Source organism: Peromyscus californicus, unplaced genomic scaffold, assembly GCF_007827085.1.
Source record: "Peromyscus californicus insignis strain IS unplaced genomic scaffold, ASM782708v3 Scaffold_4__1_contigs__length_199733344, whole genome shotgun sequence".
NCBI classification, from domain to species: Eukaryota; Metazoa; Chordata; class Mammalia; order Rodentia; family Cricetidae; genus Peromyscus; species Peromyscus californicus.
Genome location: NW_026294562.1, coordinates 196,133,303 through 196,205,391, shown reverse-complemented (window position 1 = coordinate 196,205,391; position 72,089 = coordinate 196,133,303). Strand labels below are relative to the sequence as shown.

At 38.7% G+C, this 72,089-nt stretch overlaps 2 protein-coding genes and 1 pseudogene across 2 annotated transcripts; 2 read left to right on the top strand and 1 right to left on the bottom strand.

Moving 5' to 3' along the window:
• Nucleotides 1-8,624: 8,624 nt before the first annotated feature.
• Nucleotides 8,625-14,416, bottom strand: LOC128124314 (PRAME family member 8-like). The gene is made up of 3 exons (XM_052760464.1): nucleotides 14,130-14,416; nucleotides 10,371-10,961; nucleotides 8,625-9,192 (listed from the first exon to the last, which is right to left on the bottom strand). Exons 1-3 carry the CDS (start codon nucleotides 14,414-14,416, stop codon nucleotides 8,625-8,627), a joined length of 1,446 nt encoding a protein of 481 aa, XP_052616424.1.
• An 18,104-nt stretch (nucleotides 14,417-32,520) lies between these two features.
• Nucleotides 32,521-33,487, top strand: LOC128124313 (vomeronasal type-1 receptor 4-like; annotated as a pseudogene).
• Nucleotides 33,488-43,695: 10,208 nt separating this feature from the next.
• On the top strand, nucleotides 43,696-65,845 carry LOC128124312 (vomeronasal type-2 receptor 116-like). Its single transcript, XM_052760462.1, has 8 exons — nucleotides 43,696-43,715; nucleotides 47,966-48,133; nucleotides 57,228-57,528; nucleotides 57,883-58,689; nucleotides 59,442-59,660; nucleotides 61,147-61,270; nucleotides 61,939-61,941; nucleotides 64,917-65,845. The coding sequence occupies exons 1-8, from the start codon at nucleotides 43,696-43,698 to the stop codon at nucleotides 65,843-65,845; spliced, it is 2,571 nt and encodes an 856-aa protein (XP_052616422.1).
• The last annotated feature ends 6,244 nt before the right edge of the window (nucleotides 65,846-72,089 follow it).

The following is a 72,089-nucleotide window of genomic DNA, read 5'->3' as shown; positions in this document are numbered from 1 at the left end:
AATTATCAATACTCTTTTATCCCTAGATTTGACTAAATATTGGTTTACAATTCCTGGCATGAATTTAATCCTGTGGAGCCATACTCCATTCCAGTGAAGGGAATAGTGAGTTATCACTTAAAGTACCTTTCCAGTGTTTCTCCAGTGAGAATATTTATCTCAATGTCAACAGTGGAGATTTCAGTGTTTATTTCTGGATAAGACACTGATATATTTTCTAAATAAACAACCTAGACAACACCTTGTAACACTGTGAAATCTGGTGAGTGAGGAAATCTTGTTTGTCAGGTCAAAATTTATTTTTCTGTGTCCTACAATCAAAATATGTGCTGTCTACCACAGTAAGGTGTTATCATCCAGTTATAGAAGGGAATCAAGACCAATGACAACGCCTTATATTGATTTATTTCTGCAGGGACCTATCTAGACTTTAATTAGTATGGAGATAAGCTCACTAGTTGAGTTTCTTCTGGAAAAAAAAACCATAAATTAGACTATTACTGTGCTTGCAAGTTTTTTGGGGGAACTTCAAAATGACAGACTCAGTTATGTGAAAATGTAGAGGATATGAATTGGTAGGAAAGCCCCCCACACCCAATCCATTTTGTCCAGTTACAAATTTTATGGGAACTAAAACCATAGGGCAAATTACAGAGATGAAGTATTGAAATAACTAGATTCTGGGCAAATTCCCGTTGAGGAAATCCAGGAACTCAATAAAAACACATAGCTGACTTTCAATCCTTCCCATTTCAGACTTCAGTGTTTTCATTTCCTCACTGTAAGATAATGTCTGCCTCCAGAGATCAAAGATAGGTAAGGAAGTGTTTCCAGTCTCTTCACATTTCACTTAGGTCACACTGAGAAGTTTCTTGCAATTGCCTTAGCTAATCTTTGGGGAAATTACTAAAAAAGTTCATGACCGACTGATCATGCCACATGGCTAATGTAGGTGAAATGATAATTGCATGTCTGAAGGGAGGTGAGGTCATAAAATCATAGAACCATATCTCAGGCAGAGACTGCACAATTCCTGCTGAACTCCTGACCTCTGGGATCATGGAACTGAGATCAGCATCCTATTAAAAAGAGGTAAATATTGTGAGTATAAACGATTGCCAGTGGTAGAGTCCTCATAGTAAAACTTACGAGAATGGTCATAGCAGAAAAAGAATGTAAGTTATTATATAGATGTGATCTGAAAGTGATAATATTCTGTTAATACAATACATGATTTTTAATGTACTACACTTTTTTTTCAACGAAACTGAATACATGATATGTGACTATCATAATTGTTTGGCTTACTATTTCTTATATCTGTTGTGTGAGTCATCAGTGGCTTTCCTGTAATTGTGAGCTTATGTCCTCTTTGAAACTGGGCTTCAGGCTCACGTTGCATTATAATGTCTGAAATGTACCAACATTTACTCAGATGACTCAGTACCTACTGATATTTTAATTAACCAACAAAATAAGCATTTATAACTATATGTAATTTTGCAGCAAAAAGGAGAAATTATCAACACAGTGACTAGCAATAGATTTACATAAAATCAGGCAATGTGTTAAACAGCATTACTGAATGAAAATCATAAATAAGAGAATTGCATGTATGTGTGATCTATGTACAATAAATGACATATGCTTTCAAAATTGGTGGAAATTTCCTAACAATTTGGCAAGGAAAAAAATCAGCTGAATATTTCTAGTAAAACTCATTGTGAATGACTCATTTCATGGTGCCCCCACATCCTCTTCTCATGCACTATCCTTAGGCTGATAGCAGGACCTGACGCCATGGGAGCCAGTGAGGTGGCTGTAGAAATGATCTTCTTGTCACAGACTATGATTGGAGTTCTGGACAATTCCTATCTCCTCCACCATTATCTGTTGTTTGATTTCATGGGGTGCAGGTTAATGTCCACAGACTGGATTCTGATGCATTTCCCTGTAGCCAACATCATACCTTTGTTGTGTAAAGGAGTGGCTCCGACAAGTTTATACAATATAGGGTTCAAAGATGCCTTTGAAAACCTCACCTTTTAATTTTCTGGAGTTGTTATGGATTTGTGCACGTTACCTGCAAACCCTCCTCAAATTCAGTTTCATAATCAAATTACACCACATGCTCCTCAAGAGCTATCAGGGGATATTTACTGGATAAGTTCATTTCTATAGGTCATTATTGGTGGTTTGCTATCCTTCCTTCAGAAACTTGAAGTGGACTCAAACAAATCCTTAATGAGATTCACAGATCACAGTGCTCTATCGTCCCTAATCCATATTAATGAAACACTAAATACACTATTATTCTGATGGGATTCCACAAAGGAATTGATTGCCTATTTAACAGGTACTCATTCCATTCCCAGTGGACTACTGTTTCAAAACCATAATCATCGTAATGAATGGCTTAATTTGTCCCCAAATTTCACTTGAAAAATTATGATAAATTGGATATGTTAGATATCTTGATAAGACAAATATATCACATAGTGTCTCACTTAAGTAGTATGTAGCTGGATATTATAATTTGTCTATTCAATAAACATATAAATTTTTACCGTACTCATTCTTTGTTTCAAGCTAATGGTTTTGATTTCCCTGGAAGTTTAAATGGTCTTTATTCTTTATGGAAGCTCATACATGTTTTAAAATAAGAAATCATAAAGAGTTTTTCTGCTGTCAGTTTTAAATCTTGTATTGGAGTGTAGAGAATATTCACTAATCTTAGTTTTTCTGAATTAGTGGTATATATAATACTTCACACTATTTTCAAGAGTGTAAAATTTGTGAGCCCACACTGGGAAGAGTTTCCCCACAGCATTTACAGTTAAAAAATTTCACTCATAGCCATAAAACACAATCCTGAACCTCTTAACCTCCATACTTGTTGCTGGGTCCTAACAGCTCCCTCAGGGGATCGGTTGAGAAGGCACAGCATCAAAGACAAAGACACTTGGAGTCAGGGGAAAGGAAAACAGCAAACTAATTTATTCAATAATGGGGAAAGCTTATATACCCTTCTCCCAGCATGCAGGCTGTGTTCCAATCTGCTGATATGGCATGGTCATCCCTCATTGGCTGGGTACCATCAGGAACTCTGATAGAGATTTGGTGAGATTGTGTGCTCACCCCTGATTGGCTCGGCATGATGGACCTCTAACAATGATCAGGACCTCTGACAGCGCCTATTGCTAGGCTCTCAGGCAGACTCTAGATAGGCTCATAAGGAAGCACATTATGTGTATGTCTTGTCAACTGGTTTGAGTCAATTTCCTTGACCCTACAGGCATGTCCTACTAGACATACTGAGAGTATTTATTGGACTCAATTTCTTCCTAGATTGCCTACTGCTTTCATAGAGACTAAAATTATGTCCTCCACTGACATCAATATTTTAGCTTGCAAGCTGTATTACAACAATGACAATATCTTATCTATGGTTCACATATCAGAGCCCCAAATTCTTTTCCATGGTTTCTAAACAAAGGAAATATTCTTACTGATGGACAACTGATGTTCTGCATACTGCTTAATTTGCTATGCACACTGCATCGGTCTAATACTCAGGATATAACATGAGTTAGCATGAAAAGGCTACCTGTTTTCTTGCATCTGACACTAATATGATGGCATTCACCCTCCAGACCACCTGTTTTACTAACAAAATACACTTGGCTAGGTCAGGAAATTTTCTTCTCTTTTCTTTTTGAGGTAATAATTTAATTATACCATTTCACTCTTCCATTTCCTCCCTCCAATGTCCCCGATACATCCCTCCCCCCTCTTTCAAGACCACTATCTCATTTTTCACTGTTATTTAATGCATATATGTATTAAATGTACATACATACATTTACATATACATAATAAATATACCTAAATATAACCTGTTGAAAACATATGTTACCTTGATGAATTTATTCAGGACTGACTATTTAGGAGAATCTACAGCAACAAAGCAAGTGCTAGACTAGCACAATACTTAACAACTAAGAACATTTTTCCTTCTACACATCTGTCCTTATATGATACCATGTACTTCTTCGCTCATCAAAGAAACTTCTTTTTGCAACAGAGAAAGGCCATTATTGAAAACAACTGACCAAAATTTAGACTACTGGATCCTGATACCAATAGATACATCTACCAAACTATCCCATAGTTAAGGCTCAGGGGGTATTGAAGAAGAAGAAATAGAAAGATTAGGAAAGCCAGAGAATCATGACTTTTGCTGTGAGACCGTGTCTCATAGTAGTATCAGAAGTTACCTCCATTAAGTCTCATCAACATAATTGTCAATAGGTGAGCTTAACAAGAATTACATCAATAAACATAGGGAATTGAAAAAAAATCCCATAAGGCTTCAAACCAACACAAAAAACTATAGGCAACTGAGGAAGGCTTAGGAAAAGGAGAGGTGGCTTTAACTGAGAAGAGCATACCAATTGATTGTCCATTACTATACAGTGTATTTTCTTAGGCATCCAAATGTTGATTTATATTTATATATATTACTTTATGTGCACATTTTGTCTGCATTCATTTATATACACTGGATTCAAAAATAGGTTGTCCAAGCAGTAAAGCATGGGTCATGGGATTCACTGCAAATGGAGTTAGAGATGTTTGAAGTCATCAAATGAGTGTTGGAATATGAAACTGGTTTCTCTGAAAGAGTTGCATGTGCCTTCAAATGCAGAGCCAACACTCCAGTTTCCAAGCTGTACTAATTTGGTATGTGGTAAATACCAGAGGACCAGATAATCTGTTCTCAGAAAGGAGGGTATGAGTTGATTCTATAGATTGTTTATGCAGACAGCAGATTCCCCAAAAGATGATGTGTGTGTGCTCAGGGAGCACAGCAGCACTGTGAGTAACTGAGACAGAGCTACAAGGTTCAGATTAATGGGCTTTGATCTGAAGCTGTATCCAGAGCTGAGGATCCAGAAGAAGGAGGATGAATCCCCACTATACACACACAAGGCACTTCTAACCAGGAGCCACTCCATTATTTTAAAGTATCCTGGAAGCACATGGACACTAGAAGTCCCGAACATGAAGCCCAGGTTACACTGTCTCCTCACTTCAATGAATAAGTTTCCATGGAAATACATCAGACTCCTATTGGATAGATTTACTATGGCTTATACTGGCTGCAAACAAGCTGTAGTTTGGAACTTGACATTCAGACACAATTTGGAATAACAAGAACACACCCTATATTATAGTATAGACCCTTAGTGTGTAGTGTGTGATAGCCCACCCCTGTGTGTTGATTGAATTGTTAAGTGCTATCACATGTCCCACAGTTTCTCTGTGTAGCCCTGTCTGTCTTGGAACTCACTCTGTAGACCAGGCTGGCTTTGAACTCACAGAGCTCCATCTGACTCTGTCTCCCAAATGGTAGGACTAAAGGCATGAGACAACAAAGCCCAGCCAATGTCCCTTTTTAGAAAGTTTTGGTTTTCAGGGGTTATGTAAGCATTATGCTATCTTTATAGTCACATCACTTTCCAGCGTCAGTTCTGCCCAGAGTGATTTTTTTCAGCAGCCCTCCCCAATTAGGTCATATGGAGTTATCAGGCAGTACAGTGACTGGTCAGAAAACGCCTATTAGTGTGTACTTTGTTCTGTTTTCTCTTAGTTATTTGCACACCCTATCCACAATTTCCCCTCCCTCTTCTCCTCCCAGTCACTCAGTCCCACCTCCCTTCTGACTCCCCACCCCAATCACTCCTCTTCCATTTCTATTCACAGAAGGGCAGGACTTCCATGGATATTGACAAAACATGGCATATCAAGTTGATCACCTTGCCTTGTAGTAAGACTGAGTAAAAGCAACCAGTATGAGAAATAAGGTGACAAAATTCAGGAAAGATGTCAGAAAGAGCCCCTGTTCCCACCTTTAGGATTTTCAGTAGAAGACCAAGCTAAATAACTGTCACATATATGCAGAGGGCCTTGGTCAGTCCCATGAACATGCTCTGGTTGTTGATTCAGACTCTAAGACCTCATATAGGCCCAGGTGTTTGGTCCTGTGGAATCTCTTATTATGTCTGTGACTCTTGGGCTCCTATAACCCTTCCTCCCTCACTTCAATAGAATTTCCCAAGCTTGACCTAATGATAGATTGTGGATCTCCACATTTGTTTTAACCATTTGGTGGATGAAGCCACTCTAACAACTTTTAGGCTAGACATCAATCTATGAATATAGCAGAATATCTTTGGGCATCATTACATTGACATCTTTTTTCCTCCAGTCATGTTTGGTTCTACTATATGTCTCTGGGCTGTCCAACATCTGAGTGCTAGCAATTCAGTGACAGTTGTAGGTCCACTCTGGTGACATGGGTCTCAGGCTGAACCAGTCATTTTTCAGCCACTCCCACTCCCAATCTCCAAAAAATCCTTACCTCAGCACATCCCATGAGCAGGACAGATTGTATTTTGAAGGTGGACTGGGTTGTTGTCCCAACCCCTCCAATGGAAGTCTTGCCTGGTCACAGGTGATGACCAGTTCAGGCTACATGTCTGCAGTTGTTAGGAGTCTGAGGTGGGCTCATCCTTGTAGATGAGAAAGAAATCATGAACATAAGACCCTTCAGAATAGCCACAAATAATATAAAATATCTTGCTAAGCAAGTGAAAGACCTGTATGTCAAGAACTTCAAATCTTGAAAGAAAGAAATCGGAAAACATCAAAAGGTGAAAAGATCTTCCATGCTCATGTGCCAGTAGAATTAACATAGGAAAAATTGCCATCTTACACAAAGCACTCTAAAGATTCAATTTGATTGGCATTAAAATCCTAACAAAATTTGTTATATGCCTTTAAAGAATACTCAAATTCATATGGAAAAACAAACATCCAAGATAGTTTAAAAAAATCCTGTGTGGTAATAGGACTTTTGGATGTATCACCATTCCAATTTCAAGTTCTGATGCAGAACTATAGTAATAAAAAACTGAATGGTATTAGTATAATAATAGACAGGTTGATTAATGGAACTGAATTGAAGACACAAGCATAATTGTTTTTTTTTTTGTCAGAGCTGAGGACCGAACCCAGGGCCTTGTGCTTGCTAAGCAAGCGCTCTACCACTGAGCTAAATCCCCAACCCCATAATTGTTTTTTTTAAAAGACTTATTTATTTTATTTATTATGTATAGTGTTCTGCCTATATATATATATATGCTTGTAGGTCAGAAGAGGGAACCAGATCTCATTACAGATGGTTGTGAGCCACCATGTGGTTGCTGGGAATTGGACTCAGGACCTCTGGAAGAGCAGCCAGTGCTTTTAACCGCTGAGCCATCTCTCCAGCCCCACAAACATAATTCTTAACACAATATGGACATCTAATTCTCCACCAAGATGTCAAAATTATACAATGTGAATAAGAATGCATCTTTCAACATGTTACTGGAATAACTGGATGTGAGTATATAGACGAATACAAATAGATGCATATTTATTGTATAATTTAATAAAAACAAGTTAGTATATTACATTGGGATAGCATGCAGTACAAGTGACCTTTAATAAAAGACTGCTATTGTATATTCTAATGAAAATCAAAGAAAAAGTGTAGGATTTAAAACTAATTTATTGCTATGTGTATTGTGAAAATGGGAGGGAAATAGTTAGAGTGGGTACTCCATTAAGAGAATAAAGAACAGCTTATATCTGAATACTAACATCCAGATCTCAGTGCAGTAGGCACAGATAAGGAATTTTGTCCCAGCAAACTTAGATGTATGTACAGTGCCTCCTATCTGATTATCCTGGGTTGTAATTCTCTCCATTCGCCAAATCCTTCTTCATAACAGGGTAGTGACTTCAGCCACATGGAGTCCTGGCTTGTGCTGGGGGCTGCAAAACCACAGGAAAGTGGCTTTTTTTGTTCTCATGTCCCAAAAGTTGGATGTAAAATGTAGTAAGAGTACTGAAAGATCAGAGAAAGATAAAGGAGCCAGATACTAGAGAGATGTCTCACCTATACCAAATCCTCAGGCCAGAAAGACTGAGCTCCTGTCTCCTCCAGCCTACCCAGTCATATCAAGTCCTGTCTCAACCTTCCTAGTGCTGGGATTAAAGGCATGTGTGCTTACAAGTACTGGAATTAAAGGCACGAGAGCCCATGACCTGGGATTAAAGGTGTATACCACCATTGCCTTGCCTCTATATCTAACTAGTGGCTGGCTTTGCCATCTGATCTTCTTACAAGTTTTATTTGTTAATGTATACACAAAATATCACCACAAAGGTAACATCCTGACTTTGAATGAAAAACTGACTTCAATGACTGAATAGGGAACCAGAAAAAAACATGCATAAGTTTACAACTACCATGCATGGGGAAGCCACTGGAGATCACATGCTGACAGAAGCACACTTGGAGATGCAGATCTGTCTTAATGATTCTACAAGATACCTGCCACCCTGGTCCCATTGTTCTTCATCAAGTCATTCCCTATAGCTTGATTCCAATGAACACTATTTTATTCCTGATATATCAAACACTGTCTGAAACCACAGGTTCTTGAATGCCTTACTGAAAGTCCTATCCCAAGACTTTCATTTCCCAGTTTCTTGGTTCAATCAATTCCTGTTTATGACCAACAATGACAAAGTCTGGTCTTCCCATCAAAGACACAGCGCTGGAGACATTTGCAGCAAATGTTTGTGGCAAAGTAGATAGCTTTGGGCTGTCTTTTGACTCTGAGTGTATTCAGGAGATAAGGACACACTTTTACAAATTTGTTGACTGAGACATAGCCCAGGTCATCATAGCACTCCAGTGGGGCAGGGTAGAACTCCTCAGTTATCTTGCTCATATTGGCCAAGCTTTGCAGAAGGTCCTTCAGGACAGACATGGAAATGATGTTGTCATAGAAATTTACCCTGGTTAGCTGGATGCACTGGCTCAGAGCAGGCATGAGGGCACTGAGTTGAGAGTCTCCAATACCACAGTCCTCTAACTCCAGAGTCTTCAGAGTGGTTGTTACATTCTCAAGGAGAAATTGGAAAGGTATGGGACCTGCGTTGAATAACTCTATGCCAAAGAGATTCAGGTGCTTCAGCTGAAAAAGCCTCTGACACTGACATAGGTGTTCCAGGTCGGACTGTGAGAACTCACAGAAATCGATGGACAGAGACTCCAAGGGGCTCTTCAGGCATCTAAGGAAAGAACAAGAGTTTAGTTCTGTCTTCTGGTCTGGGAGAGCATTTCAGTTTTGACATTACTACAGAGATAATGCCTTAGTTTAGGTTACTATTGCTATGATAAAACACCATGACCCAAAGCAATTGGGAGAGGAAAGGATTTATTGGCCTTGTGATTAGAAATCCATAATCCATCACTGAAGGAGGACAGGGCAGGAATTCAAACAGGGCAACAACCTGGAAGCGAGAGATATACAGAGAGGCCATGCAGAAATGCTGCTTATTGGCTTGTTCTCCATGGCTTGCTGAGCCTACATTATGGACAACAAAAGCCGACCAGCCCAGGAATGGCCCCACTTACAACAGGCTGGGTCCTCCCACATCAATCACTAATAAAAATAATTCTCTACAGGCTTACCTACAGGCCAATATTTTGAAGGTATTTCCTGATTTTGAGTATCTCTCTATCGGATGACTCTAGCCTGTGTCAATTTGATATGAAATTAGCCATCAAAGGGTACCAGAAGAGCAAAGTCAGTGTGTCTTTATGTGGGAGTTGAATATGAGGGTGTTCCCTCACTGGAGACACACCATTGCTTTCCAGGCCTATCACCATCATATTTGATAGTCTCAGTATCCAGTGTTGCAGCTTCTCATTCCCAATATGTCAGAGTACCAGAGGCGGCCATTACAACCTAGAAGAATTTGCCAAAAGTGGGCTAGTCCTGAATGGTTCTGAAAATGTCTTGGCTTCTGTCAAGCAGAAGTCATTACAGTCCCACCTTCCCAACATAGCCTGTGTCCTCTTCTCTACATCAAATCCTTGAAATTGACCCTCAGCCCATTTCTGCAAATTTCATATCTACTAAGTGCAAAATGTGCTTACAACATCTGTCCATCCACTGGGAGTTAAAAGCTGACAGAGGTTCCACATGGAAACAAAATATGAGGACAGAGATCCCAGGCAAAACTGCAGGCATTGCTTCTCCCTACTTTAGGGCTCTCTGCTTTGTCCTGTTATCTCTCATTAGGGTGGACAGGACTCCAAGGAAGAATACATAACACACAGTGAGACTCTGTGCGCCATACAGTGTGTCTACTACTAAGAAAACTCTCTCAGTTGATCACTAATCTCTAATGGCAAAGAGGAAGTTTTGCTGTGGTAGCAAAAACAACTCTCCATCCTTCCTTACCTGAACAACTGTTTCATGTGCTTACTCGAGAAGTTGGTACCATTCATGGAGAGATGTTGGAGACATTTGAATTTGGAGATTTGAGAGATGAACCTCGCAATATACTTGCCCTCTATGTCTTCTGAGGTATTTACAGCTTTGTTGGTATAAATGTAAATGCATGATAGATGGAGTTTGTGCAAATTTTTCATCTGGCCAAACCAACATGCAAAATGACTCAGTGCTTCAGGAGTCCAGCTTGTGCATAGTTCCAGTTCCTCAATGTAGTATGGCTGGAAAGAGTTCAAAACCATCTTGATAGTCTCCATAGGTGTCTCAAAAATTGTCATCTTCATACAGCACAGCTGCACAAAACGTTTTTGCTGCTGGAACCACTGCAATAAGTATGCTTGTTCTTCATCCAGTTGAGTTCTTAAGTCAAAATCAGTGACCACCTTCAAAAGCCGTCTCAGGGCATATCTAGGAAGACCATTTCCTGTTTGTTCTTTACTCAATGTCCCTTTTGAGCTCTCTCCATATTCTGTTCCAGGCCATACATCCCAGAAGACATGGTGCACATTCCTCAGGTCCAGGACTTGAAGCTTTGACCTTCTTTGGGAGAAAAAGATGAAGTGTCACAGTGAAAGAACAGGACAAAAATGGAGTCAGCTTTCATTCCACTTATCTAATGACAGCAACACCTGTTAGGCATGGAGCCTGAGATAGCTCCTGTCCACAGCTGGCCCTGACTATAGACTCAGCAGCGGACTTCAAAAGATGCACATGGGACGCCCAGCAACATCTCCCTGTTCCCAAGGAGGGTGCAGCTAAAAGGCTGCTGTCAAAAGCACAGGCCATTGTGGGTGAGCGGGAGGACAGAGATGCAGAAGGGCCAGTCATTACCAGCCATTAGCCAACAAAGTCCTGACGAGAGCATGGCTGCAGCAAAGAGTTCTCCTTCTGGCACATCCAGTTGTTCAGACTCACATCCACCAGTGTCAATCATGTTAAGTTTCAGTTGGGTTGTTCTGCCCCTTCCAGAGTTGTGCACAATCCCACAAATGCTTTAGGCCCTTCTGGCTTTTGCCAGCACCATCCCTGGCCTTTTCCTATGGATGAGATCCCTCTCAGAGCTCGATTTTCATTGGTGCCTCCTGGCCTCTTTGAAAAACCTGGTACCAGGTGCCGAGATTTCTCTGGCTTAGCCAGGGTAAGCTGGACCACCATTGAGTATGGGATGACCCTCTTTAAAGGCTTGATCCTCATTTGGTCCTTCCTTTAGTCCCGGGGATGCTCACAAATACAGGCTGTAGTGATTGCTTTCACCCTCTTATCCATGGAAAACATGCTATAATTTTTGGGACCTTTATGATTCCTCTGAGCGATCAAGGAAATGGAAAGATATTCCCCTTCCCCTACATTATGCCTCCTTTTCCTCTCTCACTTCTTTTCCCTCTCATCTGCCTGTCTCTCTCTCCCAAGTGCCTACTCCAATATGGTCTTTCACTCTTTCATTCTTTCATTTTCAGCTCTCCCCCTCCCTCAAACCTCTTGCACTAACTGATGCATATGGCATGTTTCTTTAGTGGCAATGCTTTACAGAGTCCATCAGAGTTCCTCACCTCAGGGCTAGACCCTACCCACCTGCTTCACCGGCAGCAGATCTGTTCTCTTTCACCTGCAAATAATCTGCTTTTTTTCTCATTCATTAACAACTTTGCCTTCCATTCAATACCAACAATTGGGTCTCTGGTGGTACTACTAGCCTTTGACCACTTCCCTAAATGTGAGGCTTCATTTCTTGAGCACAGTCCTCTCCTCACCTTCTGGCTTTTCTCCAAGTCCTGGTCCCAGGTGACTATGTCTCTCATGGGCTCTTTGTGGTGATATAAAATAGGATAGATAGTAGAATATTTTTACTGAATTTGTCAAATGCAAATGGACTAGATGTTGTTGATGTATTTGTTGAATATATATTGCCTGCATATATTGTATATAGTTATTGTACTTATTGTATATAGTTTTTATTATATTAGTTATAACTTTGTTACATTAGACAAAAAAAGGGAAAATGCCACACTGGGAACTGGGCCAGGCATGGTAGCACACACCTTTAATGCCAGCACTAACCATGGATGTCTGGAGGTCTATACAGACAGGAAGTGATGTAGCTGGGTGGAGAGAGGAAGTGAGATGCAGAATAGAAAGGCATATAGGCATGGGTATACAGAAAGTAGGTCTCTTATCTCTCTTAGCTTTCAGCCCCTGTTTTTGTGTGATGGCATACCGAACAGCTTGTGCCCACATAGTTTGATCCTCCCTGGATGCCTGAGATGCCAGAACATTCAGGCTTTTGGATCTTCTCTCTGCTTCATCCTTGGAAACTGGGTCATATACCTCGTTGCCCCCCTGGGATGTCTTTTGGAGGCCCACTGACCATTGTTTGGATCAGGCTGTTGGGGAACCAAGAAATAATTCTCCATTTTCTTTCTTTTTCCTTGCTCCAAGACCTGCTTGTGTATGTCTGCACTCCCTCTCTAAATGATCTGTCTTTTTGCTGCAACATGCAAGTAAGAGATGCAGAAGCCAGCTTCATTTTGCTCAGCACACACTGGTTCTCCCTTTCTATTTACTAAGCTTCTGTTGAATTCTGTGTGTATGTGCATGTAACTATTAACAGTCACCACGTGGCTCTCCTCCATCTTGGCTGGTAAACTCATCATGATTTCTTGTGAGCTCCAAGGAGTCATTTAGATCCACCTGAACAGCATCTTGCCAGGTCCAAGCAGAACCTGATGGTTCCACAGAGCCTGGACAGTGAAGTGAGACAGCCAGCTGTCCCAGGATGTGGCCAGCCACCTAGCTATCTCAGGTCCCCAAAAAATGCTCAGTGCCCCCCAGGTCAGCAGGAAGCAGTCTTAAGAACACAGCACCCCCTTTAATTCCAGCACTTGGGAGGCAGAGCCAGGCGGATCTCTGTGAGTTCGAGGCCAGCCTGGTCTACAAAGTGAGTTCCAGGAACGGCGCAAAGCTACACAGAGAAACCCTGTCTCGAAAAGAAAAAAAAAGAACACAGCACCCACATCCCCACCTCACCTGCTACCCCTTTCTAGTTCCTCACCTTTTTAAAATAAGCAAAATGGAGGAATGTTAGCATTTAGGCATCTGTCCTGGCCTGCCCTGAAAGGATATATTCTCAGCTGCAGCCACTAAGAGCACTTCCTATGTGCTTTCGCTGTGTTTCCTAATAGAAGGTGGGCCTTGCCCACTTTCTGTCTCTTTCTCTTTCTTTGCTCTCATCCCCAGGGACCCTTCTCTGCCCCCTTCGCTGCCCTTCCCCCTAATAAACCTGTTGTATGGTGTGACTCCTTTCCGGTGTTTTTAAAATACAACTGTCACAATGAAAGAATAGGACCATAACAGAGTCAGCTGTCATTCTACTTATCTAATGTCAGCAACACCTACCAGGCAAGGGCTCCTTGCATGAGCTACATCTGAATACTTGTCCTGCTTCCCTTCATTCAGTTACTGTTGAATTCTTTTCTAATTACTTAGTGTGTAGGATAGAGAAGACTAAACCTCCTATGACTACATCTACACAGAGGTGCCTTGCACTGCTGAAAGGTTACATTATTAGTTTAATTATAAACAGAGGCTGCTACAGACTTGCAAGCTGACAACATCAGATGCCTGCAATCCACCACTGACCTCATTATACTTGACAACACATTTCCCTACCAGTAACCTGGTGACTCCCTTTCTGTTCTCCAATGGCCTTACCTGAGGTGAACCTTCTGTGCCAACATCATGTCTACACCATCCAACACAGCTTGTAATATCACCAGATCCAGGACCTTCATCAGTGCCCCCACAGGGAGGCAGGAGAAGGGCCATTCTGCCACCACTGCTGTCAGTATCTTCATATGTCTGCTCTTGAAGGCCTCCTTGAATAGGGACGGGAAGAGCTCCGTGGGGAGCTGCTGCAGAACTGAGATGGCCAAGGCCTCATGCCTCAGCAGACTCTTCACTGCCAGTCCCAGGAGTGTGGATGGGGCCTGATAGATCATTCTGATGGATCTTCAGACAGAAGGACCTGGTAAAACATTCAAGAGACCTATTTCCATGCTATGTCTTAGGAATTTGTATGTCTCACCCATCATAGGAACCCCCTCTCCAGGGCCAGAGTTCCTGCTCTGGCAACGGTGAAGAACTCAGTGTGAGTTCTTATAACATCTGGTAATCTCAAATTCCCATCACCCTCAGCATGTGAATCATCACAGAAGAACTGGCATGGGCACAAATCAACCATTGTCCCACCAGATACCAAGTTCTGCTCCTCTGAATCTAAATCCCCTTTGGAAAGATTATTCAGAAGCAAGCAATCACACAAACCTCTTGTGGCAAATTGAGACTGGTTCAAGTTCCTTACAAAAGAGAGTACTAAAGTCATATGTGCAACCTACCCATATTCTCCATTCCACGTGTTCAGTCTACATGGGAAGCACTGAAAGATCTCACAAGTGCCTCACATTTTGACCTTCTATATCCTTTTATGTTCCTTTCTTCTCATACCTTCCCTCTTGAGCCCCACATCCCAAGGAAATACTTTTTTATGACTGGGAGGTAGATTGTTCATACACTTAACTGTCTTTTATTTTTACTTAGTTCATATTGACTGAGTCATAGCTCCCTGTGTGAAAACAAAAATACTGTAAGAAGAATTTGAATAGTTATTAATTCATTGATTTATTTTGTATGTGTTTTTGCATGTACATATATATGTATATTACATATATTGAATATATCAACTGATATGGTGATATTGAAAGCTGTGCTGCATGGTATAAACATGTTGACATAGAAGCTTTACCTCAAGTAAATTGAGAGTAGCTTCTAATCAACCCTATTCACAAAGGCTGGCTATGGCCCTGGCTAAGGAAGACAGTGTGGAAAATGTAGTTTATTTTACTTTTTGAAGTATGGTTTTGCACACAGTGGAGGCTTGAGTGGAATTGTCTATGCTTCCAAAGTTGAGTGGAAATCATTATGCAGCCCAGGCATGTGCCCCTGACCATAAGCCTGCCTGTCACTGGCAGTGTTCTGTTAAAGCTCCCAGGTCTGGCTTGTACATTCTCCCTTTAAAACACTGAGTAGATGACAGGCATGGTAGCAGTTGCCTGCAATGACAGCACTTTCAAGGAAGAATCAGGTGCATTCCAGAGAATTCTAATCTATAGAGTGTACTTCAGGCCAATCAGTTTAAGGGATCTCTGGATCTGGGATCTTCTCTACTCAGGACCTTTATTCTACTCACAAGGTATGGCTGGAGTTTGCTACCTGGAACTCTTTTGTTTTAACTTTATTTTGATTTTCCTTTCAGAAAATGTTATATCAAATAGTCAAGGCTAAAGCATCCACATTCCTGATGTCTCAGTTCCTGGATCAGCTGAGACTTGCATCTTGTGTTCATGAAACTATTAGTAGATCCCAGGACTATTTATAATCACAGTTAAGAGGATCTTTCAATTTAAACAACTGCAAAAACTTGATCTGTGAAACATAAATTAAGGAATCACAGAGGATTAAACTTCAAGACAGATCCTAACTTGAACTCTAGAATGAGCCTAGGAGGATATGCAAACCAAGAAGGAGCTGGAATTCAAGGCTAGCCTTGCCTACCTGAGACCCAGCCTCCAAAATCTATCAAATGAACAAAAAGACTAATGTGTAAATTTCAGTCCAATGGGCATTTTCCATTAACACCAAACCATACCAAAGCAGCACCTCAAAAAAAAAAAAAAAGAAAGAAAGAAAGAAAGAAACACCAAATCCAAAGGCAAAACAACCCTCAAATTATTTTTATTTATTTATTTTTTGTGGTTTTTCAAGAAAAGGTTTCTCTGTGTAACTTTGGGCCTTTCCTAGAATTCACTCTGTATCCCAGACTGGCTTCCAACTCACAGAGATCTGCCTGCCTCTGCCTCCCGAGTGCTGGGATTATAAAGGCGTGTGCCACCACCTTCTGGCTGATTTTCCTTTTTAATTATAAAACCTTGAAATGTAGCTGCATTGCTGGTAAGGCCTTCCAACCATGCCAGAGGCATTCTGATGGAGGTGAGTGATTTACCTGCTCTGGAAACTGCTGACAGAGCTCCTGTTCCCAGCAGGTCCTGGCAGGGAGTGACTCCACACTCCAGGGCTCAGACTCTTTTATACAATTTTCACCTCACACCCTTACTTTGCAGCTCACCTCCCAAGAACACGATTATTTTTCCTGGTGTAGTTTGCTTGAATCAAAGAACCTTGTGTGAAATCAAAATTACAAAACTAAGGAGAAAATGAAGAGATTATGTATTGATTGATTAAATATGTAGTACATGTGGCGATATGCTCATATTTGTGTGTGTGTTTTATTTTGTGTATATTGTTTTAGTGTATATATGTAGTGAATTTCAGACTGAGAGACACAGGCTGGAGGATCAGCAGCCAGCTTTGGATCAAACATTTTTTTTTTTTTTGGTTTTTCGAGACAGGGTTTCTCTGTGTAGCTTTGCGCCTTTCCTGGAACTCACTTGGTAGCCCAGACTGGCCTCGAACTCACAGAGATCCGCCTGGCTCTGCCTCCCGAGTGCTGGGATTAAAGGCGTGCGCCACCACCACCCGGCGGATCAAACATGTTTATATAGCTAGTGTCAAGCAACATAGAATACAACCATACCCACTTAGGAAAATGACATTTTCCTTTTTTAAAATTTCCTTGGGAATTGTTTTAATGAGTTCTGTACCTCTGCTGTATAAGGGATAGAAGCCTGAGCCTCAAATGTGCACTGCAAGTGGTCCACAATGGAGGAACAGACTTGGTGCAAATTCAGAAGACTTGGGCCTTTGTGATGCAAAAAGGCATTATTGGCTATTGCAGGATCTGGTAGGAATAAGAAAACCAGGCTGTGGGATTAGCTCACCCAGACTATGGCTATGTCGTATTAGCTGTTAACTGAGACAGTGATGGCAATGGCCTGACACTCCCCTTACAACTACAGAACTATTCAGAAGGCAGGGTAAAATTATATGCCAATTCTTCAATCATTCACTAGTGATTGCTTCTCATTGTTCCCTCTGCTGAAAGATCCCAAGGTATACTTGAAGTCAGTTATATTTCTCCTAAGTCCTGCTCCTTCACTAGAGATCTCTTTCTGATTAGCAAAGTCGGCCAGTTTTCCCTGTTGCCATGTATGAAGGACAACAAAATAAAAGCCAGCACCCTCATGCCCATTAGGTCCATTATTGGTAAAGCTGACTCAGGGGTTTTACAATGAGTTAAAAAAAAAACAAACAGACAGACTACATAGTGAGTTCCAGAAATGTTTGGATATTTCTGGGGAAGACAGGCAGATCAGGTGTTCAGGATCATCTTTAGTGACTTAAGTATCTTGCCAGCCTGGGCACATGAGACCATGTATAAATCAAAGAAAAGAAATGTCAACAAACAAAACCATTTTGAAAGATTGACTTGGGTGTCAGGCAGCTCTGCAGTCACTCCATGTTCTTTTCTTTCCTTGTATCCCTGGGTATTAAACCTGTGTTTTAAATAATATAGACTTTTCTAGGTTCCATAAAGAGATATAGCCTGAGAGGGATTTCCTAGGACCAGGTGCCTTAGTAATGCAGGATGCTTAAGCAGGTGGAGTTGGCATGGCAGTCGAAGTACAGCCAGTGGAGCAAATAAAAGTTATCCCATTTGTGTCGGGCGGTGGTGGCGCATGCCTTTAATCCCAGCACTTGGGAGGCAGAGCCAGGTGGATCTCTGTGAGTTCGAGGCCAGCCTGGGCTACCAAGTGAGTTCTAGGAAAGGCGCAAAGCTACACAGAGAAACCCTGTCTCAAAAAACCAAAAAAAAAAAAAAAAAAGTTATCCCATTTGTGGATGTCAGAGAATTCTGGGCTTAGGGAAGAGGGCTCTCAATGTTCAACAGATTAGTAAAGGTATTAGATGAATGATATATTAATTTAAGAAGTTAATTCTATTGACAGGCAATGGTGGTGCACATCTTTAATCCCAGCACTCAAAAGGCCACACTCAAAAGAAAAAATAAGTCAGTTTTATTTTTCCCACTGTACCTTGGGCATGCTACATAACTAGGAAATTCATGTTAATGCAAGTTACTAGATGGAACATACAGCTTGGCTATCGCCCTGCCTCCCCCCAGCATAGCCACATAGCAGCCACTGCCCTATAACATATTTAACATGCTCATCAAGACTTATTGCTGGTCTATAACCCAAATAGCCCCTCTCCATATGTATGTGTGTGTGTGTGTATATATATATATATATATATATATATATATATATATATATATATATATATCCTACATCCCATCCTTTACCTCTTTCTGAGACAGTGACATCTATATCACAGGCTATCCACATTTCAGGCCAGCATCATCATGCAGACAACACAGCTTACTGTACTTTTCCTTCCACTGGGTCACAAGCTTTCATATGAATTCCTCAGGCTGGCTTTGAACTCACTCTTAACCCAAGACAGGGATTCAAATTTTAATTTCATGTGCATCGTCCTGAATAATTGCCAATACAGGCTCCCATCACCAAACCCAGCCTGGCAACTTGAACTCAGACTATTCATGATTTTCAACTGACCAAGAATCTATTTATAATGACTTTTTTTTGAGATAAGGTTTCTCTGTGTAGCTTTGGAGCCTCTCCTGGAACTCCTCTGTAGGCCAGGCTGGCTTCACAGATCCACAAATCTGCCTGCCTCTGACTCCTGAGTGCTGGGATTAAAGGCATGCACTACCATGCACCACTACCACCCAGCCGTATGATGCTTTCTAATATCAGTAACAGGTAAAACATGTCACTCAGAACCCTGAACATGTCACTCAGAACCCTGAAGGCAACTGTTAATCAAAATTGGGTTTGAGTGAATCAGTAAATGAATCCTGGTTGTCTACAACTTTCCCTGGCCTCCGGACAGACAAGATGTGCTGTAATTTTGAGATACGCAGAGGCAGGAAGATCAGATATTTAAAGCCAGCCTGGGCTACCTAGTGGCTTTTAGGTAAGTTTACCTATATGAGACTCTGTTTTGATATATATATTTTTTTCAATGAAAAAATATATATGAATTTATTAGAATGACTTACAGGCTGCAGTCCAACAGTGGCTAATTATGGATGGAAATCCAAGAATCTAGGAGCTGCTCAGTCCCACGAGGCTGGGTGTCTTAGCTGGTCTGCTGGGATCATGAAGGAATGGATGCAATGACAAAGGTGAGAGCAAGCAGGCAAAAACCTTTTTCCATTGTCCTTAAATGTATTCCAACACACGGTGTGGCCCAGATTAAAGGTGTGCCTCCTAGCCTCAAGGTTTGAAATAAAGGTTCAAGGTCTGAATTAAAGACAATTAAAGGCGTGGGCCATCTAGCCTCAAGGTCCTGGTCAAAGAAAGGCATGTTGTTTCCCTGCCTCAAGATCCAGATAACAAGTGTGCTCTCCATATCTTGGGTTATAGTTCATTCCAGACACAGTCAAGTTCACAGTCAGGAATAGACATCATACCATATCACCAACCCAGGCAGTCTCTTACTCCATCTTAATATTTCTGTTTTGTTGTTATTGCTGTTTTCTTTGTTTGGTGTCGTTATAGTAAAGCAACAAACCTCATGTAGCCCAGGTTAGCTTAAAACTCCATAAGGGTCATAAAAAACCTGACACTTCTACCTCCACCTCCAGAATTTTGAGACTTTAAGCTGAGTTGCCCTCTTTAGAGAGTGCTGAGGATGCATCATTAAAGGACTCAGGAAAACTGGGAATACACACTATTTACAGACCAGCATCTCTAGACATAGCTTAAATTTTCTCAATTCAAAATGATTATAGATTCATTAAGTAAAAATGAAGAAAACATTATGACATAAGACACAAGTTTGTGAATTCCAGCACATCATCTAATTCAGAATTCCCAGCCCTCAATCGCCTGAAGAACAGGCTGGATCTCAGCAAGCTCCTGAATCTAAAGCTTTTGGGAGTAAAACTAACTGCATCAATGTCACAGATTATCCTCACACATCTCTAGCTTGTTTTGAATTCAAAGTATAGCTTGAGCATGGGACCATTCACTTTCTCACTGAGGGCCATCAGAGACATTTAGATTTAATTGTCCCTTATAAGTTTGAGTCTCCTCTTACCTACTTCTCAGTAGAGTAGAATCCAGGGGTCGAAGTGGTTGAGATTAGGCAGAATCAACAGGGAAGATCTCTTCAAAGGGCAGCTTATGGATCTTACAGGATGCCTGTGAAAGAACTGTGGATTTGATAATGACAGACATTGAGTAATTGGAAACACAACTTTACCACCACTGCCAGAGAGGTAACTGAGTTTTTTCATGACTGAGTGCTTGCTTTTTTGTTGTTGTTGTTTTTCATGAGATGACAAAAGCAGCTTCTTAAAAGCATTTTGCCTGAAAGTGTTTCTTCCACTGGATGCTTCCATAGTTTCTGCCTTCCTGAAGGTCAGAAGGAGCTTCCAAATACTAACGACTTTCTGGAAACTGGCAAGAAGTAGCCTGCTGAAAGATGAATCCTTGGCCATCTTTGTTCTGCAGGACCTGCCCATGGAGGCTTTCACAACACTATCCATGGTTAAATTAATGGCAAAAAAAGAAACCTAACAATCTTATAATGATGATTGCAATGTGGGACTTCAAAGCCTTCCTTTGAGGTCCCTAATGAAGGCTCCCCATCTAGAGACATTGAAGGCTATACTGGGTGGACTGGATTTGGTGATTGCACAAAAGGTTCAACCTGGGTAATTGAGACAAAGGTAGCATGCAGGGTAAGTAAATGGAGGGATGGAAGTGAATACAGAGTTTAGAATGTGGTCCAAGATGAATTAGAGTCTTCTAATGCCACTAGCTTGGAGAATTGAGACAAGAGAAAAGGCTAATGTGTGGAGCACAGCACAGAACAGATTTAGTCAACATGGAAGGATTCTGTGCCTGCCTCTTCACCCAAATACAAGAAGTGGAAACAGACTGATTCAAGAAATGGAATAAAGGGAAATTGAGATGTGTGGTTAATATTGATTAAAAAATTGGGTCTCCTGTCATCTGAATCTTCTTCATTTTTGACCCACAGAAAGTGGAAACTGGAAGTGCTCAATTTGTAGTTTGCCCTTCACAATTTCTGGAATGTGTGGTTTGGAGCAGAGGATGGTATCTTCTCATTAGATGTCATAGGAAGACTCAACCTGTGGTGTGTCATCCCAGATAAAGGGAGGAAGAGGTTCTGACTATATAGACAAATATTTCTGTTTAGTCCAGCCAATCCTGTACATAAATGGAATAGTTTTTAGAGTTCCTAGCAGAGAAAAGATGCACTACATATGATCTGTCAAAAGATGGAATTTTGTTTCATCTTTTCCATAATACTATAGAGCGGCCATAGACAAGACAGGCTCTATACAGGAATCGCATATGAATACGTGAAGAATTATGGTCACCATTGCATTGATAGCCCTGGTCTGGGCCATGAGACAAAATTTCAGGAATCACTTCTAAATGAAATACACGTACCTTTAGAGCTGCTTGGGTAACAAGGGATGGAACATTGGTTTTCTAAAGAGATCCTTCCCCCATTCTCCAAACTCAACAAGCTCCAGCATCTCTATTTGAATGTATTTCCTGAATGCATACCTGGAACTAGTGCTCAAGTGAGGAAGGATAAGGAGCTCCCTCTACTAGCCAGAACAAAATCTTTCTGGGGTGCATTAACTGTTTCTACATACCTGTGGCTTCCAAGGCACTGTGGAGTTCATATTGATGTGAAATTAGAATAATTGATCTAGTAATCTTGCTACTACTCTAGCATCCTGAATTGTCACCTCGGTAAACTCAGACTATGATCTATGTGTCCACGCTATGGACGATGCCTCCTCTTGCAATCCATATAAACGGAAAACTGACACACAAAAGGTGTGTGTACTTATATCACAGATTGCCGTATGTCAGCTCTGTCCTCAGATCCTCAGATCCTCAGATCCTCAGATCAGTTTGAACAGGATCAGTGCCTCTGATTCCTGTGGGTTAAAGACAATTTGACCACAAATAGTGGCTGTGTAAAAGAGAAATAACTGACATTAGTTAGGGACACAGGGAAATCCTTTTTTTTTTTTCCGAGACAGGGTTTCTCTGTGTAGTTTTGGTGCCTGTCCTGTCCTGGATCTCGCTCTGTAGACCAGGCTGGCCTCTAACTCACAGAGATCCAAAGGGAAATATTGAGTTTAGGGAAGAAGCAATCACAGCATGGTCTTGTAAGGTGAAGGGAATGGGATCAGGAATTCAAGGCCAGGTGTGTGAGATTTGTGATGTCCAGGCAAGTGTCCAAATGATGAGCTCCCATTTTAGTGAGAGATGGGTGAATAGGCAGGATAGCAGCTTCAGCAAGACTACTAATGACTCATGGAGTACTGCTATTTCCTTCTGGGAATAGGCTTCAAATTTTTGCAGGATTGCTAAAAGTGATGCAGCAATGTCTGAAGGAGCCCTTACCTTTTCCCACAAGCATCGGGAGAAAGTTCAATTTGTATTTCAGGATGAAGGATGCTAAGAAGCAAGAGTGATTTCTGGTTGCCTCTCTGAGGATGTAGAGTTCTGTTTTTTTTTTACATTGTTATTTGAGAAATAGAGAAGATCTATAGGGCCATGGCTGTTCTGGAACTCATTGTGTAGAATAGGATAGTTTAAAAAAATGGAGATCTAGCTAGTGTGCCTCCTATGTGTGCACCACCTTACCCTACCACATTAGATGCACTACTTGCTGTCCTCAGCACCTGGGAACAATTGTCCAACGAAATTATGGAAGAATATCCCAAGGAAAATGTAACACTGATGTATGGGTCATGGAATAAGAATAGTCTGCATGTTTGGGGATCCTCTAAATTCTAAGATTGTATTATGTGTGGAAACTTCAGGAGCAGATTAGTGGAAATTGCATCAGAATATCTGGTTTTCATGGGATTAAGAGAATACTAATGGTATGGAGGCTGAGGTAGATGATTGAGAGGTCAAAAAGGACCTGGGCTAAGCAGAGAGACCAGGTATTAAAAATCAAAACAGAAGTAAAGAAAACCCAGTTTCTGTTAAACACTAAAATGCCCAAGGAAGGCAAATATTCTACACATGTTATTTCAAATTTATTTTATATAGCATAGGATCAGAAGAAGTGAACACAGTTATCGATGGGTGAGGGTGGGGAATGGAGCTGATTAGGGTGAGGGCTTACCTAGCATGTAGGAGGCCTTGGTTGGATCCAGAAAACTGTATGAACCAACCTGGGAGATATACACCTTAGATGTTGGAGATGTGATGTTGAAGGCCATACTCACCTTTGTGGATGGGCATCACATAGACATTCTGGATTATAGGAGAACTTATCTTAATAAAACACAAACAGACAAATTCTTATTTCACACTCAGGTATTCAGGATGCATTCTCAACACAAAGGTGTAAAAGACTTCTTTTTTTTTTTTTTTTTTTTTTTTTTTTAAAGATTTAGCTATTTATTATAAGCGCCAGAGATGGTTGAGAGCCACCATGTGGTTGCTGGGAATTGAACTCAGGTCCTCTGGAAGAACAGTCAGTGCTCTTAACCACTGAGCCATCTCTCCAGCCCAAGACTTCTTCATTACAGTTCTCTTTTTACATTTTTTGGTCAGTCCACTTTCTTACAAGAATATCTATTAATTCAGTGAATGTATGTAGTTTTGAAATACAACTCAGGTTCTTGTACATGGTATGTAAGTGTTCTATAAGAGAACTATACCCCGGACCTTTCAACAGGTCTTTTAAGAGATGGTGACCTCTAATCATGCTTTACTTGAAAGAAGTTATTCCTTCTTCAACCTCCAGAGTGCTGGGCTGGCAGACCTTTGTCTTCCTCCCTTCTTCCTTCCTCCCCTCTCATCTCCTGTCTTCTCTCTTTTATTTGTCTGTGTCCCAGGTTCTCCTGTGGCCTGAAATACAATACCACAGGACTCCATCTCATAGCATTTCTCTTCCCAGGGCTCACAATGGTGGGATACAGGCTTACAGGACAACCAGTTTTACGGCTTGCTGGAGATTAATCCAAGTACAGGTGGATGATGCACAAGAACTGTGACAAATAAGGCTCACCCCATTCCTTTCTTATTGTTTTGACAATTGTTCTCATGACACTGTCCAGATAGGTGTGTGGGCTCTGCTGACATCGTACACTTGCTGTTTTCATCCCTTTTTCGTTTCACTACAAATGCGTGCCCCACACCTGGATTTGAAGAGTGAATTAAACAAAACACTTAGTTTCTGGATGCATCTTTGTTATTACTTGACAAATCCTTCAGTCTGTGGAAGGAGAGCACTGTTATCCTACCTCTGTGTGTTTGCATGCACAAATTAATAATTGAAACATACTTTATCTTTAATAAAAAGAATCATGATTCAGCAACTGAAAAAATGGCTCAATGGTTAAGAACACTTGCTGTTCTTCCACAGAACCAAATTGAATTCTACCTCTCAAATATGTCAACCTTTAGTTCTAGGGAATCCATTGAATTTTTTCTGCTTCCATGAGCATCAAGCCCCATGGTATGAACAGACACGAAATACACACAAACACACAAACAAACATGTATACACATAAAATAAACATAAATGGATATTTAAAAACAATCTCACACAGGTTAACCACCCTTAACCTTTGAAGTTGACATACAAACTGCTGGGTTTCATTATGGCATTTACACACACACACACACACACAACCACACACACACACACACACACACACATATACACATATATAATATATGTATATACACATATATATGTCAAATACTGTTTTCGTATTCATTAGCCACCCTGACTTCCTTCCTCTCCTTGTTTCCTGCTCTCCTACAATGCTAGGTACTTCCTTTTGCACTCCAGTGGCTTTCCCACTTACATACATGCAAACCTCAAAACCATGATTGTGCCTCCTCCAACTCCCTGGATGTGAAGCTTTACCAAAATGATTCCTCTTACATTCTCAATGTGGTGTGCTGAGCATATTTCAACCACCTTTCATTGGTGGAGTATCCTAGGCTACATACCAAGACCCTCATATCCCCTCCTGTACATGCTCATAATTGCTTATCGATAATACCTTTTGGTACAAATATTCTAATTTTGTTTTTACAATTTTAAAGCTCATGTTCAGGAAAGAATGTTGGCTACACAGTTTAATTAGTGAGTCCCTATCCATCTTTCCATCTTTAACTAGAGGAGATCATGCCTAGGTAAAACAAAGACTGTTAAATGGAAGTAAACAAATGGTATCAAAGATGTCTCTGTGTCTCACACCAGTAGTTTCAGGCATTAGGAGAATTGATCTCCAGAGTGAGTTAGAGGTCCAGTCTGTGCTACATAACATGACAAATCTCATAAAAAGAGTGAGAAAAGATTGTGTGGTGCAAGGCTTTATTCCAACATCCCAATGTCTGAGGCAGGTTGATAAACAAATATTCAGCCAGGAGGGACCACATACTGACTTACAGGTCAGCTCCAGGAAACCAAATTACAAATGTAAATGAACCAATTAGCTGATTAATGACTTAAAATGATTTGGAGACAAAGATTCATGGTTTCTGCATTTAAAGGAGGGATATCAGTACAGAATTCCTACATACCAGTACCAGAACCACAGCCCCCTCAAAGACATGCTAGGACATGTCTCAGACAGAGTAGTGATTTTTTTTTTTTTTTTTTTTTTTTTTTTTTTTTTTTTTTTTTTTTTTTTGGTTTTTCGAGACAGGGTTTCTCTGTGTAGCTTTGCGCCTTTCCTGGGACTCACTTGGTAGCCCAGGCTGGCCTCGAACTCACAGAGATCCGCCTGGCTCTGCCTCCCGAGTGCTGGGATTAAAGGCGTGCGCCACCACCGCCCGGCCAGAGTAGTGATTTTTAACATGCTTGAAGTCTGGGTTCAAGCTCATTACTGAATAAATGGGGCACGAGGATGCAAAACTGCTCCCAACACTCCTGAGAGAAGAACCAGGAAAGAGACTCAAGGTCATCCATTGCAGCTTGGTGCCCAAGCTTATGAAACACAGAGTTCAAAGGCAAAACCCAGAAGGACCACTATTTATGTCAAAGTAATGTTAGTGTCAGAGTAACCTTGAAATGTTCATTCCTGGCATATTTGAAAGCCTGGATCCAAAATTCCAGAAAATGTAAAAAATTATTAGCAATGTATCTTTATAAAGTTTGAAGGCAAATGATCTCACAGGGAATGAAACTCTACAATGTTTTTAAAGTTGCAGGTTTTTTTTTTTTTACTCATAATTTTATTTTCAGGCTCAGTTAGCATGTCAAAGTGAGATACATGGAACTTCATGATTTTATAAAGTTTCTACAAATTAAATAAAACTATAAGCAGAGAGATAATATAGTATCCATAACAGCAGAAAATGTTCAGCTATTATACTTCAGACATTTGGTAACTATGTACAGTATTTAAATAGTCAGCATGTTATATCTAAAATAATTACTATGCTTTGCCAGGAATGAACATTTCAAGGTTACTCTGACATTAACATTACTATTGTTGGACCCCAAAGTTTAGGGTCTCAAGTGGGCGCCCCAAGAACCCAGACTCCAGTCCAGTTGATGCAACAGCACGAGGATTTATTGGCTTCTGTACAGAAGGGCAAACTCTGCTCCTAAGAGCAAGAGCCGCAACTTACTGCAGCCCCATAAGGGCTTTTAAAGGAAAAACCCACAAAACCCACAAGATTACAATTCCCATACAATGTCACTTCGATTGATTTATGTCTAGAAGCTAATTTCATAAAATCATTGTCTGGTTACAGAGTGATCACAGAGGGGGATACAGTTACGTCAGTGTGCACATTTTTCTTGAAACCTCAAGGGGGGTATCAGGGTGGGAGTGGAGCTCGTATACAGGTCACAGTGGTCCTCCCTGGAACATTTGCAACTTTCCCAGTCACAGTTGAGCACACCTCTTAATAGCAATCTCTTTACATTGTTATGTAGTTGCAGGGGAGTTTAATGGCTGAGTCAGGTTGCCCTTGGAACTAGATTTTTAGTTTCTCATTTCCTGGTGCTTAAAGTTTCTCTTTTCCTGAGGCTTGGGGGTGTAAGCCTGAAGGGTTAGGGTCTTTCACTTTGACATAAATAGTGGTCCTTCTGGGATTTGCCTTTGAACTCAGTGTTTCATAAGCTTGGGAACCAAGTGATTTTTTAAACTGGTATAAGCCAGTTCTTGTTCTGGCCACCAATAAAAAGAAATTTTAATTGGCTTAATCATGTGATAGTGAATAACTATCTTGTGTGGATCATTTCCCCATGTTATAAGAAACCCTATAAGGGCATATCCATTTAAAATAATTTCTAAGTAAATAGAATGTGCCGGGCGGTGGTGGAGCACGCCTTTAATCCCAGCACTTGGGAGGCAGCGGCAGGCGGATCTCTGTGAGTTCAAGGTCAGCCTGGTCTACAGAATGAGTTCAAGGACAGACCCCAAAGCTACACATAGAAACCCTGCCTCGAAAGACAAAACAAAACAAAACAAGTAAATAGAATGCTTTCTCTGACATTTGTCTCATTAATTTTTTTTTCTTTTGCAATACAATTCAGTTTTACATATCAGCCACAGATTCCCTTGTTCTCCCCCCTCCTGCCCCCTCCCCCTCCCCCCAGCCCAACCCCCATTCCCACCTCCTCCAGGGCAAAGCCTCCCCTGCGGACTGAGATCAACCTGGTAGACTCAGTCCAGGTAGGTCCAGTCCCCTCCTCCCAGGCTGAGCCAAGCGACCCTGCATAGGCCCCAGGTTTCAAACAGTCAACACATGCAATGAGCACAGGACCCAGTCCCACTGCCTGGATGCCTCCCAAACAGATCAAGCCAATCGACTGTCTCACCCATTCAGAGGGACTGATCCAGTTGGGGGCCCCTCAGCCACTGGTTGATAGTTCATGTGTTTCCATTCATTTTTTCTCTGTGACTAAAGTGATGGTGACCCTCACTGAGGAGGGGATAGGAAATTACTAAGTTATGGGACATATAACAAAACACAGAGTCAAGGAACAGTGAGACATACACTGCTACATGATAGTTATTGATTTGCTGAAACTAGGCATTTCCTTATAACTCCTGGAAGACAATACATGTTCCCGGTATTCTTGGACAGGCCAGATACTCATAGCCTCTACAGTATCCACTCAAAGGACTCTAGCAAGAACTATTATTTGTGTTTTGAATAACACACCCTAAAGACAGCCTATAAAAAGTCTTGTCTCCACACAGCTGTATACTACCTACCCTCACAGGTGAGATGATAATTAAAGGTCTGAGGGGAGGGGAGGTCACAGAATCATACAGCCGTATTTCAGGCACTGGCTGCCTCCCTTTAGCACATGTCTTGGGCAAAAAGACTATGGAGGTGGGATTAGCAATGCAGAGAAGATCTAGTGTTGTGTGCTTCACATTGCAATATGCATGTAGATTTCAAAAGGCAAATTCTATGTCAACATTGTAGGTAAGTGACTATATCAAAAGGGGAGTGGGGATTCAACTTGTGTGTATGTAGAAACTATCAAGGAAGGAAACATCCTCTTAAGGTATAGGATCTGCCAGCAAAGAGACATGGGGTTCCAGACACCCTTCATTGAAGAATTCCGCAACAATGTGTTCGACAGTGACAGGATATCATGAACCGTGAGAGATTAGCTCCCACAATCAGCACAGGGTAATAAAAGGGATGCCTCAAAGTAGCAAGGGATAGGAAACATTTTAGGAGTAAGTTTCTGTCTGTCTGACTAGTAAAATAAGGAAACACATATGTTTTCTGATATTATCTTTCTCTTTTACTTCATCTTAAGAATGGTCTCTGACTCTTTCTGTCGCCACACAGTTACATATCTCCACCCTGGGGCATACAGCTACATATCTTTACATACATACATCTTTTCACATGGCTACATGTCTTTCTTTTACATACATTTCTCTTCTACATATCTTTTCTATTCAGCTTCATCTTCCTTGCCTCCAGACATTTACAAATCTACACCCAGCCACAGCTAAACATCTCATTTACATAGCTCTCTCACCATGGAGTGCTTTCCATAGTTCTAGGCATTAGCTCTTCTTTGTAGCAGCAGCTCTTTCACACAGCTCCCTCTCACATTCACTTACACACGTACTTTTTTCTAGATTATTCACTTGCTCTTTACTCACTCCCTCTTTCACCCACTTACTCCCTCACTTCTCACATGCTCTTTCTTTATCACTCAACACACACACACACACACACACACACACACACACTTCACTCACATTCTGCAGCAACTCTCACATAGATCTTCACAGCCATCTCTCTCCATACTGCTGCTGCTGCTGTGCTTCTCAACAGCTGAACTCTGGACAATTATAAGTTACATTTTCAGGGTCTTACCCACTCTCAAAACACAGGTTAAGTCACGTAGTCTCTCTTAGGCTAGTAATGGCACTTTGATCCATGCACATAGCTCTAAGTTGGTGAGGGATTCCAGACAGTAAAAAAAAAAAAAAAAAAAAAAAAAAAATTGGCTGAACCTTCAGCAATTAGAGTACATGCAGAAAGAGAGACACTGCAAGGACTATGTCTTGATGTAGACAGCCTGGCCTTGACTTAGCAATAAACAACAACTGGGAATTAGTCTTTGTGTATTTTCTATAGGGGCAGCTTAGTCTGTTTTGGACTTGTTCTAAGGTCTTTGAAAAATGTGTAAAGGCTGTCTTTGAGACTGAGAATACTATTACTTTCCTGTGTCAGTAAAGAAGAATATTCTGGTAATAATTCTGTTCATCAGAACTATACAGCCTAAACATAAATATAACCTGACCATCCACAACTGTAGTATGCCCAATGATGTAAAACGCACTACCAATGGGCTGTGGAAGGAACCCCACAGCTCTTCTTATTAGGGAGGCATAGCAATGGCATCCAAGACAGTTACAGATGGAAGACAATTATTTTCCACAGCCAGTGACCCCATGGCTTTGCCAGGTGGGGCTCCCTATTAGGTAGTTACACATCTGGTGGGTTGACTGGTCTAACACTAGTTGTCATCTGCTGAACATTCCCATGGCTCTCAGCAACAGGACTCATGTAGTAAAGAAAACTGTGGTGTAAAGTGATCTCCTGATCTCCTTAAAGCATTTAATCTTTCAATTATAAAGAGCCTGAATTAGCAGAAGAGAGGAGGGTGAATGTGGTTAATAATCTGTATTGTTTACTGAACCATGATAAAGTACATATTTTGTTGTCCTGAGTCCTCATATGCAAAGTGTAACTGTGAGATGGTGATAGATGTATGACTGAACATGAATGTAGTGATTAGATTACAACATTTACATATCCCAAACCTTCCCACTGTACCCTTGTCATATGCAGTATTTTCTAATTAAGTATTTTAAATTGTAGAACAGATGAGTGAAATAAAGCAAAGAACACATGGAAACACAATGTTACATTAATAATCTGCTATTTAATTAGCATTGTAAGAATCATGAAATACATTCATATTGTTGGTGTTGAGTGTGCCTGATGTATTTTTTTTTATTTTAAAATTTATCTATTATGAATACAGTGTTCTGTCTGCAGGCCAGAAGAGGGCACCAGATGTCATTACAGATGTTTGTGAGCCACCATGTGGTTGCTGGGAATTGAACTCAGGACCTCAGGAAGAGCAGCCAGTGCTCGTAACCGCTGAGCCATCTCTCCAGCCCGCCTGAAGGTTTTGTACTTGGAAGAAGATAAAGCATTCATTTCTCAGATTACTGGAATTATTTATGAAAATATTCGTTTGTTAATGGAAGGTTGTTTTTTTTTTACATAAATTTGGGCAAAACAAAATAAATGGAGAAAATATTTGAATCTCTTGTACAAATATGCCTTGTTTTGGGTCCCTTGTGTTATTTTCTCTGTAAATGTTTATAAGGAGAGTTAAGGAAATGCTGTCCATCTGATGCCAGCTGTTAGAGGTGTGCCCTGCAGTCAGTTTTCAAAATATTGAAATCAAGTGGAATAAGTCACCCACCAAGTTGTAAGAATTTAAAAGTGATGAGTCTGGATATAGAATAGGGTGATGCTGAAGACTTTTCAACATCTTGAATCTCATCTGTGTTCTGAAAGTGATCATAAGCAAACAGTCTAAGAAAATCCACATTTTAACTATTCCCAGTTCAGACAATTAAGTTCCATTTTCCACACAACTATGTTGCATGTACATCTTGTATATTAGAATTTTCTCCATTCTTACATTAATAGCCAATGTTTTCATATTCTGAAGTTATGCATTAGAATTTAGGTGTGTGATCTAAGACTGAAGATAGATTACTTCTATTACACACAATATTTTTAAATGTACCCTTATTTATTGTCTGAACTATATGACATAGCTGTTAATAGTTCTGTAGCACATTACTCCTATGTTTCTCACATAGAGCCAGAGCCAGAAGAGTCTGTCTGAAATCATACAGATATAGGGGCATTGTATCAAACAAAGTTGGACATAATTCACTATCGGGCAAGTTATTGCCACATTATAGTGTCTGTTAGTTGCTGGAAACAATTACACATAATTTATATTGACCTGAAAATAGAACTTTACATTCATGTGAACACATGATGCAAAAAAGAGGTCAAAGCAGCAGCATTGTAGGGTGAGCAGCTACATGTAAGCACAAAGGAAACACTGCACTGCTGTATTTGAAGAAGCCACCTGAGCAGCAGTCAGTGAACTGCACTGTATCTTTCCATGTTTTCTCTATTGCCATTCAGCCAGGTTCAAGTCCTTGTTGTTCCTATAATCAGAGCATGAGTTTACAAATCTATAACCCCTCTCTGCCTAAGTCATTTTTTCTGTGCTTGGTAAAGTCACTTTTATGCTCTGGTCACAGACTGAAGAGTGCAAGAATTATCAAGTCTCCTGTCTCTTAGGCAGCTCTGTGTGAAAGGAGCATTCTTTAACACCGAAATAAACATGTCCAAACTTTCCCAATGTTGCAAATAATCATTGTTTCTAGTGGAGATTTTGTGGATAGAGAATGTGGAATTTTGTTGGGACAGAAATTCAGCCCATGCCTCATGTTCCCCTGCATGATCCTCAGGTTCAGAAATCAGGAAATGATAGGATGACTGGCAGGAATCTGGTTCTAGGAATGATCTTCTTGTCACGGACTACATTTGGACTTCTGGGCAACTCTTCTGTCTTCTATAATTACTTACTGCTTTACTTCCCAAGGTACAAGCTGAACTCCACAGATTGGATTCTGAACTGTTTGGTTGTAGCCAATTTCTTAACTCTGCTATGTAAAGGAGTACCCCAGACCATGGCAGCTTTTGGGCTGAAAGTTTTCATAACTGATTTTGGATGCAAGCTCCTTTTCTACCTTCACAACATAGGAAGGGGTACATGTATTTGCAGCAGCAGCTTCATGTGTGTCTTCCAGGCCATCACCATCAGCCACAGGGACTCCAGGTGGGCAGAGTTTAAAAACAAAACATTTAAGCACTTTGGCTTCTTCCCATGCTTTTGTTGCATTCTGAACATCCTAACAAATATTTATAATCTCCTCTACTTGACTTGAAAATTGGGAGATAGAAACATGAAAAGTATATAAGACTTTGGCTACTGCTCTGTTTGTCTTGACAAGACTAGCCAAATCCTGCATGTTGTGTTCCTGCCTCTTCCTGATGCTGTGTGTGTGGGCCTCATGGTCTGGGCCAGCATATCAACTGTTCTTACCTTGTACAGGCACAAGCAGAGGATGCAACACATGCCCAAGACCCAAACTTCCCCAAGATCTTCCACTGAGTCCAGGGCTATCAAAACTATCCTTCTTCAGGTGAGTACAATTATTTTCTTTTATATAATCACCTGCCTCTTTCAATTGCTCCTGGTCTTCTTGCATAATCCTAGCTGGTTCCCAGTATACACATGCAGTCATCTCTGGGTGTTTCCCAACTATGAGTCCCTTTCTTCTCATGACTCACTATTCTATGGCATCCAGCAACAGTGCTCCCTGGATGAGAAGTTTATAAGGCCCTGATATGATTAAAAGCATGAACTGAGGGCTAGAGAGATAGCTCAGAGGTTAAGAGCACTGTCTGCTCTTCCAGAGGTCCTGAGTTCAATTCCCAGCAACCACATGGTGGCTCACAACCATCTATAGTGAGATCTGATGCCCTCTTCTGGCATATGGCAAACTTGCAGAAAGAACACTCTTTACATAATAACTAAAATAAATCTTTAAAAAAAAACATTAACTGAGGGACTGAAGAGATGGCTCAGAGGTTAAGAGCACTGGCTGCTCTTCCAGAGATCCTGAGTTCAATTCCCAGCCACCACATGGTGGCTCACAACCATCTGCAATGAGATCTGGTGCCCTCTTCTGGCGTGCGGGCACACATGCATGCAGAACACTGTATACGCCATAAATAAATAAATCTTTAAAAAAGAAAGCATGAACTGAATGCCTCTGAATGGCTCTTGAATAATTTCTTATAACTCAGAATGTTATGCACATTGTGTACAGTCATCATACAAGAACACTGGTAAAAAAATAAAATGAACTAAAAGCCTAAGCATGGTTCTTGATCAGTCCCTCATGCCTCAGAATGTTATGCATGTTGTGGAAGGTAATCACACAAGAACATTGGTGTGCATGCATAAACTTTTATGTTTCAATGTGTGTATGTGCTTTAATGCACCTGTGTTTAGGCAAGTGTGTAAAAACTCTCTCTCTCATGTTGTGTTTACTCTATTTTGTGCAATGTATTTGCCAACTTGTTGGTGATATGCGTAATCCACAGAGGGTAAATAAAATATATAAATTTAGATTTTAAATTTCTAAAAAAAAAACTTGTGACCATGATAAACTAACAAAACCAACTATATTCATGTTTTCTTCATGTTTGATTATTACTTTTTTAAATCTAACTTACTTCTCCTTGCTCTATTTCTTATGTCAGTATCTGCATTTCTTGGAATTTCTTGCACAATTTTGGAAAAAATTTTCTAAATGATAATTTACTCATTTCCATTTGTACAACAAAGTTTAAGTCACACTAATATTGAAACTCTTTGCAAAGGACATATTATCTCTTCCAAAAATGTGAGTTCTAATAACTGAGAAACAATGTTCAATATAAGGTTTAAGGAGAGTGGTTGAGGTAAACATAAAAGTCTATGGGAGTCAGGTGTGGCCTGGCCCTACAGATAACACAAGGATCACCGAGGCTTTTGTAAAGTACATGTGATATCCCTACAAGGAAGGATTCTATTGACTGAGAAACAAGGCTTAAAATCTACGGAATAAATTGAGTTAGAGCATAATAGCTTGCAGGATGCAGGTGTCTCCTAGCCCTACAGACAACACAGGTTACCACGCTATTAATTATATCCATTCCAAGCATTCCAGGTGGAAAACAAGTTACATATCTTTGAAGATGAAGATTCAACCCTTAATGTTTAGCGCTTTTGGCTTTCCAAGTGCTTATCCATGAGTACAAGGAACTGTGTCCTCTACAATATAATCACTTGGAATTTTGGCTTCTGTAATAAGAGCACAGATTTCAGTAGAAGATATTTTTGGTGAAATTTTATATGAAACAAGGTGGCCTGGAAGGTGGTTCAGTGGGTCAAGTACATACTGCACAAACATAAGGATTTGTGGTTAGATCACTAACATCCATGTGAAGCCAAGAATGAAGGTGGAGGTCTTCTACCTTATTACTGAAGGTCAGAGGCAGGAGGATTCCCTGAAATCACTGGCCTCTGTGTAGTACAGCTACTTTTCATTAAGAATATGTTTAACGTGTGGAGCATGTGATCTATTGAAGGTCAAATAAATAATTAAACACACAGAAATCCTGTTTGAAAAGTCTAGTGACAGACTAAAGAAATAAAGAGTCTTCAGAAGCCGGTTGTGGTGGCACACTCCGGTAGAATTTCCTGAAGGAGGTGGAGGCAGGAGGGAAAAAAAAGGAAAAAAAATAGTCTTCAGAAAAGAAAGAAAAAATCTGCAAGGAAAATATTAAGAAAACATGAGAAGTTAGCACAAAACAAAATAAGAAAACAAGACAAAACAAAACCCCCCAACACATCACTCATGATATTTTCTTTCGTTTTATTAAGAAAAAATTTTATTCATTTTACAAACAAATCAAAAATCCCCCTCTTACTTCCTCCAGCCCCTCCAGCCTACCCCCCCAACCCAATCCCCATTCCCTTCTACAAGAAGGTAAGGCCTCCCATGGGGAGTCAGCAGAGCCTGGTACATTTAGTAGAGGCAGGTCCAAGCTCTTCCTCTGCCAGCGGGCTGTACAAGGTGTCCTATCATAGGTAGTGGGCTCCAAAAAGCCTGCTAATGTACCAGGGATAGATTCTGATCCTATTGTCAGGGGGCCCATTAAGCAGATAAAGCTATACAACTGTCTGGATTATGCAGAGGGCTTCATCAGTCCCATGCAGGCTCCACAGCTGTCAATCTAAATTTTGTGAGTTCCCACTAGTTTGGTTTGGTTGTCTCTGTAGGTTTCCCCATCATGATCTTCAAGCCCTTGGTCATAGAATCTGTCTTCTCTCTCTTTGACTGGACTCCTGGACCTTGGACTGGTATTTGTCTGTGCATCTCTGCATCTGCTTCCATGAGTTACTAGAGAAAGAGTCTATGATGACAGTTAGGGTATTCACTGATCTGATTAATGGTGTAAGCCATTTCAGGCATCCTCTCCACTATTGCTAAGTCTAAGCTGGGGTCATCCTTGTGAATTCCCAGGAACTTCCCTAGCACATGGTTTCTCCCTATCCCCATGATGTCTCCCTCTATCATGGTATCTTTCATTGCTTTCCCCCTCCATCCCTGTTCCAGATTGACAATCCCATTCCCCTTTTGTTCTCATCCCCCATCCCCTACCCTTCATTGCCCACCCCTCATTCCCAGTTCACTCATATTTTTCAAGAAGCCCAAAAAGGCAAAATAGCCTACCCAATGAGATGCAACACTTCTTATGGGAACTATGAACATTGAATACAAAAATTGAAGATGACACTAGTATAATCCAAGAATGACCTTTTCCATGGTTCACCAGTATCATACAATCCACATGAATACACGACAATGAGTTGAATCCTCTCTTTAGAGAAATCCTTGTAATAGTCTTCACAGAAGAGAAAAATAGTTCTAAAATTTGTAAGGCACTTCCCCAAACCTCCAAACATCAAATCAATCTTGAGCAGAAAAGGCAGTAGCAAGTTTACTATAATATCTAAAATCAAAGTACACTATGTTTACTGCCATAGGAAAATTAGTTACCAAAAATAATACTTGAAAGTGCAATAAGGACAGATAAAAAAGGAATGATGCAGGGTAGAAGTTTACAAAGCAAAGGTTGAATTATGCATAGCCTTATGATTCTTTTTTATATGAAGGAATTTTTTACTCATTTTACATACCAAACACAGATCTCCCTCTGCTCCCTCCTCTTGCTTCTCCAGTCTTCCCCTACCAACCCAGCCCCCATACCCTTTCCAAAAAGGTAAGGCCTCCCATGGGGAGTCAGCAGAGCCTGGTACATTCAGCAGAGGCAAGTCCAAGCCCCTCTCCATGTATCAAGGCTGTACAAGGTGTCCCACCATAGGCAGTGACTCCAAGAAGACAGCTCATGCACCAGGGATGGATCCTGATCCCACTGCCAGGGGACCCCTCAAGCAGATCAAGCTATACAACTGTCTTGCTTATGCAGAGGGCCTAGTCCAGTCCCATGGAGCTTCCACAGCTATTGGTTCAAAGTAATGTGTTCCCACTAGTTTGATCTGGTGTCTACATAGGTTTCCCCATCATGATCCTGAGGCCCTCTGCTGATGGAATCCCTCCTCTCTCTCCTTGTCTGGACTCACCAACCTCAGCCATATGATTCCTGATAAGGAAATTAAATACTGTTTCTCAGAAAAGAGAGCCTTTAAAATAAAAGAAGCTGTAAAACCAGTGTCCACCTGCACTGTGCTTAACCTGGTCTTCACCAATCACCTTGTAAGTAACTTAAGATGATGAAATACCTTAACAAAATTCAAGAACTTAAAACTACTGTAGGAACAGAAATTCATTTCAACATTGATGTAAAGGCCGTGACTTCCTGAGTAGTATGTAAATAAATCAAGAAATAGTGAAAGAAAGAGGAAACTCTTTTGCTTCACAAACAAAACAGTCAGCAGCATAAGGAGGAACCACAGCACAAAAGAAAAGTCTTCCCAGCTAACCATCCCCTAGTGCGTTAAACCCATGAATATACAGTGAAATAAGTAATGTTAATTTCATAAGATGAATAGTGGACTTGAAAGAGTCAATGAATCAAGTAAAAAAGCACAGTGCAAAGTAGGCAGACTTGACAGTATAGAAGTATGAAGGATGGAGGAAAAGGCCACGAAATACCACATTCAAAAGTGAAAAGAATAAAATACACAAGATCTCTGGGATATAATTAAGAACAAACCTAAATTAAAAGTTCGCAGAGAGACTGTATTTAGTGATGGGATAGGAATTTCTCAAATGTAGAGAAAGACATAGCCATCCCAAACAGGAAAGGTATTTAGAGACCTGATAGTTATAGCTAGAGAAAAACCCTATGCTTCATATTGTAGTTAGATGTTGAGGAATAGATAACTAATAAAACAAATCACAAGTTGTAAAGGAAAATGATATCACTCTGCAAGTGTAAACACAACAGAGTGATAACAGGCCTCTCATTGGCATCTGTTGATCAGCAAGGCATGGGAAGATGTAGTTCAACAACAGAAGGCACTGCTTTTATCTAAGCACTGGGAAAGCAGGGGCAGGTGGATCTCTATGAGTTCAACAACAGCCTGTTTTGCAAGTAAATGCCAAGGGCAGCTAGGGCTACATAGACAGAGACTCTGTCTCAAAATAAGTAAATAAGTAAAAAAAAAGGAGACAACTTTGAACCAAGATTGCTGCACTGAGAAAAGTCATTTGGAAAGGGGCAAGGGAACTAAGAGTAGGTATTACAAAATTTGCAATGAAAAGAAGTGACTTTGCAGATCCCAATATAATCCAGTGAATATTTAGGAAACACCTTGAAATTTCTATTCTAAAAAATGTGAAAAATCTAGAAGTAGACAAATTCCTAGACACATATGACCTGATACAATGACTCCAAAAGGTATAAACAATTACAAATTACCAGAAAGCATCATGAAAATGGTCCTTACAAAAGAAGCCAGTGACTGGATGGGTCCTCTGCTTACTTCTGCAAACCTTGAAAGAACTAACACTAATATTTTGAAGAGTGTCCTAAAAAACAGAAAGAAAAGAAATACAGCAAAAATGGCTCATTGAATTAATCATAATACTGATCATGTGTTATGGTGATATTTTATTTGTATTAAAATGTTATTTGTATGTTAATAAATAAAGTTGCCCGGGGGTCAGAGCTATTAGCAAGCCACAGGAAAGCAGGGCAGTAGTGCCGTATGCTTGTAATCCCAGCACTTGGTAGGCAGAGCTAGGTAAGTCTCTGTGTGTTCAGGGATACAGCCAGTATTGGATACACATGCCTTTAATCTCAATACCAATCATAGAAAACCTGGAGGTCTATACAGAGAGGCCGTGATGAGGCGGTCATGTGGTTGGGTTTACAACCAATGAGAAGGCAGAACAGGAACTCTATATAAAGACTTTAACACAGGGGTAGCTCTGGTTTGGAGAGGTAGGACCACCGCAGGAGGAAGGTAAGGTTTTAGCTCTTAGCTCTGACCTCTTGGCTTTCTTCTTAGTATTGGTTCTGTGTTTCTTACTTAATAAGAAGGTTGGTTACATCTACAAATCAATCTATTTTCTATAAAAGAAAAATAAAAAAACATGGGATTTTGTGCCTACTTCCCAGTGCCATGCTAGATTTTTCTTTCTCAATTAAGCAATCACAAGTCTTGTGAATACTGTCACAATCACTGTAACTTCATATATTCACTTGTCCTGTGGTATTTGGAAAGCAATGGTTCCCTCAGTCTGTTCACACACTCTGGATTTACAATCATTCTACAGACCTTCGCCAAAGATCTCTATGTTTAGGGGAGATGAATATATCTAACCAATCACAGTTGACTCTGCTCCCAGGACATCCTATATAAACCACCCTGCCTGGTCAGTTGTGAGCTGTTCTCTACAACCTGGTAGAAGTAGCTATTGCCTGTACTTCCTTCCCAAATAACTCTCTTTCTCAAAAGAGTTTTGGGTGTGAAGATCTTCATTCACTGGTGCACAGAAGAACCTTTCTGTGATGTCCCATAGTGGATTGATCAAGGGGGAGCTGAACAGAAGAAACTTGCTGAGACATCCCATAGTGGATTGACCAAGGGAGAGCTGAACAGAAGATCTGTACTGAGACATCCCTCAGTGGACAGAGCAAGAGAGAGCTGAAAAGTAATGGTTTTCTCCTGAGCTGGAGGAGATTGCTACATTTTTCAATTTCTTAGGCCTGAGAAGCAGAGCTCTGCTAGGAAGCCCCCTTAAGTGTGGGATGAGCAAACCTCAGCTGTAGCAGCTCTTCAGAAGAGGAGTAGGATTGCTATATCCTGCAGGGAGACCATCCCCCATCACACCAGGTATTAGCCTGACTTTCCCGAACAGTCCGGATACCTTGACTTTCCTGAACAGTCAGGATACCCTTCCTTGCTGAAGCAGTTCCAGGCCTGACTTTCCTGAAAAGTCAGAAAAACTTCATTCCAGAGCTAAACAGTCTCCTAGCAGTTCCAGCCATCAGAGCTGTGCTAAACAGCTCCAGGTGTCTGAGACTCCTTCAGGGAAGAGCTATTTTTCTGAGGAGCTCGAGATGTCTGGGATATCTTGCAGTTCAGCCATCAGAGCTATCCTAAGCAGCTCAAGGTGTTGCCTGACTCCCAGGTAGTCAGGACACCTTTCCCAAAGTTGCAAAACTCATGTTTTGGTGCCAAAATCTGGGACTAAACCCAGAATTGTTGTGACCAATTTACTTACAATAGGGAACAGCCAAGCATAGTGACATGTGCCTTTAATCCCAGTACCAACCATAGAGATGTGGAGGTTGTACAGACAGGCAGTGACAGGGAAGTGAGGTAGCTGGTCTAAGAGCCAATGAGAGGACAGAATAGCAAGGCAATAGAGGCATGGGTAAACAGGAAATAGCTCATTTTTGGAAGTTTTGGAGATGGTGGGGTAAGGTAGCTGGTGGCTATCACTATTTCCCTTATCTCTGAGGCTTTAACTCCTATATTTGGCTCTGTGTTTTACATTTTATAAGAGTGTTTAGAAATTTGTCTACAATTGGTGCCCAGGTGGCAAGAATTCATTAAATAACCATTGGTGGCCTTACAGGCCAGGGGTTACAGACCCCTGGCTTGTTTGGAGCTTACAAGCCCCCAGGCATGGACTTTGCTACAAGCAATCCAGGCTACATGCAGTCAGAGCTGCACTTGACTGTAGATACACACACGAAGCCTTAGCTACAAGCAGCCAAACCGCTTATGGGGATACAGAGCCCCTGTCTCAGTCCCTGCATGGCTCAGGCCAGTACACGTGACTAGACTTTCTTAAGTTTTTTTTCTCTTGGTGGATAGTAGGCTCTCTCTCTCTCTTTCTCTCTGTCTCTCTCTCTCTCTCTCCACATTTTAGACTGCTACCACACTAGGTAGTTGCTTTGAAATTCCCTTGGACTTCTACTTTTCTATGCAGACTTGGTAAGTCCATTAAGATAACTTAAAGGGAGAACCTAGATAAAGAAGAATTTTATCCATATTAAAAAATGGAAAATACTTTTTACAATGGAAGGCAATTGATCTTTGTTTGATAACCCATTAAGCAGTCTGAAAATGAATGGGAGGATAATTAATGTTGATTGAATGTATGTAACATCAATTATGAATATTATTTGTTTAATTGTCCTTATTTTAGTATTAAAAATGTTGGCCAATTTAAGTGCCAAGATAAAAGCTTTAGAAAAACCTGTTAAAATGAATTATAGAGAAATTCATTCAGACAAATGAATTTAAAGGTGAAATTATTACAGGGTTGAATTATATGGATACAGAGAGACAGCCTGTTTGTAAACAACCAAACTTAATTTATCTGATAACCTTCTAGGAACTACTTGCTTATGGGCATGTCTTGCTGATTAGATTCCAGTGGAAATGTTAGATTTAAGGAGATTTAAGGAAGCTATAGTATCATGTGGTATGTATTCTCTATTTGTAAAGCAAATATTAAACTCATGGTCAACTTGTAATAGAATTATTCCTCAGGACTGGAAAGGTTTGGTAACATCTGTCCTGGAGTCTGGACTACAATTACAATGGCAAACATGGCTTAAGTATGAGCCTAAGAAAATAGAACACCGCCAGGCGGTGGTGGCGCACGCCTTTAATCCCAGCACTCCTTTAATCCCAGCACTTGGGAGGCAGAGCCAGGCGGATCTCTGTGAGTTTGAGGCCAGCCTGGGCTACCAAGTGAGTTCCAGGAAAAGGTGCAAAGCTACACAGAGAAACCCTGTCTCGAAAAACCAAAAAAAAAAAAAAAAAAAAAAGAAAAAAAAAAAGAAAATAGAACATCAATGGAGAACTAGAGGTGTGGAAGTTTCCCAGCATCTGCTTCTTGGAGAAGGTGAATACTCTGATATACAAAGACAATGTTTATATGATAACCAAACCTTAATTCTATGCCCCATGGCAGCCATGAATGCATGGGACAGAATTGAGAAAGTAGGAAAAAAGATTGAATCATTCACAAAAGTTTTACAGGGACCCAGAGAAACCTTTATGGATTTCTTACAAAGGCTGTCTTAGCAGTAAATGGAATGATACCAAATTCAGAAGCTAGACAGGTAATAACTGAATCTTTGGTTTTTTAGAATGCGAATGCAGCATGTAAAAGAATAATCTTGCTGTTAAAGGCAAGGTCAGCACCCTTGGAGGATTGGATCAGGGACACAATTTTTATTGAGTCTCATGACCATGATGATATGTGGGTAGGAGAGTTATATTCAAAAACTTTGAGGAAAAAATGTCATATGTTGTGTTTGTGGTAAACAAGGCCATTTGAAAAGAGAGTGTAAACAGGGCATTCCTAGAAAGGATGCTTATTCAAGGAACAATGACAACACAATACTCCTCCCTTCTGGATTATGCAGAAGGTGTGGTAAAGGTAAACATTGGACCAACTAATGTAGATATAAATAACAAGCCATTAACACAATTCAGGCAGGGTTAGCACACACCCTTAATCTGAACACTTGGCAGGCAGTGTCTCTGTGTGTTCAAAGACACACTAGGGAACAGCCAAGCATAGTGGCACATGCCTTTAATCCATGTTGCAATCATAGAGACTTGGAGGTCCGAACAGACAGGCAGTGATAAGGAAGTGAAGTAGCTCTGCTAAGAATCAATGAGAGGGCAGAACAGCAAGGTAATGAAGGCATGGGTAGACAGGGAGTAGCTCAATTTTGGAAGTTGCAGAGCTGAATGGGTAAGGTAGCTAATGGCTATTCCTACTTTCCTGAAAGATAAGGCTTTCACCCCTGTATTTGGCTCTGTGTTGTTTATTTTAAAAGACTATTTGGAAATATGTCTACATCTTGGGTTTTGGGTATTTTCTTTTACTGAGCTTGTTTGTTTTTTGAGACTGAACATGAATTTGGAGGATAGGGAGAAGGAGAAATTCTGGAAGGACTTGTGAGAGGGGAAGAATATGAATGAAATATATTTGAATTTAAAATATTTTTACATTACAAAAATATACCAATGAATTAAAATAACATGCAAAAATTACACTATGCTCAATATTACTCTTCCTTCATCTCTCTGTCTCTGTCTGTCGGTCTCTCTCTCTGTTTCCTTTTGTGTGTGTCTCTCTCCTTTCATTTGCATTACAGTTACCAAATGATATTGGTAACAAGTACTTCTCTGATACTGCAATGATGTTTGAGATCTCAGACTATAAACATATTAAGTAAATTCACATCTGTAATGTTTATATCTGCAGGTCGAGCATTTCATTATATATATATATATTTGGTTTCTCGAGACAGAGTTTCTCTGTGTAGCTTTGCACCTTTCCTGGATCTATCTCTGTAGACCTGGCTAGCCTTGAACTCACAGAGATCCACCTTCCTCTGCCTCCCAAGTTCTGGTATTAAAAGTGTGCACCACCACCACCTGCCAAGCATTTCATTATTGTAGCAGAATTTTGCAAATACATCAGTGCATGGATCCAAAGAAAGAAAGGTATGTCCAGCAGAAAATAACTGTTAGGTATTTGCTTTATCTATTTCTGACTTTATTACAGTTTATGGGGTATGAATCTTATAAAAACACACAGTACTATTTATTTCTTAGTTTTTGAGAGATTTTAGACCATTGTATGAATGAACAAATAGTAGTAGGTCTGGTGAGTAGGCTAATAAGTACTTATAATATCCACTACTTACACAGTTGAGGATGAAGATACAGAAAGTGCACTGTATTAGTCTGGATTCTTTAAAGTAAGACAACATAGAGAATGAGTACATATATGTGTATATTTATGGGATTTATGAGATAGGTTTCCATGTTGTGTTCTAGGCTGGTCAGCAATGGAATTAGATAACTCACACTGGAGAGACGGAAAATTCAGTATTTCAATTTAAGAGTCTAGATGTCTCAGCACTCCAAATCTGGTGTTGTAGTCTGTGAAGAAACCTGGAGAGATGCTGATTGTCATTTTGTCTTGAAATTATAAAGATTCTGGAACTAATATCAATGAACTAATTCCAGGGCAGCAGTAGAGATTGATTTGGTAGGTGAGTGAGGACATGTCTCTGAAAATTCTATTTTTTTTTTGTCCTATACACTTTGTGTGGTCTGTTACCAGAAAATGATGACCATGTCTATGGTAGGTCTTTCTGCTTCCAGTAATCTCATTAAGATAATATGTTACAGGATTTCATAATAGCTTGTTAGATTATTTCTGACACAATACAGTTGTAAACAGAGATTAACCAATCAAAATCCATCCTACATCAACATGACACACAATCAAATCTCTTTCTGTCATGTTTTATTCCTTATAAAAACAATAACCAGGTCACATGTTTCAACTAATATGATACAACAATCTTAAATATAATGTCAAATTTATTATACATTTAAAAGTAGATGGTGATGTCCTTTGAGGAATTCTTAGTCTTTTTCCCCATTAACTTTAGTAACCATGAATATATCAGTCACTGTCTTCACCCATAAGAAATATTGAATTAAATCGTAAATACTGATATATATGCTTGTTTACACACAAAAAGTTGTTCTTAACCAAAAAAATCTTATTTCCACAGCTGTTCATGTAATCTTAGCTGATATTACTGAACTTACACTCTTACCTCTCATTATTTATTTCTCCACACAATAGCCAAGAACCTTTGAAGTTATTGATAATTTCCCTGAATGTGTGATCTCTAACTTCATTCTGAAAATCATGGGCTCTGTATCATCCTACATGGATTAGTTCTAGTTTCTGTTTCCCACTGGCATTAATCACAGGACATAGTAATACAGACCATAGTCCTAAAGATTCTGCTGCAATCCAGACATAATCTTCTACTCCTTCCTTGTAGAAAAAAAAAACAAGTTTTCCCTCAATAGTGAGGACTAATCATATCTCCTAGCACTTTTAATCCTTTAGTAACATGTTCATATCAGACCATTGAAAGCTCAAGTTGACCAGGGTGAAATATTAGGTTCTAATTTGAAGAAATATTTATTGTGTCTCCAGGTAGTAGTACTCCAGCTCCTGAAAGCACATTCTAGGAGAGCAAACCATAAAGTCACTACAGCAGTAAGTATTTTTGTCCTGGGTCATAAGAGGTGACATTGAGTGGAAACATTCCAATTTCCACAGTAGAATTCCTTGACCCATAAATGATGGCTAAGAAAGACAGCATACAATACACCGCAACCTGTTTCAAAGCATTTACCACCTTCTGGAAAGCACTGTCACAGCCCTTTTTGCAAACACCACATAAATGGTATCTTACCTGTGAAAAGCTATGTTACCATTGTACTATGCTTGTTGATAAAGGATGGTGGAGGCCACATTAAATTAGTGGTTTCCATGAATATGGGCCTAATGTTGTAAATCTCTTCCAGTGAAGAGAGTTCCTTTGTAAGAAATAATGCTCTATTAGTGTCCTAATCCCTCCACTGAAAGACATGCCTTGTTACAGAAGATGACTGGTTTAGTCTCCATATCCTGTATTGCTAAGAGAATTGGCTAGGGTCACCATCATCTATTCCTGGGAATTTCCAGTGCTCTAGGTTTCTAGCTCATTGAAGAAATGCCCCAAGATTCCAATTATCTCTCCAACATGGGACTTACCTTAACCCTGTGCATATATGTAACAGTGGTATAGCTTAGTCTTCTTGTGAGAATCCTAACAATGAGATGAGGGGCTGTGTTTGATTCTGTTACCTGGTTCTTCTAATTGTCTTTCTATTATTTACAGAAGAGGAAGTGCCCAGTCTTACTGAAACTTTACATACCATGACTGATTGATATCCATGGGAGGCCCCCATGTATCTGGAGAGAAACAGGGAAGGAGAAGTGGATGGGTATGCTGGGTGAATAGGGACAAGGGGAGGACTCGTGAAGAGGGGAGGGAGGGAAACCTGATTGGGATTTAAAAAGAAAAAAAAACAAATAAACACATACACACACACACACACATAAACACACACAAAGAAGCAATGCTGTCTGGAATGCTATGATGGTGTGTAAGATACTCAATAAGGCACTCAATGCTAGTTTTGACATGTGCATTATGCTCTGGATAAACAAATTCATAACAAGAATAAGTAAATAGTCCATTAAGGTGAAAGTATTTTGCTTTCTTCTTTTTAACTTTCTTCCTTTTATTAAAAACAGATTGTTTTCTAATACAATATATCCTGATCAATTTTTCTTCCCTCTACACATACCAGTCCTGCCCACTCTTCCATCATATCGAGATCCACTTGATTTCTGTCTCTCATTTAAAAAGAATGAGCTTCTAAGAGGTAACAACAAAATATAAAATAAGATATAATATGCTAAAACAAAAACCAATATATCATAGGATCTAAGTGACAAAGTCCAAATAATGTTGTGCATAAATAGCATTCCCTTAGAAGACATTCACACAGTATCTAGATATCCTGTTTGGCTAATTCAGTTCCTCCTGCTTTCTATGTTCCTGAAGCACAAGTGATGGAGGGATTCACTAATTTCACTGCCAACTGCACTATTTTGATGTTTCAGTTTGTCTTCTAATGCACATGACTGAAAAAGAAATGATAATGTTTATCAATCCTAAGACAATTGTCTGTGGGTTTTTATTCACTCCACTTTTCCATCCTTTCTTTAGGGAACTTATTAATGTGTTGGAGCATCCACTCATTTATACAACACAATACAAAAGACTTTCACTGTGTTAACTTATCCTGTGAACTAGGAAATAGAACACTGCTCATAACAGCTTCATTTGGTTTATTAGATGAAGGGTACATTTAGAGGCTATTAAATTATTATGCTTCATAGAGAAAAGAGAAGGATTTCCTATCATCCTCATGTTCTCAGAACAGGGTAAGTAGCTGGTAACCCCACTGCACTAGGTACAGGTATTTATCAGAACAACACATCTACACAATTATTTACTGAGGATTAACTAGGACAGCAAACGTGCAGTAGCTCAAAGTATAGAATCTAAACAGGAAACTTCATGTCTCAGTTAGTTGATCCATTTGGAAATGAATAATTTAGGAAGATCATTAATTTTCTGAAAGTGAGAAACAGATTTTACTGGATGTGAACATTATATTAATATTCATATACAGATGTATCATAGAAGCAAAGAATCTCTGAGACACAGACACTAAGCAAGTTAGAATCCACTGACTTCCTTTGGTTTGGAAAATCATGTCTCAATCATTTTGCCCATCATGGGATTTTGGTCCTTTCTCTACCCTCTACACTTGGAATACCATCCTCTGATGTAGACTGTTAACAACAATCTCAGTTGTTTTCATATGAAAAGTTTCTTGCTTCATTCTTGTGACCAAATTATCCAAAGAGGAGTTCATCCCTGAACTCTTACTGCCTGTTGTTTTAGATGAAATCATGTTGCCTACGGGTGCAGAAGAAAATCTATAAACATATTTTCCAGCTTGTTTTTCACCTGAATACAGGACCTCAGATGCATAGCCCAAGGGAAGAAAGAGTTCCAGAATTCTCATTGGCAGTGGAGGAGGTATAAGAAAGTGCTCAGAGTGTGACAGATCTCTGGGTTACTGTGACAGCCTCACCCATCAACAAAGTTAGAAGCGCATATGGTCACAAACACTTGAGCTAATTATAAACCTGAAGGAGACTGTTATATCTGGATCCATCAGATTTTTGTCTGAGCAGACATGTGTGTTGGTGGGATGTTTTCTTTTTTTATTATTATCAGGATTTTGTTTAATCACAGTCAAGCATATGCCTATAACTCCTCTGAGTGTTACATCAGAATCAAAGAAGATTTTCACCATGAAGGAGATGTAACCATTGGTGTATTTCTCCCAGTTCATACTATGTACACAGTCAACAAAGTTCTGCATCCTTATCTGCCAAACGTTTATATCGACTTTCACATACAGTAAGTGTTGTTGTTCATTTATGCTGTTTCAGATTTCATGTTAGAAATGACCCAGGTGATATGTGTATTCAAGCTCCTATGCAGATTTTTATCATGAAAAACCCTCTTCCAATCCAAAATTCCTTATTTAATCGTATGTTACTCTTCATTTATTTTCTATTCTTAAAGATGATACAATAAGTTGCTTGTTTGTATATTGATTTTTGTTTCCAAATATGACAATTGAAATATTGGATCTTCCTTGGCTATTCCTTTACAGCCACATGTTTCTCATATTAGGTCTCAGAGGGAGGATGGTTTTATCAAAGTTTACCTGGCTCTTCAGGACAGTCTAGAAGTCTATTTGTACTCGTGTAAAAAGAGGTGATGTCACCAAAAGTTGTTACTATGGAGTGATGTGATGGTTGAGTAACAAGTTTGCATCTGCTACATACCAATGATTTAGCAGTAAGGATGTCAGATTTACAAGTTGACATTAGTTTCTTGTTATCAAAACAGCTATGCATGTCTTCAAAGTTTTTTAGTTAAATTATTTACTAATATTTTACTACCAGAAGCATTTTTCTCTTTTACATGTCTTCCCATGCATTTCTAACAAGTTTTTAATCTCATTTTCTTGGATGTGGTCATAAGACACAATGACAAGATTGTGGCCACTAGGGGTTGTTTCTTACTAAGTCAGAAATGAAATTAAGTTTGTGGTAGGGAAATATTTTTGTTACTACAAAAGAGTAATATGTGTGTTTTTCTCCCTTTCCATTCCTCCCTCAAAATCTTCCATTGTAAAATACCTTTCCTAATATTTCATACAAGCTGGGGAACAAGAAGTGTATTTATATCAAAGCTAAAATTATTTTGTAAGGCTTCTGATTACATCCTTTATTACACTGTGAGAGTACATATATGTTTTCAAAGTGGGAATATCTGCTATCTAAGTGTCTTTGTCTCTTTTCATGCATAGAATTTTACATGCCTAGAAATGATCATCTTAATTATCAAGATTACAAAATGTATTAGCTTTTGGCAGGAATTTTGCTTCACTACAATGGTTTTTGTGTGGTCTAAATTTTTAAACAGATTTTACTTTAGGGTTATTATAACTATTCAGATGTTATGATATAAAAACATAAAATTATATATCATTTTTCAGATTAATGTAAGTTTTCTTTTGAGGCAACATGACTTAGTCTATTGGACTGCACATGATATAGTCTTTGCAAGGCATTTTTACCACAATTTTTGTGTGTGTCCATGCACACTCATGCCTCAGGTCTCACATGCAGGTGAGAGATCATCTGTGGAAGGACAACTTAACCTCCCACCATGTGTGTGTTTACATCAAACTCATCCCTACTCAGTGCTAGGTTTTTGCCCTACGTGAACTATATTTTTTTCCATATGACAAATCCTGTTATACGTGATGCCTGTTATCCTTCCAAATTAAAATTGGTACTGTCTCTAGAAATGTGTGAGATGAAGAACATGTCTATCCCATTGACTTTAAATTGTGGTTGACTAAATATGTCAAAGTAGATTACCCAAAATCTCCAAACATTTCTTATGTTAATAATGTGACAAAAATCCATGTGCCATATGAATATTATCCTTTACAATTTGGATGTTAGCAGTTTTTCTCCTCTACTATAAATATATGCCCTTTTGTATGCAGTTTCACACATCAAAATCAAAAAACATTTCCTTGCAGCTTATTCTAAAATATTTTTCAGCAGGATGCTTGTTTTAAAAATTTTTATTTCTTCATTTATTTTTGAAATTGTAATATAATTGGAGTATTTCTCTTTTCCTCTCTTACCTCCAAACTTTGTCACATAACTCTTCTTCCTCCCTTCCAAACTTATGCACTGTTTAAAAAATTATTAATACATGAACATAAGGGTACACACACACACACACACACACACACACACACACACACACACACATATATATGTATATACATATATATTCCTAACTACAAACAGGTCAGTCTACATAAATATACTCCTATGCATAGTTTTGAGGATGACCATTTGCTATTGGATATTCGATGGCTTTGCTTTTCCCTGTAGAAGACTATTTCTCTGACTTTTGATATTTCTTAGTTGCCTCTAGTTCTTTGTATAGAAATAAGACCCTGTGATCTTTCTCCCAGCTACTTCGGTATATCTATTATTGTCTTTTTACTTCATATCATGTTTAGATAGTCATGTTCATGAAACTTTCAGGATAAGACTTTAATTATAAAATGTAAAAATTTTCAAACAAATAACCTAACTTGGAATGACCAAGATTTATCAACACTGCTTTTTAATAATAGCAATAAATGCTTTTATTATCTTGTTCAAGACAAATAGTTAAGAGTAACACCACATACACATAAATATATGTACATTGTATTTTTGGGGAATTGAAAAAAACAATAAAGAGAAATAAATATCAGTTTTCTGGAGCATAACTCAGATAGTAAAGTCAGCTTTCATGTTTCTGCCTAATCTGTCTTCCTTTTGTGTATTAGCAGTGAAAATATCTTGATGCTTATCTATATCATGATTCTGAGCTCTCCCCTCCATTGCTGCCTGTGGCCTCATAATTGATCTCTTATTTCCATGAATTGAAGCTCTGTGGCCTTTTCTCTTCATATAGGCACAGTGAACTTTGAATGCTCTCTACATCCTTGTATGAAGGTCTATGTGGACTGCATTAATTTATTAGAAAGCCCTTCTTTGGTGTCCATTCTGTTGTAGCCACTGTGCTTTGTTTATCCTCACTTTGTACTTTTCATTAACATGGAGATCTTATTTGCTAGCTTCCCTTTTCTTAGGGTGTTTCACAAAGAATATGTAATCTGCCATGGTATTTTACAACACAGCAAGAAACACACATACAGCTAATAAGAGACACACAAGTCTACCTGGTGTAAGAATGTTTTTTGGGTTCTTGTAGAAGTGAGTACTGATGACTGTCATTGTTAGCACTATAGGAATTCTTTTAATATTTACCTCAATGTGTCGCTTGCAGAAATATATGTGACTATCTATCACTGTATTCATATTCAGTAATAATTCGGACCATTTAGACTGTCTAATAAGATTAATAAATATTAAATTATCCAATATCACTTATATCTAATGTAATTGAATAAATAAATAATGACATCTCTAATTTCCAGTGGAAATTATGAAATGCATGGACAATAATTCCTGCAACACATTCTCAGATTTCTAAACCTTTCAATATGTCTGTCCATCATCGACAGCTGTCATCCAGTGACAATATTGCACATCATAGGCTACTAAAATACATTGTTGAAGAGACAGAATCTTGTATTTTTTTGTTACCATTTTTGCCAATTTTTAAGTTTTTCACATTAGTCAAATTTTTTAAAAATTAATGTGCATGAAACATATTGAAATCCAAAATCATTTTTAACTACTATATAGTTGATAGGATTAAACTTTCTTGTGTATAACAATAGTGAATATCCAGATCATAACATTTATGTACTTGAGTATGTCATAACTTTCCTTTGTTCTGAACACAGCTGAGTGCTCATTCAGAAAATCCTAATTTCATTTTTTTTTCTTTCTATTTCATTTTTTGGGTTCTGGGCAGATCCTCACTATGCTTCTGTGATATCTTGGGCTCCCTTTCTCTTTCTCTGAAGCCATTTTCCCTGCAATGTGGTTTCTCCATCTCTGTCTGACCTCCATGTTTGCTGAACTCAAGTTCTTAAGCATGGCTGTCTTTCTTCTCTCTCCCATTGTCCTCTTCCAAGAAACTGGTATGATGTTCTCCAGACCTATCTTGGTGCTTTTTCATTTTAAAAATCTAATAATAAAGCATTCAAGTTAAAAAAATCCCACATTTTAGCATCATATATGAAGTTGACATAATTTTTGATGTTCTATATATAGAAAAAAAAGCAGAGATCTAACAAATACTGATCAGATTTTGTGATTAAAGTTTTCATCCCCTTATCATTGCATAGTGGTTGTAGGCTTTGAGCACCTCTGCTGTCTTTTCATGGAAAATATAACAGGGATTTTGATTATAATGTGCTCAGAAGACTATATACATGTAAGAAATTCTTAAAATGCATGCATTGTATGTACACACACATTCAAATCTTTCTGTTAGAAAAGAAAACTTGGTTTCCACTATTTTTCTTGGTTTCCACTATTTTTCTTGGTTTTCACTATTAAGGACTTTTGTGCTAATTTCCCTTCCAGTACATGCCTTTCTTTATTTATCATTTTGGTGTGTCTGGCTGCTTTCTTGATGGTTTTTAAATGGTTTCATGACTTAATTGAGAACTTAAGTACAGTTTGTTTTGATTACATTCACTCCCCCTCTAACTCCTTCCATATGTGCTCCTTTATACTAACCTCCTCTTCACCCAATTTGACATTTCTTCTTTTTACCCAAAGAGTCCTGTCTATGTTGTTTTATTACTCATAAAACTGGAGACTTCTCTGGACTGTGGTTAACCTACTAGAGTTCAAAGCTTTGATTATAACCGACAATCAAAAAAAGCTATCAAGTACAAAATCCCCACGGATGGTGGTGTGATTTCACACAAAACTCTCTTCTCTATGCTTGAGTTTTTTTTTCTAGCATGAACTTTTGCAGCTCTGGTGCCACTGATACTATGCATTTGTATCTACAATTACTCTGTTCTTTCTGGAAAATAATGTTCTTTTAATTATCTACAACCTCTGGAAGATCACTGAGATTTCTGTGCCTGAGAATAATGTGTGTTCCTCATCTGAAGCTCAGCATTATCCAGTGCCTCATTCTCTCCAAAATGATCATTTGAAGGTCTCTGTTAATTTACACCTACCAGGAGAGGTTTCTGTGACAAAAAAATGGATCAATGTTCTCATCTATGGTTTGACAAATAAATTATTAGTATTCATGCTAATTCTATGTCCATTTAGCAGAATAATATTATTATATTCTCTCCTTGGGCTCATGGTCTCTTTTGTGTTCCAAATAACCATGCTATGAATGAATTTCTTCTCATGGAACATGCCCTTGATCCAAACAGAAAATCATTTGAATATTCATGTAACATTTCTTTTGCTATTGCATCATAGGGCTTATCTTATTAGGTCAGTTACTTTTGCGTCTTATAGGACTCATAACCGGATGATGTCAACTAATTAATATTCCTGGTTTAATGTGTACAATTTAGTGTTTAGGGTACTCACCAGAGAAGAATTTTGGAACATGACTTAAGCCAATAGAAAACCTTTCTTAACCAGCCTGCAACTATACTGGGTGATCAGAATCCCACGGTTTCATGGAGACTTTCTCAGGATGAGCTTTTAAGTACAAAAAAATGTTCTGTATTAAAATGCATCAGTTAACAAGAACAGTTAGCAAGAATTGGAACTACAGAAGCAAAAAGCAAGTCCATTTGCTGAGCTTTTCAAGCTGAATGGCAATTCCACCATCCAGTCAGTTTTGCCTAGCTCTGGAGACCTACTAAGGACTGGGGCACTGCCACATTCACCACTGTTCTTAAGGAATGAGCCAAATCATGACTATTTTAGTTTATGATCCAATCAGAATGAGAGTTAGATGTCCACCCAGTGCTGATAGCAGAGTAGTTTGCCAGGAGAACAAACATTTTCATAACCATGCCAAGAATTTCTCTAATTGTTCCTGATCAGTTTTAATTCAGAAACATGAACTTTTAATGCCTCTAAGTTCTGATCAACATATCTTCCAAGTTTGAAAACAATTAGAAGAGCCATTGAGTCAAACCATTAGTATATATCCACCAAGTAGTCCCAGAGGCCAAGTTATATATATATATATATATATATATATATATATATATATATATATATATATATATATATATACATATATATATATATGTACATATATATATATATATATGTATAAAATACATCATCCCATTAGGCTGAATATCAGCTATCAAAATAAGAAGTGTGTAGGTTAAAAATTTGAGATTTTAGATTTCTTTGTCCTTTGTAAGTCTCCTAATGTTAATTAAGGCTACCCTCAGTCATGGTAAGTATGTCAGTCAATGGGCTGACAGTCTGTTTAATTCATATCCCTATGTAGTATGAGGGCATGGTCTAAGCATAACCAGTAGTTCTGGCTGATTTTGAATGGGAATGATATAACTCTATCCCTAACTTCCCACCTGCAGAATAGAGTCTGATTTCTTAGGTTATTCCTATTTCCCAAAGACCACAATCTTTTTAAATCAATCTTCTTAGGACTCTGCAGTTTTACAATGGAAACCTCCTTGATGCTGGCAACTAGGAGACAAAGTCACAGGGAATGCATGGAATCGTAAACTCTGTATTACTCTCTAAAACGATAAACTCTCACGTCCATTTCTCCAATACAGCCAAACACTTAAAGTAGGCATCAGCAAGTAAAGGTCAAGATGAGATAAAGGCTGCTGGTCTGTAGTCACATTAGATAATACCTTCCATGTATCTGTCATCCTCAATCTCCTGTCCAGTCCTGAGAGCAGTGAGGCTTGGACTGTGACCCTGTGTTCATAGCCATAGTGAACAACACAAGATTCAGTAAGAGGTATAAGAACAGGGAGTGCAAGAACGTGGGGACAAGTGACACCTTATTATTAATGGGCCCTTAGTTCAGAGACATTCCATTTGAGAACAGCATCTGTGGCTTCCACTTTCTTTATCTGGGTGTGGTGGGTGGGTCTGTGATGTAAGGGCACCTACATTCACCACCAGAGGAGTGGAGAGAATGACCTTGTAGGATCCTTAACAGATTAGCTCCAGTGTCCCTTTGGCTACTCATTTGACACAGAGGATATCACTCTACTTAAGCAAGGTGAAATTGGTGGTGGACTCAGAAGATGGCTGGGTATCTCAGATAATTCAGTGAATAGCCTGTGTGGAGAACTGGAAGGCCTTTAGTGACTTGATAAGGGAATGATTAAAGAATTTTGTCAACTGTTTGTCTCTGAGCCTGGGAAGCAGGTGTGCAATTCTTCCAAATATCATCTCATAGATATTTAATCCCTCCCTATATGGGGAACAGTAAACTGAGGCACAGTAAAGGAGGAAGCCTATCCATCTTTTTCTGGACTCTAATGAGAATTTTGTTGGAGTTTCACTTGATGCCCTCCCTGTTCATTCTTTCTGCCAGCTCAGAACTCTGAGGTCCAGATATACAATGAAGTTTCTGCTCTGTGTCTAAAGCCATAGCTAATAATTAAGAGGGTTTGGGTTATGAAAATCAGGATATTGTTGGACCGTATTGCTAGAAGGAAGCCAAATTGGAGCACCCATTTATGCCTGAGCTTTTTAGCTACTATTTGAACACTTTTAGTCTATGTGGGGAACACTTCTAACCACTCAAAAACAGTATCTTTAAGAAAGTTGCAAGTATTTTTCCCTTCCCCAGCAAGACAGATCTTGGTTGAAGTAAATTTTTCCAAAGTTTGACAGGGTGTTAGTCTTTCATTTGGATCCCTTCCTGGGTAAGGACTCTGTGTTTTCGATTTACTTTAACACAATCCTGGTATATCGCTGAGATATGCCATGCCAGTGTGCTGAGTATAGCTATAACATAACTGGGTCTGAACAACTCAGAAAGTTTTGTGGTACCCAGGGGAATAACCTGGTGAAGGTTTGTTACCAGAATCCAGCCAGTTCTTTCTGAGAGAATGAACTTTTCCTCTGGTACCTTCCATCAACACATAGGTGATGGAAGAATGTCTTTCTGTGCAATGCAAATATTTGTTGCTCTGATTGGTTGATAAATAAAGCCACTTGTCTTATGGCAAAGCAGCTTAGAGTCAGCAGGAAATTCAAAGAGAGAGACAGGAAGAAGGCAGGGAGAGACACCAGCGAGCCACTCAAGGAGCAATATTTAATGGGACGCGGATAAAACCACAGATTAATTATAAGCCTCAATGTGTTTACCTGGGGGAAGCAAGTGGGAGAGATTTGTCCCAACTGCCATCAGGCTGGGACATAGGAAATCACCTGACTACATATAGTTTTGTACTGACCATTTTTCTTTACCCTGCAGTCTCAGGTAGCACTGGTTAGTGGTATGTGTCATCAGAACATCAATAAGTTTTAGTGTCATCTGTCAGACAGTGAGTTAAACTGTGTGCCCTTGGAGGATAGCAATTTCTAGGGGAAGCCACATAGCCCGTAGGAGGGCCAAGAGTTTTTAATGCCCTTTTTTCCAGCAGTGAGAAGCCATCTTTCTCTATACATCACACAGTTGACATACCTACTTGTAAAATCATATCAACTGATGGTCCATGTATATAGTAGTGGAGTTTCCTTTTCCCCATATGAGATACTGGGCTAGATCAATCAGTTACTCTACCTGGGATGAGGTTCCTGGTTTAGGCACAAATAATTTTATTAAAAGTAAGTATTGCATCTCCCACATTCCTGGTTTCATCTTTCATCTGCTGACAGTCTTGTTTGAGAACCTGTAGGTCATCATCAGACAAGAGGGATAACTGGATTGATGACAAACTGAACTCAAGTTTACTCAGGAGTAATGTCTTGTACTGGGTCAAACAGTCATTAAACAGTTGAAGATTTTTTTCCTTAGTAGAAGATCACATTTTTCCTAGATACTATGTGTATCAGATCTTAAAACATTTAACTTGATTGCATTATTTTATTAAGCTAGCAGTACTCTCCACACATATTTGACAGATAGGCCATTCTATGGCTACAGGGTCCAATCATTTGGACTGATGTATCACAGGGAATTTCTATGTTCCCAACATTTGGGTAAAAATCCTTTGTCTTTTGTGTCATGGACTGGCAATGAAAAGGTTTTGAGGCATCTGGAAGTTTTAGGGCTGGAGCCAAATTCAGAAATATGTTTAAAGCCTTGAATGTCTTTCTGTTAGTCTCAGTCAAGATTAGAAGCTTAGTTCTCCTACTTTGTGCTTATGTATAGAGGCATTGCAGTTTCCATAAACACTGAAATACCCAGCTGCACCCAGAAATTCTGGAATCTGTCCCTTAGTCTTTGTAGTTGGAATCTGCAGTTCTGTGTGGTGTGCAATTTCCTCAGGTATGTTTTTATTCAATCTCTGCAGGTATAATTTTAAAATACACCAGTTGGTTCTGGCCCTGGTATTTGCCATTGAGGAAATCAACAGGAACCCTCATCTTTTACCAAACATATCTCTGGGATTTGACTTCTATAATGTCCCATACACTGAGAAAAACATTCTTATGAATGCTCTTTTTTGGCTCACAGGCCTGAGTAATCTTCACAGGCTTCACTGTAATTATAACTGTGTAAAGGAGAGAAAGTCAATTGCTGCAATAACAGGACCATCATGGGCAAAATCTGCCCATATTGGGACACTGCTTCAGCTCTACAAATTTCCACAGGTGAGGAGTTGTATGGGATAAAAATGAAGATGTCCTTTGCAAACATTTGAGGTGTGTCCATAGGAAAAAGGTGTATTTGGATTAGTTAGATATCAATGATAGTTGTCAAGACAATTGGAAATGGACCTCTAATTCTGTCACTGTGAAAAAAAAGGGGGAGGTTGGAGTAGACAAGGAAGATTAATAAAAATAGAAAATAGGCCAGTAATTTTCTAAAAATATCTCTCACAAAAATTTGCCTTTAAAATCAGGGTGAATCCATAATTGTGCTAACCATTTCCATCTGTTTCTGCAGAACAAGGATTGTGCATAATGCCATTGCTCTTTCTCTTGTTTCCATTTTTTTCTCTTCAGTTCACTGTTGGTCCTTTTGAGCCTATCTTCAGTGACCGAGGTCAGTTTACTTCTCTCTACCAGATGGCCCCCCAAGGCACAACTCTGTCTCTTGCCATGGTCTCTTTGATGCTTCATTTTGACTGGTCCTGGGTTGGTCTGCTTATCCAAGATGATCACAGAGGGACTCAATTTCTAGCAGATATCAGAGAAAATATGGAGAAAAATCAAGTCTGCATAGCTTTTGTTGAAATGATCCAAAGCACCTGGAATTCATTTTCATATAAATACTGGAAAAGTTTTGGCATCATCCAGGAAACATTGGCCAATATTATCATCATTTATGGTGACAATGATTCACTGCAAGGTTTAATGAGCAATCTAGGGCAACAGATTTTGACTAGTAAAGTCTGGGTCATGACCTCTGAGTGGGATGTTACTAATAATGCTGATTATTTCTTGCTGCATTCATTCCATGGAAGTCTCATTTTTTCTCAACACCATGAGCAGGTGGCTGAATTTAAAAAATTTATCCAAACAGTTAATCCTTATAAATACCCAGAAGACAATTACCTTCCTAAATTGTGGTTTTTGTTCTTCAAGTGCTCATTTTCAGAGCTTGATTGTCATCTTTTGGAGAACTGCCAACCCAATGCTTCCTTGGAATTACTGCCTAGACATATGTTTGACATGGTAATGAATGAAGACAGCTACAATACATACAAGGCTGTATATGCTGTGGCCCACAGTCTCCATGAGATGAGTCTTCAGCAAACACAGATGCAACAATTTGGAAATGGAGAAAAAATGGTGTTCTACCCCTGGCAGGTAATATCCCTTCCGTTGTATAAGAGCATCAACAATGTGAAATTTTGAGTCTTCAGAGCCACCAAATTAGGTATTACATATTTTAGTGTTTTACATATAGTATATGTATATATACATACATATATACATGTGTGTGTGTGTGTGTGTGTGTGTGTGTGTGTATCCATCCACAAGAGATTCTTCATGTGTTATCCTATCTTCCAGGTCAGAGCAGATCTTTGTTTTCTTGTTGCTGTGGAATAAGGAGGTAGTGGCAAAGAGGAAATGATTTTAATGAATATAAAAATTGTATCACAAATAGCTGCACATTTTTTTCACTGTAATGATTATACCAGAAAGCTAAGAATTTTCTCAGTGAAACAATGAAAGCTCATTATCCCAAGTTATTAGTACATAAATGATTTCTTTTAACTACTATTTAGTCATAAGTACCCACATTTTACTCAATGAACTTTGGGGTGAACCCTGTGTGTAAGTGGGTATAGCTTTCTTTTAAAGAAATTAAGATTTGCTTCAATCAATATTCACTGATTCTATTCCTAAGTTTGTATAGAAGATGTTTTTGAGGCTGACAGTTCCTCAGATGTAGAATTATATCCCATTAACTTAAGTCACCATTGCTGACCTTCAATAATACCTACATTATTATCGTGTCCTACACCACCGATAATGAACACTGAGAGTTATTCTATAATCCACTGGTTGTCAAACTCTCAGACCTATATTAAAACATATTCTTGCATCACTTACAGCTTCATCCTTTCTTGAGGAATATCCATGTGGGAGGCAACATGGCATTAGAATGGACACAGAAGTTAGATGTTGATAAGTATGATATTCTCAACTTTTGGAATTTTCCAAAGGGTCTTGGACTAAAAGTGAAAGTAGGAATTTTTTTGCCTAATGCTCCCCAGAGTCAACAGTTAACTTTATCTGAAAGGATGATACAATGGCCAGAAAGATATTCAGAGGTGGGTTATATAATATCTCAATGCATTAAACTTATCATAATAATACAAATATATCCTCCAGTATAACAACTTCTACTTTTGAAATTAAATCCCAGTACAATAAAATTCCCAGTAGACAAAAACAAATAATAACTACTAGAAGACAGTGCTTTATCATCACCTGATACTTAAAAAAGGATGTTTTTAAGCTTTAAATGTTTGCTAATATTCAGTGGTGCATGGGTTAAATTTTGTCACTTTGACACAAATCAAGTACACCTGAGAAGTGGTTTATGCAATCCTCAATGTTTCATGGGACACTCTGATGTTGAAAATCTCTACATTCACAACAGAAAACTGAATAAGATATATTTTCTTGCTATGATCACACACCGTCCCCAGAAGTGACTGTTGGGAAAAAGAGTTTATCTGAATTATGGTTCCGGAGTTTCCAGTGTCCTTTGTACTCAGGAGGCATGCCAGTGTGTGACATCCGTGGAGAGAAGGGCAGGAACCTGAAACAAAATATCTCAGTCCACACACTGGAAGCAGAGAGTGAATACTGGAATTAGGTGAGGTTCATAAATTTTCAAAATCCCCAAACACTGAAATAATTCTGCCAATAAGTCTGCAACTCTCAAAGATGCAATAACTCTCAAGATAACACCATCATTTAGGAAATAGTCACATATCTGTGTTTATATTTGCCACTTTTCTTTCAAACTAATACACAATGTCTCTATTAGAATTCCTTCAGTGTATCTAAAATTTGCATAGTTCTTCTTGATTACATGCTTAAAATTACAGAAGATAAACAGTTATTCTTTCTTTCATCCACCCCTTGAATTGAAATACTATAGCGTTCATGTGTGTGTTATCTCTTGTTCTGCTACTGAAGACACATACATACCTAATGTAACTTAAGCAAGTGTTTTTTTGGATGACAGTATGAGCCTTCAGTACTTATCTTTGGAAATTTTTTTGCTCTAGGAGCATGAGGTTCCTGATGACATCATATTGTCAGTCAATAGAAAAAACTAAAAACCAGGAATCACCTTTATCTCATTCTCAATTCTGAGACAACAGCCTCTAGAATGGTGATTCTCACTCTTAGAGTGAACCCTTTAAACTTCTGTTTAAAAACACTCACATGGATGCCCAGCAATTTGTTTACATGGTGATCATAAGTCCTGTCAAGTTGACATGCAAGGTTTACAATTATGGTGGAAATAAAAGTTTCTCAACACATTAGTAAGCAAGCACAGAGACAAGATCCATCTGGAAAGACCACTTGACCTTCTAGGTCATGTCTTCTATGACCTCCCTGCATCAAACTTGTCCCTATGTCATTATGATCCAAACTGTCTAATAATGGGATAATCCTCAGCCCAATTTTGTATAGATCACAGATGCTCAAATCCCTTTTCTACTTTTATAGGAATAAAACTTGCAAATTAATTATGTGATATTAAAAATATTATTGAGACTTTGCTCCCATTTTTCTCAGATTCCTAAGTCTGTGTGCAGTGAGAACTGTGGTCCTGGATTCAGGAAAGTTTCCCTAGAAGGCAAGGCTGTTTGCTGCTATGATTGCACTCCTTGTGCAGACAATGAGATTTCCAATGACACAGGTAAGAATAAATCTTCCAGGAATGGTTCCACATTTCTACAGGATTCTGCATTATCTTAAAACTGAAAAATATCTAGAGAGAATTCAAAAAAATTTATTTCTTCTCTTTTTTAGGATATGAAGTGTGCATCACCATGTCTTGAAATAGTGCAGAGTAGGCACTGAAATTTATAATTGATTTACATTTCTGATCAACTTCAGCTATTGTTTCCTGCAGGAAACCCCTTTTCTTTGTACTAATCAATATGCTTTATTTACCCACATAATTTAACACATAGTAATAAAGTGCACAAAATGGATGTTTTCCTAACTGTATTTCAATAATGATTAGAACTCAACTAAATGTAGGATAGGTTATTTTAATAATGATTCTTCCCAGCAAGAACAGAAAATTAGCAATTTGTGTTTGATATCCCCACTATACAATTATTGACTGTACAGCATAACTAAAATTTCAATTTTCCTTAATGAATAGGATTATGTCCACTTTTATGCTCCAATTCTGAGAAACAGTATGTAAAACAATATCCTCAAAGCAGTTCCAATGGTCTGTTACTGAGAGTTGTATCAAGACCTAAGAGCTGCAATGGAATATAGAATCTCCATTTAGAAGAGTAGTTCATGAACATATTCACAGCATGTTTCATTGGGAAGAAAATTCTTTAAAAGCTAGTATTTCCATACTACTAAATTTGTGAGCAGGTTTATTTCAATTTTGAAATTTTGAAATGTTTTCTATTCTTTGAGAATTTCATACCATGTATTTTGATCATATTCATACCCTCCCAAATCTTCCACTTTCCTACCTAACTTCTTTTCTCTCTTGTAAAAAAAAATTAAGAAAAACTCATTGAATTCAGTTTCTGCTACCCCAATACTCTTTGGAGTGTAGTCCCTGATAGAATATGGACTAATTCCTACTGCCACATTCTTAAAGTTTGAAGTGTTTTCCCCTTATTACCGCTATGAGGTCAAATAGCTTCTCAGTTAAGTGTAGTACTTTATGCCAACTCTCCATACATAATGATATTTGGTCTGCCCTGAGTTTTCACATGTTATATGCATGATATCAAACCTCACATTTATATATTCAACTGCCCAGCTGTGTCTGGAAGTTTCTATTCCCTTGAAGTATTTCATGACCTCTGACTTTGACATTCTTTCTGCAACTTCTTTCATGGATTACATTGAGATGTAAAAGACTGTGCCCTCAAGCTGTTATTCAAAAGAAACACACTTTTAGTAAATATGCATGCACATGTTCACACACACACACACACACACACACACACACACACACACACACACACACAGAGTAGTTTTTATTACATGTATCTTGTGCCTTTAGTAAGGACGGAGTTATTATACATGTGAGTCATCCATTAAAACTTAGAAAACTAGCCAGGCGGTGGTGGCACACGCCTTTAATCCCAGCACTGGGGAGGCAGAGGAAAGCGGATCTCTGTGAGTTCGAGGCCAGCCTAGTCTACAGAGTGAGTTCCAGGAAAGTCGCAAAGCTACACAGAGAAACCCTGTCTCGAAAAACCAAAAAAAAAAAAAAAAAAAAAAAAAAAACCTTAAAAAACTAAAACAAAATGAACACCTCCACATAAAAGATAAGGAAATAACAGAGCCTAAAGTTATACCTTGAAAGTAGGTCTGAAGAACAGATACAACAATGTGTCACAATAGCTGAAGGAAACATTATTTACAAGGTATATAGAAATAAATTTTATTCTACTAGAGTGAATTCAATAATATGCTAATAAAATTTGTCAAGAAAATAATATTGAAAATCTGGTGATGAGTTTCTTTTTAAAATCATACAAAAAATGACAGTGGAAATCTGGCATGCATAAATCACTGTTCTTATACTTCAAATACAAGATGAATTTTATGAATTTTCAAGAGCAGAATATTATAACACTGTTTTATTTCATACCCTAAAACTGTCTCAATAGTTCTGTCCTTTCCCCAGTTTGAATGACGACTCTTCACTAGTGCATTAGTCAAGCCTGTAACAATGTAGTAATGCCTATTCACTGAAGCTTCCACAGAGAAGAGTCAATATTAGAAAACAGGAAGCATTTTATAATGATAAGAAAATTGAGACCCTATGTTTAAGAAGTGCATTTTATGAAAATAATTTCAAGAGCATACACCTTTTTTTGCACTATTCAAATTAATAATGTGGTATGACTTAAGATATGGTTTCCGAAATAAAGTATGTTTATGTATTGTAATTCAGTATTCTAATATCTTCCAAAAGAGATACACCAATAGCACAAGAGGCGTGAAGGTATATAAGAGAGAAAACTGTAAGGTGTATTTAATTTATATCACTATAAAGAAGATGGGTTGCATGAGAAACTACTAGTAATTGATAACTACTACCAAAAGAGGGACATCACTTTTTCTTTAACGTTGTGGACTCTGAAATGTTGCCCATATTCCAGGTGTTGCCCCCAGAATATGTAAATACTAGCATCACTGAATAGACTCAGTGAGTATTAAAATGTAAAAAGAAGAGACAATAGAGCACAATAATTTGGGAAGTAAAAGTGGGAGATGTTGAGCAATGGAGCAAGAGGAAAGAGGGCTGAGTTGGATCAACACAGTTTATAAGTTCACATAAATAATAACTGAAATATGAGATAAGGAAGTTGGATGGTATAAATATGAAAGTGTTCACTACAGAGTTTGTGTTTCTTTGTCCCTGAGAAAAAGGAAAGTGATGTAGATAGCAATCCTGTCAAAAAGTACAGAGAAATGGCTTAGAATAAAAGGGATAACTTCAGCTTGTATTAAATCTCACCTTCTGTAGCATGAATCTTAAAGAGTCTTATTAATACTATCAAACCTTGAGGTGAAGCTGGAAGATCAGAGATACAGAACAAGCCACAGCTAACCTCACCTGGCCAACTTCTCAGCTGGTCTTGTTTCCTCAGACTGGATGCTTCTCTGTCCTCATCCCAATGGCTCTCAGCTGAATTGCTGCTAGAAAGTCTGAAAGCTTAACCAGCCTAATGCTTAACCAGCCAAATGCTTAACCAGCCAAATACTTAACCAGGCCAAATGTTTCTAGTTTCTGGTCCTCATGCCTTATATACCTTTCTGCTTTCTACCACCACTCCCTGGGATTAAAGGCTTGCTTTCTGGGATTAAAGGCATGATGAGTCACCATGCCTGTCTGTATCCTTGAACACATGGATTTCTGCCTCTGGAATGCTAGAATTAAAGGTGTGTGCTACCACTGTTTATCCTTTATGCTTAATATTGTGGCTGCTCTATCTCTGACCCCAGAATAGTTTATTAGCGTGCTCAATATTTGGGGGAATACAATACCACATTTCCTCTCGTTTTGTCTAAAATTTAAAAAAGCTTATAACTAATACAAGAAAAATTATATCTAGTAAGTATATACAATATACACAGTCAAGATTACATTAACAATGTCTAGTCCATTAACATTTGACAGATTTAAATAAAAACTCCATTATGTATATTAACAATGTCCAGTCCAGTAACATCTGATAAACTCAGACCAAAAATTTTCATTACTTATCTTATTTAAAACAATTAGTTCCTTTTTAAAAGTAGATTCCATAATATCTCTTTTTATCTTATCAACCTTCATTTCTAATCAGGTATGGATCAGTGCATGAAGTGTCCAGAGAGTCATTATACAAACACAGAGAAGAAACACTGCCTCCAGAAAGCTGTGAGTTTTCTTAACCATGAGGACCCCTTGGGGATGTCTCTCACAACCATAGCTCTGTGTTTCTCTGTACTCACAACTGTGGTTCTTGGACTCTTTGTGAAGCACAGAGACACTCCAATTGTCAAAGCTAATAATAGGACCCTTAGTTACACATTGCTTATCGCACTCACTGTCTGTTTCCTATGTTCCTTGCTCTTCATTGGCCATCCCAACACCGTAACCTGTATCCTGCAGCAGATCGTATTTGGAGGTGCTTTCACTGTGGCTCTTGCCACTGTGTTGACCAAAGCTATCACTGTGGTTATTGCCTTCAAGGTTACTTTTCCAAGGAGAGTGGTGAGGTGGTTAATAATATCAAAGGCTCCAAACTTCATCATCCTCATATGTACTCTGATCCACCTTGTCCTCTGTGGAATCTGGCTAGGAACCTCTCCTCCCTTCCTTGACCAAGATTATCATGCTGAACATGGGCATATCATCCTTGTGTGTAACAAGGGCTCAGATTTTGCATTCCATGGTATACTGGGATATCTCTGCTCTTTGGCACTTGGGAGTTTTACTATGGCTTTCATGTCACGGAATCTTACAGACACATTCAACGAAGCCAAGTTCCTGTCATTTAGCATGCTGGTGTTCTTCTGTGTCTGGCTCACATTCCTCCCTGTCTACCACAGCACCAAGGGGAAGGTCATGGTGGCTATGGAAGTCTTCTCTATCTTGGCTTCTAGTGCAGCCCTCCTTGGCTTCATTTTTGTCCCTAAGTGCTATACTATCTTAATAAAGCCAGATAAGAACTCAGTTCATCATATCAGGAAAAGGCCACATTCTAGAAGGAATAACACTCTCAAAACCTAGTTCGAAACTCAACAGTTCTCATATTAAGACATGAATTTCAAAGATGAAGTCCAGTTGATCTCTACTGCAAGTATGTGTTATTCAATTGGAGTATTGGTTTGATTCTTTATGCTTTTACATGGTCATGTGCTTACAGGAAAATTTCTGTCTACAGTCATCTAATTGTACTAGAGCCTCTTTATACTGGAGCTATTGGAGTTATCCACACTTGAAATCCAGGTTGTATTTTCATAAAAGCAGGACCTCAGTATATATCCGGGCTTGTCTGAAACCTTCTGTGACTATCACGATATTTTGAATACATAGAGATCTACCTACATCTGCCTCTGCTCTTCTGAGATGGACAGCTTCACACCACCTCTTCTGGGATTAAAGATGGCCAGTCCCACCACCCCACCATATTCTTCTATAATACAGACTACTAAGAATTATGTTATTGATTTAAATTGCTTGAAAGCATCAAGTATGTTCTTTTTTCCAATTGTACTAGTCATATGTTGTTTTAAATTTTGAAAGTGTTTCCTAGTAAAAATTTATCTTGTCTTTCAATAGCTGTGGTAAAATATATAGATTAAAATTTTATTTTATATTCAACTTTTAATATACCAGATTTGTACAAGAATATCCATCTGTTTCTTAAAGTCTCAAGGCCCTTCACTAAATTATCATGTTTTCATTCAAGTTTCTGTAATTATCCTGAAGAATATGGGATTTTCAAAATGCAAATGTAATCTTTCATGAACATAATATTTCATCAGTCATTGAATAATATGTTGCAAGCTAAATTAGAATGTAGACTTACTACGAATTATATTTTATTACCCAATGTCAAATGTCAGTCAATCAGAACAAGTAACTAGGTCTAACTACATGGTTCCCTTATTTGCCCTCATATAGTGTATGTCACATTTCCACCTGTTTTAAGTCTAGCTGACTACCCCCAGTTCCCTTTTAATTTGTGCATTTCACATCATTTATCTGAATGCTTCTTCCAATTAACTGCTTTTCCTTGAATTAGTATATACTCTTCATTTAAAATCATGAATAGGTTATAACTTGCCAATTTATTATTACATATTTCTCCAGAATTCACCACCACTTCATACAAATACATACAATATATGAAGTAAAATATTTTCTATTTCAAAATATTTTCTATTTCCACATCATTAAATAAACACAAAATTTTAAAAAATTGTTAGACTTTTACTACTGTGAGTTTTGTCCTAGCTGTGGTGACTCTTTTGCTCTTATTTCTATATACTAGGCTAGGAGGTTTCACAAATGCCATTGTTAGCTGTAATTGAACATAATTACTGCTTGTCAAGATGGAAACCAACCCTAGTTATGGAAACCTAACCAATAACCAAGAACTAGTGAAGTCTTGGATCTCAGAGGAGAAGGTACAGCTGCCACTATACTAAAATAGCTTAGTCCTTAAACATTCTAAATATTTGTTCTTGTATACACTTAAGTCTAGTCTTCAGATGTCTTTAAGGATATGTGATGTTGAAACAGATGAACACAATTATACAAGACCACAAGCAATCAAATTGAATAATTGTGGATCCCAGTTCTAATTGATAGATTTACAGTAAATACTCCCCTAAGGTTTAGGTTTCATTGATAAAGATGGGACAGAAATAATCTAAGTGCCTGAGGACCTGTGAGTTTGCTGTGAGATTATGGCTCTTAGGAATGTTATACATTACCCATAGAGACACATAATGTCTGATCAATATGACTTCATAAATATGAGCTGAACTAGGAACACAGCAATAGGCATGCAGATGTAAATGGCAAACCTCATTAGACCTCAATCATACAAGGATTACAGGGAACAAAGTAAAGCTGACAGAGGAAGAAAAAGTCTTCCATGAGGCAGAGCACACTAAATGATTTGTAAGACAAAATGTTATTCATATACAATTTAGGATTGTATATTTGTATTCGTATACATGAATCATATAGTACATAATTTATATGTTATAATTGAAATTATATGTATAGGTTATATATTATATAAGGTATATATTATGTATAAGAATTATACATACACTTATAGTCCTAATATGTACTCACAGATATTTGAATGTATATATGTAATAACAACTTAAAAAATGAGTCCATTAGTTTGTAATAAAGAAAGAATAGGTATTCAGGATCATTATTCAGAGAGAAGTGAAGGAAAAAACAATGTAATTTCTCTATATTATGAAAAATAACAGTGCAGTTCTATTAATTGGCATTAAAAGTTGATTTATAGCTTCTATATTTTTAGTGTTGTTCTTTATCTTTCCTTACTAAGTAGTTAAATATGTTGTGAAATTAATTATCCTTCAATTCACATCAAATTTTTTTAGAGTTGTCCTCTACAACTGTGGATCCTGCATGGAACCAGAGTAGAACTTCTTCATATGGGAGATGATTGTGAAGCTGGTCTGTTTGAGGGGACCCTGGCAGTGTGATCAGGATCTATCCCTGGTGTAGGAACCGGCTTTCTGGATCCCATTACCAGTGGTAGGACACACTGCTCACCCTTGATGCGGCCAGGAATGGCGTGGTCCTGCCTCATCCAAATGTACCAGACTTAGCTGTCCTCTCATGAGAGAACTTACATTGTTGGAGGAGTGGATGAACTTTCCCTGTTGGAGATGGGTTGGGGAGGGGGGAAGGCAGGGGCAGATCAGGAGGGTGGAAGAGAGGGGGTTCTGTGGTTGCTATGTAAAATGAATAAAAAAAAAGAGAGAGGGTATACACCCAATATGTTAGCCAAGGAAATGTGTGTTAAGGCTAGCCCCCTCCAAAGAAAATAGATGCTTGAGCAAAGGTGAATCTTGATAATAAAATCAATAGAGCATTAAAAAAGTTGTCCTTTAATAAAAACAATGGATTAAACTAATTTATACTTGAATGACAATGAATGCATGGAGATAATTATAATTACTCTCAGCTTTAATCTAATAGTAAAAAATGAGACTATAATTTCTCACAATATAGACATTTCTTGTTTTAGAACATGTTGAAAATAATAACTTATTCATTTTAACTATGGGACAGGAGAGCCTAACATCCTGTACTGACTAAAAGATTGAGTAAAAAACAAGGTGCATTTTTCTGATGCTTCTAAGATACACACTTCACAATCAAGGTCAGTCATTACATACTTTAAAAAGATTATAAAATATTACAAGGAAATGAATCTAAGATTAAAGCAGGCATTGCTATTTTTGTATTATATGATAAAATAAATTTCAAACCTAAACTAAACAGAATAGGTTGAGAAAGATATTACATAATAATCAAAGGGAAAATGCAGTGAAAACATCTAACAATTATAAGCATTGCATCAAATACCAGGCACAAAAGTTTTTAAAAGGAAGAGTAGTGCTGCTAAAATCACATATTGATAGGAACACAGTGACACTAGCTGACTTCAATACCCTAATCACACAAATAGGTTGATCCTCCAGACATAATCTAAGCAAAGAAACACTGGAGTTAGATAACATCATGAATCAAATAGACATGAAAAACATCTATGAAATGCAACAACAAAATACTAAAGAATATTCCATTTTTCAAGAATTCACAAAGCTTCCTCCAAAATTGACCACAAATAAGAAATAAACAGATCTCCACAGTTATAAGAAAATTGAAATAATACCATAGACTATATCCTACCACTATGAATTAAAGCTGGATATCAACAATATCAACAGGAAATATACAAACTCATGGAAGTTGAACAACTCACCACTGAATGAACAGTGGGTCAAGACAGAAACCAAGAATGAAAATGAAAACACAGCATATCCAAAGTATGAGACACAATGAAGGCATTTCTAAGAGGCAAGTTCAAATTACTGAATGCCTACATAAACACACTGAAGTGATTTCTCATTAATAACTTAATTACACAATTGAAATCTCTAGAAAAACAACATTTAAAAATGGTAGATAAAAAGGAAATAAGAGGGCTACAAATCATGGCTATAAAAATCAAGGATGAAATCAATGACTTAGAAACAAACAGCAACAGCATAAACCAAATGAAGAATAAAAGAAATGAAAGGTTGTTTCCTCAAAGAAATCAAGAAGATGACAAGGCCTTAGCCAAATTAGTCAACAAAATGAGAGAGAATATCTAAACTAATGAAGCTAGATATGAAAGAGATGGCTTTACAACAGATCCTGAGGAAATTGAGAGAAACACAAGGACATACTTGTGGGTGCCACACTGACTCCAGCTTGTGGCCTGATTCCATCTTGACTTAAGATCAGAGAGTTCAAGCTTGTCTTTGCTCCTCAAGGCTGAATAACAGGATGTTTGGACAAAGGTGTGGTTACTAGATGTAGCTAGAGTTTTCCTGCCTGGCCCACAGTCAGGACAAATCTCTCTCACCTGCCAGTTCCACAGCCTCTCAGACCCGACCAAGTAAACACAGAGACTTACATTGCTTTCAAACTGTATGGCCATGGCAGGTTTCTTGCTAACTGTTCTTATAGCTTAAATTAATCCATTTCTATAAATCTATACCTTGCCACATGGCTCGTGACTTACCGGCATCTTCACATGCTGTTTGTCATCGTGGCAGCTGGCAAAGTCTCTCTGACTCAGCCTTCCACTTCCCAGCTTTATTCTCCTCCTTGTCCCGCCTATACTTCCTGCCTAGCCAATGGCCAATCAGTGTTGTATTTATTGACCAATCAGAGCAACACATTTGCCATCTCCTTTTAACTACGTGGAGTGGCCTTAATAATTTCACCAATACTAGATGTTTTGTTGATTAAGAAGGTGTTTATGCTTGTTTGTTCCTTGAACCATGGTGAGAAAGAAGGTCTTTTGCCCCCTTGCTTTGGGTATAAAAAGGCTATGAGAAATAAATTTGGGGCTGCTGTAGTATTCACTGAGAGCCGTCCTGATTCTGTCTTCTGTCTCTTGTATTTTTCTCTCCTAATCCTCACTCCCCTACTCAGGTACTATTGGACAAGTTGACTGGTTCTGTCATGTGGAGCCCAAACAAGGAATCTGAAAACAGGTGGTTTTGTGAAGGACACTCAGGTGAATGGAGAACTCAGAAATTATTAAAGTGTAAGTGCAATGAGTAACTCGGGAATAAAATTGTAAATATGAGGCAGGATAATAGTAGACATCTGTTTATACATTTGCTTCAAGACATTTTAAAAGCCAGAGGAGCTAAAAAGTAAGGCAGCAGTAAAATACTGAAAGTTTTAGAGCTTGTAAAGCAGGAGTGCCCTTGGGGTCCCAAGCATGGGATCTTGGAAACAGACACATGGTGGAGAATTGGAATGAAAATCCAACAGCATTATGATGAGTATGGGCCTGAAGAGGTACCAGTGAATGCTTTTATTCTGTGGGAACTTATCAGGGACAATTTCGATTTGTGCCATGAACAGCAGAAGGTATTTCCCCGTGAAACGGTTAAACAAAACATTCAATGCCAACAGAGGAGCCACTAGACACAGACTCCTTTACAAAATTGTTTGATGATGATCAGTTCAATCTTGGTGATGAAGCTGAGCTTAAGGAAGAAACCACTAAATAGCATAATCAGGAGTTTTCAACTGCTCTGCTTCTGACCATGAATATTAAGCAGCACAGATTTTGTCTCTGCAGGTCTCCTCTGCTTGGAAGAACACTCCTCTTTCTACTGTAGGGGCTGGATTATATCCACCCTACCATCTATTAGGGTAGAAAATTTGCCTATGATTACTATGGTGCAAAGTCCTCCAGGAACATGGCAAACCCTCACCCTTAGTCATGCATCTCCCCTGCAAGCTAGTGTTAGAGAACAGCTAGCAGAGGGAAGGATGTGCAAGGATTTCAAATGTTCCCAGGGATCAATAGAAGCCTTGCCTCACAGGGATTGGAAACAGATGGTCAAAGCTTGCCTGTCATGAGAGGATTACCTGTTGTGGATTCAAGAGAGGGAAGCATTGGGCTAATAAATGTAAATCAAGGAAGGATACCAAGAGGAATACACTGTGTTATATAAATGATATTTTGCTTACCCATAAAAATGAAGGAGTTTTGCTTGCCATGTCTCTACAGCTTCAGCAGAGTCTTGATCATGCAACAATGTTATATGCCACAGGAAAGTACAAAGACATCTGCCTTTTCAGTATTTGGGACACTTATTGTATTCTAAAGAAATTAAACCTTAGAAAATAGAAATTAGGAAACATAGCTTGCAAACTTTGAAAGGTTTTCAAAAATTAT

Bases quoted from the DNA above. Each gene is read 5' to 3' on its own strand.
- LOC128124314 (XM_052760464.1), bottom strand. From the start codon at position 14,416: ATGATCTATCAGGCCCCATCCACACTCCTGGGACTGGCAGTGAAGAGT. The intron at 10,962-14,129 runs GTAAGGCCATTG...TTTCTCCCAAAG, and splicing joins GCACAGAAGGTTCACCTCAG to AAGGTCAAAGCTTCAAGTCC. The intron at 9,193-10,370 runs GTAAGGAAGGAT...TTCTTTCCTTAG, and splicing joins CACATGAAACAGTTGTTCAG to ATGCCTGAAGAGCCCCTTGG.
- LOC128124312 (XM_052760462.1), top strand. From the start codon at position 43,696: ATGGATCCAAAGAAAGAAAG. The intron at 48,134-57,227 runs GTAAGTGTTGTT...CAATCTCTGCAG, and splicing joins TATATCGACTTTCACATACA to GTATAATTTTAAAATACACC. The intron at 58,690-59,441 runs GTAATATCCCTT...CATCACTTACAG, and splicing joins TGGTGTTCTACCCCTGGCAG to CTTCATCCTTTCTTGAGGAA.